The sequence below is a fragment of the Ochlerotatus camptorhynchus genome, unplaced genomic scaffold (assembly GCF_037179485.1).
Source record: "Ochlerotatus camptorhynchus isolate MF236.1 unplaced genomic scaffold, CSIRO-AGI_Acam_v1.1 ptg000503l, whole genome shotgun sequence".
NCBI classification, from domain to species: Eukaryota; Metazoa; Arthropoda; class Insecta; order Diptera; family Culicidae; genus Ochlerotatus; species Ochlerotatus camptorhynchus.
The window spans coordinates 5633540-5705628 of record NW_027040988.1 but is presented as its reverse complement, the minus strand read 5'-3'; the positions used below and the strand labels follow the sequence as shown (position 1 = coordinate 5705628).

The following is a 72089-nucleotide window of genomic DNA, read 5'->3' as shown; positions in this document are numbered from 1 at the left end:
ATTCTTACGTAAAATAATGATGAACAATCTGCATGTCTTCAGCGGTGACGGTGTTGTAGTGGTAAGCGTGATTACCGCTCACCCCAGTAGGCCCATTCTGAGGCAAAACATCTCTGATCACGCCTTCCTTCGGATGAGAAGTAAAGCCGTTGGTCCCCGGTTCATGAGTTGATGGGTCGATAGGTAGGGTGCAGGTGTGGGAGCTGCCTTCCTGGCCTGGCGTCGGTAGCATTGGTGCTCAGCACGGAAAACAACGACGGAAAACAAATCAAGAAAAAAATCTGCATATCTTAAACCTATACACAGATAAAAATATAGTGTAATTTATAATTTTGACTTGAAGCACGTTTTGCGTTGGAAATTCGAAAACTAAAATTGCCTACTACTAGTGTCATGACTGGTTCACCTGTCCTATTTAAAATACATAAAAAAAATTGACAATATATCAATAAAGAAAAATACAATAAGAAAATTCAATTAAAACAAAGTACAGTTCGGGAACTAACTAAAACCTACACAGTTATGAACTAGCCAATGGCTTGAACTCACTATAATAAAGTAAAAAAAAACTCAAACTTAATAAAAATGATTGTGTACATATCAGTTAGTCAGTACCCATATTGATTTTCATGTTCGTCTAGTTTGTTTTAATTTTAAAATTAGCAAGTTTTCGTTCCTTTTGGCTCACACGCCACGTTGTTGTTAGAAAATCAATAAAATGATCAACTAATGATAGTGGTTGGATCGCAGGGGTGGTACGAAAAAAAAACCAACAAAAAACCTCCGTTCACTGCCACTGCTTTCTTTTACTATATTGATGTATGTCGTCATACCACATGTTGGTTTCAATAATATATACCTACTAACAATGTACGCAAGCAAACGTCGAGGGAACAAGCGGAAGTCACAGCGAAACGAAGACGACCGGACAGAAGCAAGTCACAACTGCTAAAAAAAAAAGCAAGAAAATCGGTGGTTTGCGTTTTTACGCAAAATGTAGGTACCTACTACCTACTCACTGGTACACGATTCGTAATTAAACGATGAAATTTGCTTTCGTTACATAATTGTTAGTTATTGTAGCAGTTAGTAGTTTATTACTGGGCTGGAGGGCTTCGAGGTGAAACCTCAGTCTAGGAACTGAAATCTGAAATGGTTTCATTTCATTTGTGGGGTTTGTTTTGGCTTATACTTTCCTCGCTTGGTCACGCTCTTTATGCTGAGTGTGGGAAAATGAAAATAGTTCGGCCTGTTTATTTGATACGCTCTTCCTAGTAGGTACTTAGAGCTGTTTTCCGCAGTGAATGGGTCGGACGGTGCTATTTATCATTAAGGGTGCTAGTTGATTGTAATTGATAGCATTATCCAATAGGTTACAGTGCACAGTGGGGCAAAGCCGGTTGTAATTGAACTTTTTTTTATCATGAATTATTATTTTTATAATATTTTTAGATTCCCAGATAGATTTTAGCCTCAAACGGAAAATTTAAGGATAATCCGGCTAGCATTAAAGTTGGTGCATAGCGGTAAAGATGAAAGTTCTTTGAAAAACAGTAAATGTTTGACCAAGGCTTAAGACTTTAAATCAAATTGAAAACATATTTATTAGAAGAAAAAAATATTGAAATACTTACGTTGTCTGTACCTTTGAGTCAATTTGTTTTTGCAGTATCTTAACGAAATTTCAATGGATTTCTGAAGTTTCAACTGATTTGTGCCAACGGCGCCGGTGGTGTAGTGGTAAGCGTGATTACCTCTCACCCCAGCAGGCCTGGGTTCAATCCCAGTCGACGCCGCCGGGATGTTCTGAGGCATAACATCTCTGATCACGCCTTCCTTCGGATGGGAAGTAAAGCCGTTGGTCCCCGGTTCATGAGTTGATGGGTCGATAGGTAGGGTCCAGGTGTGGGAGCTGCCTTCCTGGCACGTCGGTAGCATTGGTGCTCAGCACGGAAAACAAGATCGACGGAAAAAACAAACCAAAGGAAAAAAAAAACTGATTTGTGATTGTGGTTAATTCGAGTATAATAAAATATAGGTAAATCTAGTAAGAAATTACCTGATTGTTTATGATGCCTAACTTTACCGTGATGTTGTTATTGACACTCTTGATGACGCCGCCCTCTATAGGTCTGACGATGAGTCCGATGAAAATCCCAGCATGGCGTTTATTTTCTCATTAGTCATCCCTCGAATTTCTTTGGATAAAGCTCATCGCTGCTGCTATCGCCTGATACTGTTCCATCGCTCACCTCGTACACCGATTCAACCATTGTAGTGACGTTGTAGGTGGCTTTTTGAAATTGTTTTCTGTTGTGAAGTAATGAAATTGGATTGTTAGCGGAATGCTTAAATAAAACAGCAGAAAAGGTTATCTTCCATTTAAGGTGATACTCTAAGGAAGCCTTAGTGTGGAACTTGAAAGGCACAAATGTCAGCTTTCACAAAACATACAAATTTGAAATTGCTACTCCTTGTTTGCTGTGCTACTACAAACAGAGAGTAGCAATTTCAAATTTGTATGTTTTGTGGAAGCTGACATTTGTGCATTTGAAGTTTCACGCTAAGGCTTCTTTAGAGTATCACCTTAATTCCACTTAATTAATTTTGGTATCCATGATAAATACGTATTTCAACTACAATGTGTAGTCTTCATCAGTGTCATTTCCACTAAAGAACTTATCAAAATCTAACCCCCTCAAGTCCCCTAGGTAAAACCTATGGTGTGATCAGACCCTTCTTACTTATTCAAGTTTATTTATTTTATTGTCATTATCAGTGACCAAGCCCCCCACCCCCGTGTCATCCAGTGACGCTACGCCACTGCCTGGGGGTACCCGGAATATATCCGGGTGTAGTCTATTTGGTGAGGCTACCAATCACCTTATCATCGTATTTTAATGTGATTTAATGGGTTTTAATTCAATTCATATTCAAGCAACTTCCCCGGGGTACCCGGAACATGTCCAAGTGTGTCCAATGTGGTCTGGAACACTAAACACGACTTGCATTGATCTTATTTTTGAATTCTGTAGTAATTTGATGTGTCGCATGATGGTTTTGATACGTTTTCCGTTAGATCCAGCGTGAAGGCCCATATTCACTGGATTTTATTCCGGCCATATCTCCGGAACCGGTTCACCGATTTCAAAACCGTTCAGTAGCGTTCAATGGGACCTCAAGACCTATCATTTGGCGCCAAGTTTGTCCAAATCGGTTGAGCGGTTGCTGAGAAACGTGAGCGCATTCATTTCGTTATATACACACACACATACACACATACACACATACACACACACACACACACACACACACACACACACACACACACACACACACACACACACACACACACACACACACACACACACACACACACACACACACACACACACACACACACACACACACACACACACACACACACACACACACACACACACACACACACACACACACACACACACACACACACACACACACACACACACACACACACACACACACACACACACACACACACACACACACAGACATGTTCCGATCTCGTCGAGCTGAGTCGAATGGTATATGATACTCGGCCCTCCGGGCCTCGGATCGATAGTCGGTTTTTCAAGTGATATCTATACCCTTCTTTGTAAGAAGGTTAAAAATCTTTTTTATTTTTGCAGCCATTAGACTCAATTATTTGGAAAAAAAACAATTCATTGTGAAAATCATAAATCTAAACTTCACAATTATTTAATTTTAGTTTGTAGTTAAATTCCAACAAACTTTTGGCCCGCTACATCATAACTGGCATCACTAGTGTGCTTCTTTCAAAATGTAAGGATACAGACAAGCCCTGAGACCTGGTTGCAGTGAAGCAATCCTCAAGGTTATGCCAATGCCCAGGGATTTCTGAAATTTCAAATGATTTGCAGAGTAAATTTAGTGGACTTTCATTTTACATTATTAAACTATTTTTGTAGGGGCGGATCTCTAGCGCGAAGGGGTCATTGTAAAAATATACCCATGAAGTGGCATATTTTGATGTTAGAGATGTTTATATCACGAGATCCCAACTTTATCCAGGATGGGTAAATTATCCCACATATGGTTTGAATGATACCCCGAACACTTCGTTAAGCCAAATAAGGCAGTTAAGACAAATGAGCCAAATGAGAGCCGTTGAAGCACGCACAGGAGGATGAAATATACCAGGACTAAGAAGGCTGCTCTCAGAAGATTTACTAAACTCCGCAGACTGCCACCGAAATGCTACTATGTCAGACTCAACCACGAGTATAATCGGTTAAGCCGTCTCTGTTTTCAACGCTATCAAAGGAGGATTCAACGGCGGTTAAAATCACACCCGAAATCCTTCTTGAACTTCGTAAATGAGCAACGCAGGGAAGTCGACCTACCCTCTTCCATGATTTTTCATGGTGAAACTGCTGGCAATCAACAAAACATTTGCAACATGTTCTCAGCCAAATTTGCTAGTGTGTTTGAAGACGAGCAACTCTCCGCAAATCTCATTACTTCCGCGGCCAGTAATGTTCCTTTGATCAACCAAACGCTCATCATGGTCGAAGCCACTACAGATACGATTTCTAGAGCAGCATCTTAACCAGGCATGGAAAATCATTTACATTCATTTCATGCAATCATTTACATTCATTTGCCTCTAACTTTTTTCATCAACAGCATTCCGCAAAATGATGTATAGAGCTTTAGTAGGTTTTGTTATTAGCTACAACTTTTGCCAGTAACTCAAATCTGTATCTCTTATGCATCACGAATTAGAGCGGGCAGAACTTGTTACTGTTTTTCAGTGAATGTAAAATACATTCACTGAAAAACAGTAGTGGCTTCTGTTCACTCTGGTTCGTCATACATAAGTGATACGAATTTGAGTTCTTAACAAAAGTTGTAGCTAATAACAAAACCTACAAAAGTTCCATACAGCATTTTGCGAAATTCTGTTGATGAAAAAAGTTAGGGGCAAATGAATGTAAATGAATGCACGAAATGAATGCAAATGATTTTCCATGCCTGATCTTAACTCAAGATTTCATCGGGCTGCACCCGATGGTGTTCCGTCGATTATTCTTAAAAAGAACATCACTTGTCTTTTAGATCCACTGCGCCGCATATTCCAGCTCTCTCTTTCCAGCTCTCTCTTTCCGTTATGTTGGAAGACTGCGGATATGTTTCCTGTTCATAAAAAGGGAAGCAAACGCGACGTAAACAATTACCGGGGAATCACGTAGCTGAGTGCTGTTTAAAAACTTTTTGAATTTGTTGTTATAGAGTCCCTAAATGCGCATTGCAAGCAATATCTAAGTATAGATCAACACGGATTCATAACTGAGTGTTCCACAACTACGAACCTGCTGTGCCTAACGTCTAACATCACAGACAGTTTGATTGCTGGGACCCAAACGGACGTTTTTTTTTTTTTTTTTTTTTTTTTTCATAAAAGTTCAGTTTTTATTGTCAGTGTTTTTACAATTAGTTTTCTATATCTAGATGAAAATTCAACTCAGCTACATCAATTCTACCGTTATTTCCATTAACAAAGCAGATGTAATTAATAAAAAGTTTAAGAATTTCCACACGTTTCGTATTTCCTATTCCCATTAAGGCAGGTCTCACCAGGTCTTCAAATGTGAGTCGTCTCCATCCATCCAAAATGCCTGTTATCCTCTGCTGCAGGACCGTCCAAGCCGGGCCAACACGAGTACAGGTGCAGAATTTATGGAGGAGAGTTTCCGCCGTTTGTTTGTCACAATGTGTGCAGTTCTCGTCCGCCACTCGCTGCATCACAAAAAATAGCTTGCGGTGCTCGATCTTCTCATTGACCAGGAGGTACAGTCTCGTCCGCTGCGCTGAAGTGAGCTGCTTCGCCGCAATGTTGCGCCACGTGCGCGGCTAGTTGGTTGTCGGGCTATTACGTTCCACCCTTGGCAGGTCAGTTTGGAGAACGAAATGTCGGTGGATTTGATCGGCGGAGGGGTTTTGTTGGATTTGGTGGGGAATTTGGGATAAACTAGATAGGATTATTTTGAGGTCAGGAAGATCTATAGAGATTGCTGGGCGGGGATTTACGTGGAGCAGAAGGGATCTATAATAAGGAAGGGAATCGATCTCACGAAGGTGCCGGTTAATGGCCAACGACTTACATTTTAGTGCTGGTAGATGCAACTTCAGTCCTCCGTCTTCTCTGCTCCGTGCTAGCTGCATCATTGGGACGTGGGCCACCATTCCTCTCCACAGGAAGGTACCCATCGTTGATGTAATTTTCGCCGTGTGCTTGGCAAGGGGCGGCAGTATCGACGACAGGTACCATATCCTGGAGGTGCCGAACGTGTTCAGCATGATGACTCTTTGGTGCAACGTTAGTGTCCAAGTTGTTAGTTAAGTTAGTTGAGTTTGCGAAGACAACACCCAGAATTTTAAGTACATTCGCTGTTTGCAGCTACGGGGTGATGATCGCGTTGCCTTCGCAAAACCCAACGTCAATGACAATAGTCTTCCGCAAGTTCAATTTGGCGCCGGCGGCTAGCTCGAAGCGAGTGAACAGACCATTCATCGCCTCGATTTGCCCGACCGATGTGACGATGACGCTGATATCATCCGCGTAGGCCACTAGCAAATCATTTCCGCACGCTTGCTCGAGTCTGACCACCAGTGGGTGGAGGTACAGCACGAAGAGGTGCATGGACAACGGGTCCCCTTGCCGTACGGAGCGTTGGATTTCGAAAGGGCGAGAGAGATGCCCATTGATGAGCAGCCGTGAGGTTGAGCGATTGGCAATCTCTGCGCCAGCAGAGCGATGAGATTCTCGTTGAATCCGAGGGAGCGCATGGTCGAGAAGAGAAATGAGTGCCGGACCCGATCGAACGCATGATCGAGATCGTAGCTTATGAGCTTCCCGGCACTGCGATGGTGACGGAGACTGGCGATCCGATCTTTCAGAGCAAGGGTGGCTTGGAAGATGTTTCGCTCGGAGTTAGAGCATTTCTGTCCATCGCTCAGCACGTGGTGGGCTCTCATCACCCGCTCTAGCCTGGTCTTGATAATGCGGGAGAACAGTTTGTAATCGCTGTTGAGCAGCGAGATCGGACGGTAGGATCGTGCCGTGTTGTCTCCTCCTCTCTTTTTAACCAGCACGATAATGCCTTCCACAAATGCGGCGGGAAGATTGCCGGTGAGAGCTTCGTTGAGCAGTCGAACATGCGGTAATAAAACTCTCGCGGGATGCCGTCGCAGCCGGGAGACTTTCTGGGAGCACTTGTTGTTATTGCCGACATAATTTCTGCCGTGGTGATTTCGCACGTGCAGGTTTCATTCAGTGGGTCGTTCGGCGGAACGGCTCTCTCACAAACGAAGCTGTTGTCGTCTCCACCGTTTGCTTCTTCCGAGTAGAGCTCGGAGAAATAGCCCAGCAAGTGCGCCTCGATCGCTTGCGGTTCCTCGATGTTTGCATTTTGCTCCGTGGCCAGTTGTGTGATGACGGTTCTCTTTCTCCGCCTCTCCCCCAACTGGAATATCGACAGTGGTTCCTCCGTCACGTGCGTTTCATTGATCCGCATGAACGTATGGGAGAAATTACGCTGCAGTGCCAACATTTCCCCTTTCAATCGATTGATCGTGGTTATCAGTTCTGGGTGCTGGTAATACCCGTCGTACGCTAACCGTAGCTCCGCATAGAGACGCTGGTGTGCGCTGTAGAATTCGTCGAAAACTTCTCGAGATTTCCACTTGAAGAACGATTTTATTTTAGGCTTAGCGTACGAGAGCCACCATTCCATCCATGACCCGTAGTTCCTGCGTTGGCGGGTCCAATATTGCCACTTATATTGGAACTCCCCAACGTTTTCGTCAGTTAGAAGGTGGGGCCGAAGTGACCAGAATCCACGGCCGTGTTCGTGTCCAAGTTGGGGGAGGCATATTCGGAGTGTCAGCGCTTTGTGGTCGGTGAACGAGCAGACATGCGTGTGTGCTGCTCGCAGGTTATCGTGCAAAACGCTGCTGACATAAATGCGGTCGAGGCGCGATTGAGCATTTCTGCTGACGTAGGTGAAGCCTGTATCACGTGGACAAAGCTTTTCCCACACAATATCGAGGTTTTGGCTACTGATGAAGGTTCGGAGCGCATTTAGTTTTGTAGGGTTCGTGATGGTGCCGATGTTGATGGAAGCAACGTTGTAGGATGTGAGAGCCATTATGGGAGCTTCTCTCCACCCCGCTCTTCGTCCTCGCTGGTCCGGCGCGGTTTCTTTGCTCGGCGGTCGCCCCTGTCCCGCCTGCTACTCGTGGATGTGGAAGATTCGTCGGTTTCGTTGCCATTCCCGCTCTTGTTCTGCGATCGCAGCGCGTGTGGGGGCTTCTTGAACAGGTCAACCGTAGCCGTGCTGGTGTTGGCTGGTTGGGCAGTTACCGATGGCACTCGTTGCGACGACGACATTTGCGCTAGTAGTGGTTGCGGACACAGGGACGCTACAGCTGTTGCGGCCTGGCTACTACTCTGCGCATTCGTGTCCGTCTGCTTCGGCAATTCGGGAAATGCACCCAACGTTGCCGTTGGTGGTGCGGTAGGTTTCGGCTTGACTGGTTTCGGACCAGCTGGTTTTGGTTGCGGTCGTGGGCCCGTTTGCTTCGTCACGTTACCGTAGCTCTTCTGGACCAGAAGCTTTTTGTTCTGGACACATGATATGCCAGTGTGCGCTTGCTCGTGACAGTGGCGACAGGATTGAAGCTGTCCCTTGTAAACGACAAGCGCTCGTTCGCCGTCGATGGTGACCCACGAGTCAATATTTTTCTTCACGAGCATTCGAGCAGACCATATGCCGAGCGAAATACCACCGAAATCGTAGCCTTCACCCCACATTAGCTCGCGAATCGATAACACCTCACCGAACGCGCTCAGGAACTCTACCACTTTCTCTTCGGACACGTCTTCGGGCAGGTCATGCACCTTCACTTCCACACTACCATCCTCCATGGTAATACGAAGCTTGTGCTTCTTTCCGTCCAGTTCAATTTCGTGCTTCTCGTCATGATTGTCAACGATTTTTTGTGCTAACGCCAGGTCATTGACCTTGACGAAAGCACATGCTCCACCGCGGTGGCACTGTAGTCTCTGCACGTCTTCTTTCTTCAGGCCGATCACTGAACGGCAGAAGCCGTGCACTTTCTCGAACGACGGCTTCACGGGGAAACTCGAATAGTCAATCTTGAAAGTGTTTTCACGCCTCATCGCGGACACTGCACACGCGACGCGGCACGATACGGATAGCAAAGCGAAAAAATATCTTCAACGGCTTGACTTTTGAAATAGCGCTAAAACGACAAGAAAAACACGTCCGCGCGTCTCAGAAGCTGAGCGATAACTACGTTATCTACACAGATCTTACTGCAGCCTTCGATAAGCTGAACCACGAAATTGCGATCGCTAAGCTTGATAGGCTAGGGATCGGTGAAAATCTTTTGAGATAATTTCGTTCATACCTTACGGAGCGCCAACTGACAGTAACTTTGGGTACTTGTGGGGGCAAGTACGGTATACCTCAGGGTAGCCATCTGGAACCTATTTCTACGACGTTCGACGACGTTCACCATGTTATCACAGGGCCACGATTATCGTTTGCAAATGATCTGAAAGTTTTTCTGCGCATCCGCTCACTCGCCGACTGCCGTTCTCTCCAAAATCAGATTGACATCTTTGCTGACTGGTGTAGTCTAAACCGACTGGTAGTCAATCCAGCTAAGTGTACAGTTATAACTTTCTCACGCAAGAAACAACCGATTATTTTCAACTACAAACTACTATCGAACGGGTGCATTGCGTGAAAGACTTAGGCGTCGACAAAGCGTCCAGAAGAGAGCAAAAAAAGGTTATCTTCCATTTAATTCCACTTAATTAATTTTGGTATCCATGACAGATACGTATTTCGACTACAATGTGCAGTCTTCATCAGTGTCATTCCCACTAAAGAACTTATCAAAATCTAACCCCCTTAAGTACTCATCCCCTAGGTATAAAAGTCAAGATCATAGGTATATAAATGAAACTACAATGTGTTGAATCGGAACCTACCTAACTAATTAAAACCAAAGATTTAAGTAAGCTAAAGGAGAAAAATCTGTGCAGTAGTCATTGTCATTGTAGTCGAAATACGTATCTGTCATGGATACCAAAATTAATTAAGTGGAATTAAATGGAAGATAACCTTTTTTTTGCTGTTTTATTAAAGCATTCCGCTAACAACCCAATTTCATTACTTCATTATGATGGCTACCAAGCCTTTGGGATTTTCCTTATTAGAGAGTTGAATAGATTTTTCTCCTTTAGCTTACTTAAATCTTTGGTTTTAATTAGTTAGGTAGGTTCCGATTCAACACATTGTAGTTTCATTTATATTTAGTAGATGAGTACTTAAGGGGGTTAGATTTTGATAAGTTCTTTAGTGGGAATGACACTGATGAAGACTGCACATTGTAGTCGAAATACGTATCTGTCATGGATACCAAAATTAATTAAGTGGAATTAAATGGAAGATAACCTTTTTTTTGCTGTTTTATTAAAGCATTCCGCTAACAACCCAATTTCATTACTTCATTATGATGGCTACCAAGCCTTTGGGATTTTCCTTATTAGAGAGTTGAATAGATTTTTCTCCTTTAGCTTACTTAAATCTTTGGTTTTAATTAGTTAGGTAGGTTCCGATTCAACACATTGTAGTTTCATTTATATACCTGTGATCTTGACTTTTATACCTAGGGGATGAGTACTTAAGGGGGTTAGATTTTGATAAGTTCTTTAGTGGGAATTAAACTGATGAAGACTGCACATTGTAGTCGAAATACGTATCTGTCATGGATACCAAAATTAATTAAGTGGAATTAAATGGAAGATAACCTTTTTTTTTTTGCTGTTTTATTAAAGCATTCCGCTAACAACCCAATTTCATTACTTCATCGTCCAGAAGAGGCTTTGTCTTCAAGATTACTAAAAACTTCACAGACCTTTACTGCTTGAAATCGCTCTATTGCTCTCTCGTACGATCTACGATGGAATACTGCTCTGCAGTCTGCAGCCCGAACTACAATAATGGGGCCGAACGAATTGAATCTGTGCAACGACGTTTTCTTCGCTTCGCGCTCCGTAAGCTGCCTTGGAGATACCCACTTCGTCTTCCAAGCTACGAGAATCGCTGCCAATTGTTCAATGTCAAGCCCTTACGTATCCGAAGAGATGTTTTCAGAGCCTTAACCGTTGCCGATACTCTGCAAGAAAGAATCCACTGCGAAGCAATTCTGCAACAAGTGAACATTAATGTTCAACCTCGATCACTACGCAACAGTCTTATGCTGACACTTCCACTTCTTCGAACTAATTATAGCTTAGGGAGCGCTATTTACGGCTTGCAGCGAGTGTTCAACCGAGTACCGTCGATGTTCGATTTCCACTTGACACGGAACATGCTTCGCCGAAGATTCTCTGCCTTTTTTGCTGGCCGAAGGCGCTTGACGCCCAACAGCTAAGTGTAAAATTTAAGACTTATACATTTTTAGTAACTTGACAATGCTTTCCTAGTTATTTTCGTTTGTAACTGTAGTATATGTAGTCTGTATAATCTGTACTTTTTTTTTTACAATACATCATTAGGACTATTTCTAGTCTTCTTCTTCTTATTCTTTTTTCCTTTATTTAACGTCGGTCTTTGTTCCGCAATCTAGTGCCAATCAACGACGGACATCGATTGCCATCCATTGACGGCAATCGAATGTGCAGGAAGGCAGCTTCCACACCTGCGTGGGATATCGCACCCATTCAACACACATGGGCCGGGACCAACGGCTTTACTTCCCTTCCGAAGGAAGACGTGACCAGAGATTTTTATGCCTCAGAAAAATTCCACCGACCTCGGCTGTGATTGAACCCATTGGGGTGAGAAAGTAGTCACGCTTACCACTACACCACCGGCGCCGGCTACTATTTCTAGTCTGTTGATGTAAACATAACAAATAAACAAATAAACATACCAGAAAAGGGAAAGGTAGAGGCAACGAGGCAGTTGGTAGACAAAGCATACAAAACGAACAGAGCATGAACTTTCGCGCCTGTAAGTAGACTAGACAATAAACAATATGGAATAAACCTCTTTTTTAATTTTGGATAGGCAAATATGCAATAGAGTCCTGTAATTTCGTTATGCCGATCGAACTTGATGAGATAGAAGTGAATCTGTTTGGAAGATTCTCAAGTGACCGTTTTTTTCTCGCTGTAGTTTTTTCTTTTGATGTTTTTACTGGAGAGGTTGGCTCCGAAACCAACTGGAAAATGTCCCAATCGAGTACGGGTTGTCTTGAAAGCAGAGCCTTGGCCTGTGATGATAACCAACCTGGTCAATCTTGGCCCGGGCGTTTTATTGGTAGCATTTTCTCCTCAGTTGCATTTACTTCACTATTTGTGACATACCTTTTCTAATTGAATAGCTCTAGTCAGCCAACTTGCTCTCCACCCAAAATTTATGAAAAATAGGAACCTAATCCTGCAAGATCTCATACGATCGGGCAACCTCAAAATTGATAAATGGTCTCCCTTGGTAGTGGCGCTCAAGCCATTTTACTTGCAACGGAAAGCTCGTCAGGCTGACGGGTTACACGAACAATTCAAATGAATGTCACACTAGTGCCACCTGGTGAGTGAATTCAAAACGAAACTCTTTTCCTTAAGATAGGTCTTGTCCATTTGAACAACTTTGCCGAATACGGGAACCTTCTATCTTGTCAGTATGTAAAGTTAGGGCAAGCAATTCAAAATGTCATACTAGCGCCGCCTTGTGAGCTAATTCTATACTAAACTCTTTACTTTAGGATAAGTCTTGCCCATCTGAACAACTTTGCTGAATACGGGAACCATCTATATGAGCAGGATCTGTAGATAGCGTTATATGATATAAGATGGCGCAACTTGATCATTTTCGTTTTAGCGCCATCTAGTAAGTATATTCTGTCATACACTATCCATAGTTTTGAAAACCTTGTATTCTTGAATATCTTTGCGGAAGGAAGCAACATCCTATTTGGTTGGGATCTCGTGATACATATATCAAAATATGCTAATTTATGGAAATGTTTTTACAATGACCACTCCCTATGAGAGATCCATCCCTTAAAATAAATGTTGATAACGTAAACTAAAAGTACCGTAATATCAACCATGGGTATCTTTGATAATGCGGGTAACTTTTATAGTATAATGTAAAGATTAAATTTACTCGCTACGCTTTTTCCAAATTAGAAACATTGGTTCCATATTGTAGTTTAAGGTATTTCCGTGGATATCGTATATAGCATGTGTTACATATTTTACAAAAATGTTAAAAAACCATTTTCGTGTTTATCGCCTTTTTAAAAAAGCAATCAAACCATCACTTATGAAATGTATTTCCGATATAGCCATAACAAATTCAATGTTGTATTCTTATTGCTTATGAAGTTTTCTGATTATATACTCATTCAAAGTTTCATATTTAAAGAACTAAATTGTTTGAGTTTCACTCACTTTTTTTCTAAATTCATCGAGCATTATCAAAGTAGCCCCAAATCAAAAAACTGAAGTTCGGTGACAAAACTACAAGAAAATAGTGCAAATGCTTTTATTTCCGTTAAACATATTACTAACGAGTTGGCTCTTGGATCCTCAGTACTTGTTTTAAACATATAAAATTTGAAAAACAATCATTGCTGTAAAAATTATTTAGAATATACTTTAAAAAACTATCAATGTTACCCCGTTTTACGGTACATTAAATTTATGTATTGTAACATTAGAAATTTCAAAAATCCTTTGAACCTTCGCTGGGATGACAGTTTGAACATGGGTCAAATTGACCCCAGGGTACAGACAATGTAGGTTTTTTGGCACAGACAAAGGGTTAAAATATCCGTGTTACATAGTAGTTATTCTGTTCTTAATTTGAAGAAATAGCTCGAAACGTTTCGGGATACAAGAGATAATGGCTATACCACGATAACTACGTATGTCAGATTTTTTGTCCGATTTAAAGATAGGCACTAAAAACGATCCATCTATCGTATAAAAATTACCACAACAGTCTGTTATTTGAAATTAGACTTTGACTTCACGTAGAAGTAATACTAAAACATGCAGTCAAAGTACATAACTCTGGATGGGAGCATACCATCAATTACTGTCAATGGTCGAAAGGTACAGTAGCAGCACCTACCCCACCCGTGTCCCCTCGAGATCGTCAAGTCGACGATGACAGGAGCACATATCGTGGTAGGGGTAAACAATAGTTGCAATTTCCAAACCTACGACTGGATGCCTTCCTTCGAATAACAACTGAAGTGCGGTAAAAAATCGGTAGAACTGTTTCAAACACACAGTTGGTACTTGAGCGGGTCGGTTTTCATCTCTTTTTGCCAGTGGTGGCGAGGGGGGACACCCCTCACCATCCCTCTCCAAAGGGGGAGTTTGGTAAAGAGAGATGAAAAAACCGATTTGTACCTTCCTTAAAAGTTGTCCTAGCTCGCTATTCTAATATCTATATGCAATCTTCACACTGCCGTACTCTAACGGAACTATCAACTCTATGCTTTCATCTACTTCATCTATCGTATAAAAATTACCACTACAGTCTGTTATTTGAAATTAGTATCTTCAACTATAAACTAAAAACGAGTTTTTTCAAATATTTTAGGGAAGTTTCCGGATTCCAGTGACATATTGAAAATCCAAAATAATTGAGCAATAAGTTCAATTGCTAAAGTCCGCCAGGGCCAGGACCTTTAGATGTATCTAATTTTTTTAAAACCTTTACAATATTTTGAACGTTGATTTGACTTACGCTGATGTCATTTGAAAATTTCGGATAAGATCCAAAATATTCACGGTCACGGTCCTCTTCTGAAAACGTAGTATTGATTTCTTGGAATAAATTTGCAAGTAAATTACATGAATCTTCCAAGTTCTCGCCTACCCTATCGTCCAAATATGTGAAGGAAAATTGTCAGAATTTAATTTGGTTTTCACGTAATTAAAGAAGTTCCTACGAAAAAAATTTATTTCAAGTTAAGTCCTTAAATTATACTCCTTCAGTGCCATATTCACAACCGAATTTAACTGACCGCAAATGTCTACATAGTATGCCAACGTTTCTTCACTATATTTTTGTGAAATGTGTGTGCTTTTGACATAGAACTACGTCTTTGTCTATACTGGGGTGCAAATCAAAAAATATGTGTGGTGAAATAGTGTTAGGTTTTGTCATTTATAGATAAAAAATATAATCCAAATACGCCAATCGATAGGATATTACATTACGAATCTGCTGAAATATTTTATTTTTTATTTTTTACGAAAAAATTTGAAAAATGTACAAATGATAATTTTATCTCTGTTTTTATGAAATAAACGATTTTCCCTAACCCAGTCGTCATAATCGAGTACCATTTGGTTGTATATCGTTCTGCTTGAACCTGAAAAGATATAAAACAGCGCTGCTGTCATGCCTCTGCTCATTACCGCTTCGGACGGCGTGGCACTTGGTCCTGCACCAAGCAGGAACAAGTCAGCGGATTAAGGTGGATCATGGCGTGACCACATATCACAATGAGGAAATGAGGAACTTGGAAAAGTTATACATGCATTATTGCTTCACAGGCGTCCCTCGTTTGTGCTTATCGACCAAATCTTGAATGAGCAGCGGATTGATAAAGTTCGCACAGCTGTTTGACTTCGTCGGTGGTTCGGCTACCGTTCCAAACGGAATGAAACTGGCCAGCTTACCAGCTTTCGGTGGCTCCCACCTGCGAGCTTTCTCCAGATGGCTTTGGAGTAATTGCTCCGGATGACCGTATAAAGGGTGATACGGTCAAAATTTGGTCAAGGGAAAACGCATGTAAATCGGTGAAATCGTTTATTTAAAAAATCAAATTAAATTTCTTTTTCAAGTTCAATTAGTATAAAATTCAGGAAAAATATTCAGTTAGGCTTCCGCTTTTCCAAATCCGAATTGCCGGGCCTTACGCTTGACCCCTGCCATCAGATTTTGTACAGCCACCTTGTCCACCTTCTTCGCCGCAGAAAACCAGTTTGCCTTGAACTGCTGCTCGCCCTTAGCAGTTTTTTTTTTTGTCTTCTTTAGGTTCCGCTTGACAATAGCCCAGTATTTCTCAATTGGGCGGAGCTCTGGCGTGTTGGGAGGGTTCTTGTCCTTGGGAACCACCTGCACGTTGTTGGCGGCGTACCACTCCATGGCCTTTTTACCGTAATGGCAAGATGCCAAATCCGGCCAAAACAGTACGGAACAACCGTGTTTCTTCAGGAAAGGCAGCAGACGTTTATTCAAACACTCTTTCACGTAAATTTCTTGGTTGACAGTCCCGGAAGCTATGAAAATGCTGCTTTTCAAGCCACAGGTACAGATGGCTTGCCAAACCAGATATTTCTTTGCGAACTTTGACAGTTTCATGTGCTTGAAAACATCTGCTACCTTTCCCCTTCCTTTTGCCGTATAAAACTCCTGTCCCGGAAGCTGCTTGTAGTCGGCTTTGACGTAGGTTTCGTCGTCCATTACCACGCAGTCAAACTTCGTCAGCATCGTCGTGTACAGCCTCCGGGATCGCGCTTTGGCCGTCGTATTTTGTTTATCATCGCGATTTGGAGTCACTACCTTCTTGTAAGTCGATAGTCCGGCTCGTTTTTTGGCTCGATGCACGGTTGTAGACGATACACCCAGCTTATTTGCGGCATCTCGGAGAGAGAGGTTAGGGTTTCGCTTGAAACTACCGGCAACTCTCTTTGTCGTCTCAGCGGCTTCCGGTTTTCGATTTGCCCCCGATCCAGACTTCCTGGCTGTCGACAAACGTTCCCCAAACACTTTAATTACATTTGTAACGGTTGATTTGGCAACTTTTAGCGATTTTGCCAACTTTGCGTGCGAGTAGCTCGGATTTTCGCGATGCACGAGCAAAATTTTGATACGCTGCTCTTCTTGCTTGGACGGCATTTTGACAACTGAAGAGTGAATTCCAAAATCAAAATAGGAGCAACATTCTACACACACACACCTTCAAAATGAGGGGTGTTCAGGTTTTTTAAATGCAAAATTGAAAGAAATACGTCAAGTTGATATTGACCAAATTTTGACCGTATCACCCTTTAGTTGGCGGAGCTTTTGAACAACTTTCGTAACCGACTTCGACAGAAGAAGCTGCCCACGCACCATCTAGAGATCTGGATCCAACAGCCACTTTTGCAGTCGAACACAGTTAAAAAAAAGTAGTGCGAATTTCCGTTACTACACACTTAGAAATTACTAACTTTACACGTGACGGAATCCATCTTTGACATAAAGAATGAGACGTAAACAAACATTTCATGTAACATTAAATGCTCAGAGACTGAAAAGTTCGTTTGATTGAGCTGAATTTAACGTCTTATGACTTAATTTGGTATCAAAATTGACGCTCGTATATGTCAGTCTCAGAACACCTAAATTTACACGATTTTTTTCTAAGTGTGTAAGATGCACATAACAGGAGCGTTATATATCATACAAGTTTACATAATAGATCGTGTAAATGTATGAGACATTTCATGAAATATTACAAATATTGTATGCAAACCTCCATATTTGCAAGCAACATTTCCTGCAAGTTGCTACTTTACGTGAAAAGGGAGTTTACATGCATGAACGTTTGCATTGACTTCTCGACGCAAGATCTCACTAATACAACCTAGCGCGCAGCCGTGTAAAATCGATTTGTACATTATTTTTAACCACGAAATCAGCTGTCAACGTGTTCGACTTGACAGCGGTTTTTTTTTTAAATTTTCAACCAGTAAAATGCATGTATTAGTGACCGCAGGCTTTGTTGGAGGCTTGATACGTTCCGTACAACAAATACAACTCTTCTAGCTTTCCTGAGAAAGAGAGCAACTTTTTGGATAATCCACTTTTTACTGACAGTTGTACCAACCGGTGGAAACTAACGATTTTAAATTGGCTCACTACTTGACTAGCCTATTGGTCCCAAGCAAATCGATCAACGTACCCCATTCTAGTCAAAATTTAAGTACTACACAATGTTTGTTTTGATTCGCTATGAAAGTTTGACAGATAAAATGAGGGGTTCGTGGATTTTCCTATGTTTTGAGGGGTGCATCGATTAGCTTCGGACCGAAGATAGTACCAGAGCTGAGCCAAAAAGTTGAGCACGTTTCTTCGGAACCTACTAGTCTTAAGGCCTAGACACAATGTGGGCGGAAGCGGAACGGAAACGGAAAGTTTGACAGTTGTCACAAATGACATCAAGATGTCTAACCGGAGTCGATTTGATGCTAACTAGTTTTCAATCCGACAAGTTGGCTTACTCAGATCGGACTTTTCCGCTGCCGCTGTCATTGCGCTTGGGCCTTTAGAGTTACATTTATGTTTGTACCTTGGTTGGTCCAGATCGCGTTTGCCCCAGCCCGTCTTGGATCTTTTTGTCGATTTGTTTTCTTGTAGGTATTTGCTGTTCTTGCCCTTCGTTACTCCGCTTTCTTCCGATACGCTGTCGGAATCCTCACCGGGGTCGGTTTGTTCACTCTCCGATTCATAGCTTGTATCATCGTCATCGGCTTCATCATCTTCGTCGTCGGAACTTTCGACGTGAGCAGCCTTCTTCAACCTTTTGAGGTTCTGCTCTTTACAACTTTCGTATTTCGTGGTGTACAGTTCGACGGTCCGGTCCCCAGGTCCCAAACATATAACTTAATGCTGTTAAAAGGAAAGCGTTCCACGCCTCAAATTTTCTCAAGTGTTTAACTAAGTTCATCTTAAAAGTAGGTAAACAATGCGACAATTTTTTTTAGTAAGTGCTGTTACATATTTTATAGCACTTTCGCTAACAATTTTCCCTTCAACTACATGTAGAACCAAACAACATCATAATAACTCTATTTACTACTGATTATGCGGTCTGTTTCCATTCCCATACCATCCATTGCTGACGATTGCCGACTAGTCTAATCCAATTGATGGGAGTTATTTTTTTCTTTTCATCGTTCGTTCCCATAAGTTCAGCTCCATAATGAGACAAGGTGGTGTAATATATTTTCACCATCATATGCATTTATCTCGTCCATAAAACTGTGGCAGCCACACATATACGTTACACAGCTCAATAATTTCCGTCTAAGTACCACACATAAACTACATAATCGTGCATAACTAAAAAAACGCTAAGTTCGTTACAGTTTGTCTTAACAATTATTTTTATTTCTTTTGCTCGTTCATTTGAACAGCAGAAAAAAGGTTGTCACGTAGAACTGGCGCTATAATGTTTTAAAATATTCTTGTTTTAGGGTGACATTTTGATAATCACTTTTTCTCGAGCTTTTTCTAAAGAGACTGAATTGGGTAAAGAGGCGAAATCGTTTCCATTTTACAGGTCTTCTGCTCGATTGGAATAGCTTTTTTTTTCCTTCTATGACTTTGGCAGCAAATCGATTGTTCCAATTTTGACATTCAAATCGACGGATCTGCTTTTGTAAACAATCACTTCAATCGACGATTTGTCTTAACTGCTAACTCACCCACGCAAACAAACACCATCATCAGGTAAGGGAAAATTTCCCCTACTAGCTGGTGTTATTAGTTTATGTGAGTGAGCTAGCAGTTGCCACAAGTCGTCGAAGTTAGAGAGACTGCATTTATGAAGAGACGATATTCAACGTCTCTTCATAAATGCAGTCTCTTTAACTTTTTTCCTTTCGTTGACTATTGATGTCAATAATGTTACGATGTTATCGTTGCATCGCAGACAAACAGACGTGGCTCTTTGGATAAGTTTTTCTTGAAAACATAGCATCTCAAAATATAAGAACTCAATAACGACATCTCTCGGGCTTCTCCCGTAAAACAAGCTAATTCGCAAACAAAATTGCATGCAAGTTACACAGAATATGTCGACAGTGAGGATGCATAAGAGCGTATACGCGATGATCGATTCTCTTCGTCGATTTTCTCTTTTGTTAATAACTCGCTAGATTTAAAGTTTCTCGGTGCGTTTGCTGTTGCTTTTGATAGCCAATACAACCTGTTACAACTCTGCATTGAACAAATTCTAGAAAATTGTTTCGCTTAGCTGTAGCAATGCAAAGAGAAAATCGATGAAGAGAATCGATCATCGCGTACACGCCCTTATGCATGCTCACTGTCGATATATAAACGTGCGGTGAGTAGTTCGCGGAAATAATATTCAAACAATCGTTAACTGTGTGAACGAAGATCCAGAATGAAGTCCGGAGAACTTCGAGATTAGGGCGTAATTGCTTTTGTAAGCAAACACTTCATTTGACGATTTCTCGCGAATTAAAGCTCAATCTCAAAAACCAACAACACAAATAGGAAGATGATCATTTGGTTATAGTTTGTTCACGATATTGTTCTTTTATTCGCGAGAAATCAGCGATTGACATGTTTGTTCATAAAAGCAATTACGCCCAAATCTCAAAGTTCTCCGGAAGTGTCTGTTTGTCTGTGGTTGTACACCTACACTATGTTGGTGACTCAATACTCAGTTGAAATATTTGGCATTGTTAGGTTCGCAAATTGCCAAGTAATTACAAAATACTTACTCTTGCAACTAACGGAAAGGCCATAATTGAAAAGACACATCCAGTTGAAGAAAGTACGAAACTGATCGCGAGTTGTCGCCTTCAGACTCAGACTGCTGTTTGCGGAATTAGTTTAAATTTCCAAGAAAGACTGGTACCGTTACCACCAACGGGAATGCTTTGTTCAGTATTGCCAGAGGACGATAAAGTGGAATGCACATTGTAGCGAAAAACAGTCCAGTCAGTGCTACCCTATAGGATAAGGTTACTATGGATATCACAAAGAAGACGGTAAACTAGTAGGTTTTCCGCTCTGGAATGAGACCACAGCGAATCATGGCTAAACCGCGGGGAAGATCAGACGATGCAGAAGAAGCGATCGGAAATCATCATAATACCACATAATTTTTACGGTGCTTGTGCTTCTCACGTTCGTTTCACGCCTCAACTCAAGTTCAACGCTTTATTGTGCAATAACTTTGTTTACATTTCATCGCCGATGATATTTTCAGTCGATTTTGAGCAGCGCTACAGATTTTCAAGGGCAACCTTGGACGATTAGCCTGATGACCGATGGGATTGAAACCTATTCGAAGATGAATCCATGTTTGTGTGTTCTTCGGCTCGCATGCACAAGGTGCGATTTAACGGCTATGCGACAAAATCTAAAGATTCATTCGAAAACAAGGCAAGGAACCCGAAGTTGAGGCAATACTGTTTAATTTTTATAAGGGCAGTCCTTAGCATGCACCTTTAGAATTGATGAAACGATTAATACAAAATTGAAAAATATTCGTTAAAAACACCCAAATGATCCCTTAAAACCCCGGTGATAATCCCTAAGAATATGAGAATGATCCATAAAAAATGTCACTATGATCCATATTTTATGTAAAACTTAGCAATACAATTGTAAAAATAGCGGCGGTGGTGTAGTGGTAAGCGTGATTGCCCCAAAAGGCCTGAGTTCAATTCCAGTCGGCGCCGTCGGGATTTTCTGAAGCATAGAATCTCTGATCACGTCTTCCTTCGGAAGGGAAGTAGAGTCGTTGGTCACCGGTGCATAAGGTAATGGGTCGATAGGTAGGGTTCAGGTGAGGGATATGCCTACCTGGCGTCGGTAGCATTGGTACTCAGCACGGAAAACAAGATCGACGGAAAACAAATGAAGGAAAAAAAACAATTGACCACTTTGTCAAGCAGTTTTGGCAGTTTTCTACCAGCGATTTTACAAAACTGGACCAACTATTTTTTTTTATGAAACGCACAAATTTTGGCTACTTTTCTCGTGGTTCTAGAAGAAAAAACCTCAAAATAATGTTTTATTTCAAAATTCGAGTGGTAGTAAACGTCATTTTAACCTTTGTTTTAACTGCTCGAATAAAGTGGTTAATTTCTAAAGAATGAGAAGTGCAATTGTACGAATTACCCATTAACATTTTGCAAATGATCCGTAAAACCTTCAACAATGAACCAGAAACTAACGAAATTCATCCATAGAAAATCATGTCTGCGCACTAAAAAAAATATAGGAATGATCCATAAATTAGACATATAGGGGAAATGGCTCTATTGTTGGCCTATGGATCTAAGATTGGGCCCATCGCTAAAAATCTGCTAATTATCAATTTTATCTAGATGAACGCGGTCGCTATTGAAAATTTAGTCGATTGCTGAATTTATGTATGGGCCCAAATTAGGGGCATTTAGGCTGACATTACATCCATTTCCCATATGTTTTATGTTTTGGACATTATTTTCTAAATTTTGATCCATAAAGCTTGGAAAATTGCTGCATTATTGCGTAGCTACTCAGGTTTACTGTCCTGCTCGTGTTATTTTTAGTCAGAGGAGCGGAGCGACGGGCAAGAGAGTAGAATAAGCTTTTAAAGAAGCTTCTAATGATTCTAAAAGAAATATCCAGAGAAAGCTTTTTAAGAAGATTTTTAAAGACGTTTCAGTATGAAAAATTATGTCTGTCAGAATCTTTCTTAAAATTCAATCCCAACTTGTTTTGACTATTAGACTCCTTTGAATTTCTGTCTTTCTTTTTTTCTTTTCTTCTCCTCAATTTGCTTTAATTATAACCAGCATACACGGAGAAAAAATACCACCCAAAATTTGAGTTCTTTTTACTTAATTTTGAGTTGAGTCTCTCATTATTGTTATCGTTGTTGTTATTGTTGAAAAAAAGGAACGAGAGATTCGACGCAATGATATAGTTCAGCCCAATAAATTACTTTTGAGTAAATTGCATATTCTCAAATTTAAGTAAATTAAACTTAATTTTGGGTAGAATATACTTAAGAGTAAGGGTTTTTTTTCTGGTGTTAAATGGAAACTACTACAGTAAAGTCCCTGCGCTTGAGACTTTTATCTTTCAATAATTTCACATAATTTTGGGTAGTGTTTCATCTCACACACAGAAAATATTTTTTTAATCTTTCTCAGTATTACTTTGAAATTATCGTAGAAATTTACATTTTTACGTTTATCTGCTGCTTGCTTTTTTATCCATTCAAATCGCCAGAATAGTCAAAAACTGTTTGAAAACACTTTTACAAAATTCCAAACTTCTCAGGTGAGAGTTAGGAGTAGTGTCAGAATTGAGCGGTTCCACGAACAAGTGGGAAATTTTTCCAGTTTTTATTTTTTGTATTTTTTGATTTACATGAAACCTTGCATACAAGTTTTTGGGGAAGAAAAACGCCGTTTTGCGTACTTGGTTCGCCATTTTGAATCTAGCCTTACTTATGAGAAGGGCCTATGAAAAATGCACATGATATCTTCAAAAAATTGTATCTCGGAAACGGTTTGTCCGATTGGTTTGGTGTCTTGGGCGAAGTTTTAGACAATTGTTGGTGTTATATGGAGAAAATATGCACGGTAAAAAAAAAAGTTTGGTATTTGTGTTTTGAACTAAAATATAAATTTTCCCTTTAAAGTGACATGTCAATTATTTTTTTATTATCTTTATGTTATAGCTGACTAAAAATGCTATCTAGTGCACAGTAGGTTGTTCTGGAGAAAAATAGGTTACAATGAAAAAAATTGTTTTTAAAAAAAAAAAGCTATTAAGAAAAGTCAAAAAAGTTTGTCACCTTAATTTTATGAAAGTACATCAAATTTGCAAACAAAAAGTACTTCGGTAACATTTTTCTAAGATGCACCGTTTAGAAGATATTACTGATTTAATATTGTTTTTTTTTATAACTTAATAAGTTTCGGATGTACTCCGTGTTTTTCCAGTTTCAAAAGTATTTTTTTCGAAAAGATTGGAAAATTTTGAGTTAAAATGACACTGACAGCTTAAAGATTCGAGTGAAATTCTCTGCCTTAAAAGTATTTTGAAAAACAAGTTACAAAATCCCACTATCATGAACAATGATTTCTTCAAATGATTTTTGGTGCGTTGTGCTGAAAACGTGCTAACAAGTATTAGATACAGGTAATCAGATACCAGTTAGCTGTACTACGTACAGTTGGTGATTGTAAACATGGTCTTTGTTGGAACTAGTCCACCACCACGCTGGCCATAACGAGGCTAGCTCCGTCGTTGACCGTTCCTTAATAATAAATAAAAAGAACGCAGTAGTCACCTTCCATCAAACTAGAGGGCTGCCGACTGATACCTCAATCAACAACCGCCGCACTCTTTATTCATTCCAGGTATATACAATTTACAATCTTCTTCAATAACAATATACCTACGCCAGCAAATCTACCTCGCTCCAACTCTCCAAACTCGTACCTGAAGGTTCGACGATACCTGAGCGTTCAACTCTACCTATCTTCCAACAGTCTTTACCCAGCATTCTATGATTTCTACCCGAGAGCTGTATAATAATGTCTGACTCGGTTCTGAATTCATCCAGTATCTACTAGGGAAAACCAAACAGTAAATGCAGAAAGGTTGCTAGTAGCATAGTGATTATAGTAATTTCAGCTCATAATCCTGTGTTTTTGAACGAGATCCAGTGTTGTTTGATAACATAATAATTGTAAAGGAAAGTGTAACACGTTTTGGTGCAAAGGTAAGTTTTAAATACACATTTTAATTATATGTTTTGTGATATTTTCGTACAAAACTAACAATTGGAAAATATTTTCTATGTTACAGATTACAAAATGAGTAAAATAAGATGTATTCGCCCATTCAAAGACATTCAGTGTTCGAAAGAGCTGCGATATCTCACGGATGGTATCATCCAAAAACTAAAATCAATTGGATTTTCCAAGGTATCCACACTGAACACCAAGGATTTTCGTGTTTGTTCGTCTTGCCGTCTACATATTGCTTCAAGAGCTCACCTCACCCAAAACGAGGAACAAAGCGTAGCCGGCGGCTCAAGGATGCCAACTGTTCAGACCATACCTGATGTACCTGATTCGCAAAGCTATGAAAGTTTGGTCACGATACCATCAACAATTAAATCAAATGAAGACTTCACGATGCCTGTAGACGTCGAAATATTCAACCGAGGAATAGCAGCTATTCGTGTTTCGCCTATAGATTTAGGTAAGGTTAAAAATGTTCACTATCCTGAAAAAAAGTGCGCTGAAATCGTCGAAGGTGTACGAAGAAATCTTTTAAAATTAGACGCTAAAACAGAAAAAGCAAACAAGTTTGATGAAGTCATAGAAAATATGAAAATTAAATTTTTAAATTCAGCCACAAGGCAAGAAAAACTATCAATTTTATCATTGTTGCCAAAATCATGGTCAGTACAAAAAATTGTAGATGAATTTAAAACCAGTAGAAATATGGCATCAGATGCAAGAAAGGAAAGAGATAATGTATTTGATTCATCTCAAGGATCAAGCTCTGGAAAAGTTTTGAGTAATGAAACAAAAGAACTGGTTTTGAATTTTTTTTTTTGAGGACGATGATATAAGCCGTGCAATGCCAGGCCAAAGAGATTTTGTTAGCGTAAAGACAGGAAATAAGAGATTAGCTGTTCAGAAAAGATTGTTAATGATGACATTGAGAGAAGCTTTTAATCGCTTTAATGAAATAAATGTACGTCAATGTAAAAATAGGGTTTTCATCATTTGCAAGCCTCCGGCCAAGGCAATGTAAACTATTGACTATCACAGGAACACATAATGTTTGCGTTTGCACTACGCATGAAAATGTCAATTTAATTCTACATAGCTTAAAAAAATACAATGTCTTGAATGATCTAAAAACATTAACGAATAGATTACTTTGCGAAAATAAGACAACTCATTGCCATCTACGAAGATGTAAAAACTGCCAAGATACCTCAGTTTTAGAAGACAGTTTATTGAAACAACTGGAAGAAAACTTTGTTGAAAAGCTTTCATTCGAACAATGGGTTACCACTGACAGATGTGATTTAGAAACTATTGTAAAGCAAACCGATGAGTTTGTTTCATTTTTCAGCTAAAAATTAGAAAGTTTGATTCCGCATGATTTTGTAAAAACCGAACAATCCAATTTTTTGAAAACTACAAAACAAAACTTGCAAGATGGTGAATTTTTAGCTATTTGTGACTTTTCTGAAAATTACAGCTTCGTTTTGCAGGATGAAGTTCAATCACACCATTGGAACGGGCAACAGGCCACAATCCATCCTTTCGTAATATATTATACTGAAAATATGCAAATTAAACATTTTAGCTTCATTATAATTTCTGAAGAACTAAGACATGATTCTGTCGCTGTCAATTTGTTTATTGATAAAATGATAAACTTTTTACAAATTGATCAAAATAAAAACATAAAAAAAAATTTATTTTATGTCAGATGGTGCTGCTTCACAGTATAAAAACCGAAAAAAACTTTTCTAGCCTTTGTAAATTTAAGTCAAAGTATGGTATTGACGCTGAATGGCATTTCTTCGCAACATCGCACGGAAAAGGTCCATGCGATGCTATTGGAGGTACGATAAAACGCATGGCTACCAGAGCAAGTTTAGCCAAAGAACGCGAACACCCGATAAAGACTGCAAGAGAGTTGTTTAATTGGGCAAACAAACGAAAAGAAGAAGAACTTACAAAGTTGTCATTTTGTTATTCTACTACAGAAGAATACGAAAATATGTCTTTGCAGCTAAATAATCAATATAATAATGCAAAAACAATTCAAGGAACTCTAAAATTCCACTCATTTCTTCCTCTATCAGAAAATACAATAAAGGCAAAGCTTTATTCAAACTGTCCTGACAATGATGCCAAAATATTCAATATTGTTAAGAAAGTTGTGTAAACAATAATTTTATAAAAATACAGGAATAAAAATAAACTGATGATATCCAACATATAATGTTATTTTTTATTGCGCACAATCACCATCCCTGAAAAATAAGCTTAATTCGCTCTTTTGAATCTTGCTAATTGAGGAGCTTACATTTGCAGTTCTCAAAAAGGTGTATCTCGAAATCGAGTTGTCTCATCGGTTTGATGTCTGTGGCGATGTTCGGCAATAGAGAGAAAATATGCACAGTATAAACACATCCAGTTTAAATGGATTAAACTGTTAGGCGATATGCAAGAGTTGAATGCACATTTTCAGCACAACGCACCAAAAATCACTTGAAGAAATCATTGTTCCTGATAGTGGGATTTTGTAGCTTGTTTTTCAAAATACTTTTAAGGCAGAGAATTTCACTCGAATCTTTAAGCTGTCAGTGTCATTTTTACTCAAAATTTTCCAATCTTTCCGAAAAAAATACTTGTGAAACTGGAAAAACACGGAGTACATCCGAAAAGGGCCAAAACTTATTAAGTTATCAAAAAAAAACAATATTAAATCAGTAATATCTTCTAAACGGTGCATCTTAGAAAAATGTTACCGAAGTACTTTTTGTTTGCAAATTTGATGTACTTTTATAAAATTAGGGTGACAAACTTTTTTGACTTTTCTTAATAGCATTTTTGAAAATTGTATTTTTTTAAAAAACATTTTTTTTCATCGTAACCTATTTTTCTCCAGAACAACCTACTGTGCACTAGATAGCATTTTCAGTCAGCTATAACATAAGGATAATAAAAAAATTATTGACATGTCACTTTAAAGAGAAAATTTATATTTAAGTTCAAAACACAAAAACCAAACTTTTTTTTTTTACCGTGCATATTTTCTCCATATAACACCAACAATTGTCTAAAACTTCGCCCAATACACCAAACCAATCGAACAAACCGTTTCCGAGATACAATTTTTTGAAGATATCATGTGCATTTTTCATAGGCCCTTCTCATAAGTAAGGCTAGATTCAAAATGGCGAACCAAGTATGCAAAACGGAGTTTTTCTTCTCAAAAAACTTGTATGCAAGATTTCATGCAAATCAAAAAAGATGAAAATTACTCGTTGCTTTAATGATATGGAACCGCTCAATTGTTTCAGTTTCATAATTAAGTTTGTAGTAGGGCTAAATCAGTTTGAATTCTCATCCAGAATTCCTTTAGAATGAGTTGCTTCAGAATACGCTGGACTTCTGCTAATAATCTTTAAAAAAAATGTCTCTTCTGAACTATCTTGGGATTCACCCATAGTTTTCCCTTTCCCTTTTCAGGAAAACAAAATGTTTCTCAAAATTACCTGAAACTTATTTTCACATTTCTTTAGGATTGTCTTCTGAATTCCTTTAGAATTATTCCTAGAGAATCTCTAGCAGAGAGAAAGAATTTTAGTGGACTGAAGTTCTCCCCAAAATTCATTTGGCGTTCTGATCAAAGTTATCTAAACATTTTTTATTTGAGAATTTTTGAAGACAGAAATTTCTAGAAGTTTAGTAATGTGATAAACTGGCCTAGCCTTAACATCTTGACAATTGTCTCTTGTGATTTTAAAAACATTCTTTGTCCGGGATCTCAAAATTCCTATACGGAATAGGATTTCAGAAGAGTTCTATTTTTTCTAGTTATAATAATTTCAGAGTTTATTCTATCAGTGTATAATATTCTGATTTTTATTTTTTTTTTCAATCGGGGTGTTTTCTACCTTTAAAAAATGCGATAACTTTTTCCCCAGTGACATTTATTGCTGAAATCAACCATGCTTTATCAAACTTTGCTGTTTATATAAAACCGGAAAAAATATTATGGGCACACTGGAAAAATCGATTCCATTTTAATAGCTTCATGTTGTCAGGTTTTAGCGATCGTTAGTCGTAATGGTTTGTTGTGATGAAAGCAGCTCGGTGGCTTAGCAGCGACCGATTTTGCTTACTGAGCATAATATTGTGGATTCAATCCCATTTTTTGGATCATTACTATATTTTTCAGTGCGCAAACTTGATTTTCTATTGATCAATTTAATTATTTTATCGTTCATTGCTTAACGTTCTATGGATCATTCGCAATATGTTTATGTTCGTACAATTTCAATGCTCATTCTTTAGAAATTTAGCGGTACATTTTTACAATTGTGTTGCTAAATTTTACATAAAATATGGATCACAGTGAAATTTTTTATGGATCATTCTCACTTTTTTAGGGATTTTCACTGGATCATTTTGGGTGTATTTTAAGGAGCGTTTATCAATTTTGTATGGATCATTTATTAATTTATTTATGCAAAAGTATGTTTAAGTATAAAGAAAACATTCTTTTGGATAAAGACAAACAGCGAAGATTTATAGGCTGTTTGAAAATGTAGGACCATTGTCCATTGGCGTAGCTATGAGGGGATATGGGAGGCTTAGACCTTCCCTAGAATATGTATAGCCCCCCTCCCCTAGAAAATATGACATTTAGTTTTAACACCAACTTATAAATATTTTTTAAATCAGTGAAAGTAACACTACTAATTTTGTTATTTTCTTAATTCAAAACCACTTACGATTTGTAAATGTATGTATTTGACGCATAAGCAATTTGGATTGCTTTACGAGAAGCTTACCTCCACTGAAAAAAGTACTTTTTGACATATCTAAACATATTAAACAATGATAACATAAATCTAAAAAAACTCAGTTTGATCAACAATCAATACGAAACTAACGATTTTAAATTGGCTCACCACTTTAGTAGCCTATTGGTCCCAAGCAAACGATTAACGTACCCTATTCTAGTTGAAATTCTATTACTACACTATGTTTGTTTTGATTCGCTATGAAAGTTTGACAGATAACATCAGGGGTGTGTGGATTCATGCAGAACATGCAGGGGTGAGTGAAATAGCTTGGGACTGCTTGGGACCGTTGTTCTGGTACTGAGTGAGCCAAAAATAATAATGATTTTCTTCGGGACCCAGTGGTCTTAGAGTTACCTCTATGGTTTGATTATGAAGCAAATTTACGTGTAAAAAGATGTCTCCATAACATCAGAGTAAAAAAAAAGCGGCACCGGTGGTGTAGTGGTAAACGTGATTACCTCTCACCCCAGCAGGCCTGGGTTCAATCCCAGTCGGCGCCGCCGGGATGTTCTGAGGCATAACATCTCTGATCACACCTTCCTTCGGAAGGGAAGTAAAGCCGTTGGTCTTCGGTTCATGAGTTGATGGGCCAATATGTAGGGTACAGGTGTGGGAGCTGCCTCCCTGGCGTCGGTAGCATTGGTGCTCAGTACGGAAAACAAGATCGACGATGATAATGAGTATGAGCATGATTGACCGCCCGCGGATGCTACTCCGTTATTGCCAGATCAGCTGGAATTACCCAAAGAACCAAGAGATGGTGTTTGGGACTAGCAATCATCCTCAATGTATAAAAACTGGTGATCTAAAATTAGGCAATCCAGCGCCGGCCGCGTCCGAATGTAGGGTAGGAATGTGTTGACGTGATACTCGCTTTGTTAGAAGCCAAGAAATTCTCTGCACTTCCACGAGAAATCACTGGGATGTTGATAAAAATAAAGTTGGGTATGCACCAAGGTACGTTTTGGCAAACTGTAGGTAGAATTACAGTGATGAGTGCAGTGTAAAAAAGATAAAAAAGTGGCTAAAGAATTTTGAATGTGGAGGGCAGGATATCAAATATACCGTGGACCCCCGGTAATCTGACCGTTCTTAATCTGAACACTTTTTAGTTTGAACCCCGCTAATCTGCACGGCGTGCAAATTAAAAATTGCTCAAACGTCATTCAGCACATGGGATGGAACCGAGGATGGAACGCAAAATTAAAACAAAACAGCAAACAATGACAGCGGAAGCGGAACGGCAACGGCAGCGGAAAAGCCCAATCTGAGTAAGCCAACTTGTCGGATTGAAAACTTGTTGGAACCAAATCGACTTCGGTTAGGCATCTTGATGTCATTTGTGACAACTGTCAAACTTTCCGTTTCCGTTCCGCTTCTGTTCACATTGCGTTTGGGCCTTCAGTTTTTTCCTAATTGACGGAGTACGGTTTTCAAACCACTGAATGGAAGAAAGCTCATTGATGCAGGCTTTTACGATACATTCATGGACTTCAGAATCGTGGGAAGTTTTGAGATTTCAATCCCGTCAAAAGCTTGTCGGAGATGGTTGGTTTTTCCTTACGCCATCTTTCGTCGATAATCCTGCGTAGACGCGAAGATTTGGTCGCAAGCGCTACGCTTCTGCTGGAACACCATCTGCTGTTGTGGAAATGGCGGGAGCTGCTGTTCCAGTCTGCTAAGTAAAATTCTCGCGTATAATGCGTATATGCCACCGACCAAAGTATGATGCATCGGTAATCACTGGGCGATTGAGCGTTGTGGATTTTGGGGAATGGGATTTGAAGAGTACTCATCCACTCTTTAGGAACATTATTGGTTCTGAATATGGTTTTGATTAAATCCACTAGGATCGACATCCTAGCACGGATCCGAGTGCTTCACCTACAATCCCGTCCAGGCTTGGAGCTGAGTTATTCCGCATACTCGTGAGGATTGTTATAATCTCCATTCTGGTAGGTTCGAGTCCTGGGGAGCGATTGTCTGTTTTCTCAATTAACTCATATCCTGTTCTGTTGATTGTTCTCGGATTTTCAGCTCCCTTTCTCTAACGTGAATGAATTTTCGTTGTTTGCTGTTCAGTTTCCGTCGATGTGCCTTCAGAAATCGGAAGGTTGTTGTCATCTTGTTTAGTCCATTATCGTGGGTTGTTTCATTAGATACACCATTAGCTGCTTGAACGTCAAGCAGTACAGTTCGGTCTTTGCTCGCTCTGTCGAGTTGTTCGATAAACCTATAGTTTGTTACAAACGTTCGCAGATATACTGCACGTCGCGTCGTCAGTAGTGTCGGTCGCATCGCGTGATGGGAGGACAGTGCTCCCGGAGCAGACTTCGTGACCAAGCGGAGAAGAAGAACAGTGGTGAGGGGAGCCCGGCACCTACCTCAAATAGGTACGCTACTGTTCCCACCGATGTTGGGAATACCAACCCAGTCCCGGTGAAGCGGACGAAAAAGAGGAAGAAGAATCAAAGACAGTCCGATGGTACGAGCGGACGCGACGATTTTACCGCGACGAACGCCAGCGACATCGGTGATTTCGGCGACGCCGTCGAAACCGAGAATTCTGCCGGTCCGAGTGCGGTGAAAATTAAGGTTCCTCCACTGGTTGTGAAGCAAGTACCACTCAACACGCTGATTGGCGATCTCTCATCGCTGGGCGTTGCAGCTGAGTTTAAGCTCGGCAGGATCGGCACCAAAAGCGGAGTACGAAGTGACCGTGAAATATCTGAAGGATTCCAAGGTGGAATTCTTCACGCACGACATCCCCGGTGAGAAGCCTTTCAAGGTAGTCATCAGGGGTCTACCAAACTTCGACCCCAAGATGGTCGAAGCTGAAATCAACCGGTACAAGCTAGCCCCAATCGCTGTCTTCCGAATGACAAGGAGAGACGAAAACGTGAAGGCGTACCCGGATTGTCTCTTCCAGGTGCACTTCCAGAAAGGGACGGTGACTCTCAATGCGCTGCAAGTCATCCGATCGATCTACTCCATCATCGTACGGTGGGAGCCATACCGTGGTGGCCATCGTGACGTAACGCAGTGCCAGCGGTGCCTCAATTTTGGACACGGTACCCGCAACTGCAACATCAAGCCACGCTGCAGCAACTGCGCTCAAGAACACGTCACTTCCAACTGCTCTGCGGATGGATAAAATGCGCCAACTGTGGTGGTGCTCATCACGGTTTCGACAGACAGTGCTCCAAACGCGAAGACTTCAAACGCATCCGAAAACAGGTGGCAACTAACAACCAACCAGGACGCAAGAAGGACAAAGTCCCGGCATTTCGGACGGAGGATTTCCCATCTCTTCATGCTCCTCAGCAAAGGCAAGCCAATTCGCGGGTGCATCCCACTCAAGCAACTTCCGGTGATTCTGCTGGCCAAAGCTCTCCATCCCCCCTGGATTCTGGAGACAACCAACAGCGCAAAACAACAACCCCGATCTGTTCTCAGCGGATGAACTGATGGAGATTTTCGTCAACATGTCCGGTGCTCTTCATAAGTGCCGCAATAAGCCCGAACAGATCCAAGTGGATCCATCGTCCAGTATGGCGTCTGAACCGCTAACTATCGTCACCTGGAATGCTTGCTCTGTAAGAGCAAAAAAGATTGAGCTTGCCGACTTCCTCCGCAAGCACAGCATCGACGTGGGCCTTCTAACCGAGACCCATCTAAAGTCCGGCGACAGCTTTTGGTTGCCTGACCACAACATTATCCGGCTTGATCGCAGCAGCTCCAGGGGGGGTGGTGTTGCGGTCGTCGTCAAGAAAGGGATAAAATACCGCACACTCTGTCCCATATCCGCACCTCTATCATCGAGGCCCTTGGTGTGGAGGTGGAGTCGTCGACTGGATACGTTCAGTTCATCGCCGTCTACTGCCCTCGACAGTGTGCCGCCAGCAGTGGACTAGCGGCTAAATTCAAGAAGGACCTGTCCACCATCACCCGTACCGGTTCCCACTTCGTAGTTGGAGGAGATCTGAATGCTCGCCATGAGGCCTGACGAAACTAGCGGCAGAACCAGAACGGTCGTCTGCTGTTCGACCACTTACAGCATGGGCTGTACTCCATTTGGTTTTCGGATGAACCAACATTTATCTCACCGGCGGGCAACCCATCGACGCTAGACCTGTTCCTGACAAATATCGGCTTGTCCAAACCGGTAGCCTTGAACGAACTCAGCTCCGACCACCAACCGGAGGTGGCTGAACTGGGCTGCAACGTGGCTCCTGATTCAAGCCTGCGCAAGGACTACCATCGCGTAAACTGGGCCCAGTTTGGACGCGTGGTAGACAGGTACATCATCGACAACCCGCCGCTTTATACCGTGGAGGACATCGACCGAGCGTTAGAAGGACTCCACCAAGCCATAACCTTGGCTGACGAGGCGTGCGTCCGACGAGTTCCTGTGAGGGGTAAGTTTATTGCCATTGATTCCCACACCCAACTTTTGATTCGCCTGAGAAATGTTCGTAGGCGCCAGTTTCAGAGGACTGGAGATCTCGGGAAAAAAACGTGAAATCTCGGGCAAATTACGTGAAATGGCCGATCTGAACAGGCAGATTGCTTCCAGAATGGACTCACTCCGAAATGAAAGTTTCGGGCGTGTTGTCCAGAATCTGGACGACCGCTCCAGACCATTCTGGAAGGTAGCCAAGGTCCTGAAAACTCATCCCAAACCCATTGCACCTCTCAGAGTCGAAAATGATGACGATCGGCTTTTAATCACCCCACAGGAGAAAGCAAATGCGATCGGCAAGCATGTCGCTTCATCGCATTTGCTTGGCTCGACTATCCAAAGTCCGCTCGATGATCAGGTTGCGCAATGCGTTCAAAACCTAGATGCCTCCCCTTATGTCGTGCCTCCGGCGGATATGATTACAGTACAACAGATTTGCTCAGCACTGAAATGCACCAAGAACATGAAGGCTCCCGGGTTTGACGGTATATTCAACTTGATCTTGAAGAGACTCAGCATGAAAGTGCAGTCTCTTCTAACCGCTATCTTCAACAGATGCTTGGAACTGCACTACTTTCCAAGCATCTGGAAAGTAGCAAAAATCATACCAATCCGCAAGCCCGGTAAGGATCCAACATTGCCTTCAAGCTACAGACCAATCAACCTCTTTTCAGCGCTGAGCAAATTGTTCGAGAAACTCATTCTCAATCGTTTGCACAAGTTTGTCGAGGAAAACAACATTCTCCTTCCGGAACAGTTTGGATTCAGAAATGGGCACTCCACCAATCATCAGCTAGTACGGGTGATGAATAACATCCGAAGTAACAAAGCTGTATCCAAGTCCACAGCCATGGCCTTGTTAGACGTTGAAAAGGCGTTTGACAATGTTTGGCATGACGGACTTGTGTACAAGCTTTGTAACTTCAACTTTCCTTTACATCTGGTTAAAATCACCCGTAACTACCTCCAGCAAAGGTCGTTTAAGGTATCGTTGAATGGTTGTCTTTCCGACACGTTTTCCATCCCAGCAGGAGTCCCGCAAGGCAGTCTGCTGGGCCCATTGCTTTACAGCATTTACACTTTCGACATTCCTCCCCTTGGAGAAGGTTGCGTGTTTTTCCTGTTCGCAGATGATACCGCAATAGCCGTCAAAGGAAGGATGCCTCGCGAAATAACGAACAAACTTCAACGATGCCTTAGCGCCTTTGCTGATTATGCCACCACGTGGAAAATCAAAATCAATGCCACCAAAACACAAGCGATCATGTTCCTCCATCGGCAATCGCCCAAACCGAAACCGGCTCCATCTTGTACTGTAATCATGGATGGCACAAGGGTTGAGTGGTCTGCCGAAGTAACCTATCTCGGGATGTTGATCGATGAAAAGCTCCTCTTCCGTTCGCATGTAGAGAAAACTGTAGTCAAGTGTTCTACCTTGGTTAGGTGTCTGTATCCGCTGATTTGCCGCAGATCCCGCCTCTCAAGGGTGAACAAACTGGCCGTCTACAAACAAATCATAGCTCCCGCGATCCTCTACGCAGCTCCGGTGTGGGAATCATGTGCACAGACTCACAGGAACAAAATCCAAATCGCTCAGAATAGAGTGCTGGGGACGGTTCTTGATCGTCCTTTCGACACTAGAATAACAAATTTACATGAAAGGCAGGCATTGCCAAAATAGATTCCAAAATTAACGAAATTAAGACTAAATTTGCACAAAAATGTAATTTATCAGAACATGCTTTGATAAGCAATTTGTATATAGTAGATTAGGTGTATATAGTAGTTGTAGGTTAGTTATAGTTGTAAATAGTAGTTATAAGTAGTCTCCTTTTTCAAATTTAAAACAAACCAATCCCACCAAGGTGGTCATACTTAAAACAGGCCTGATAGGACTAGGAACTGTATGTAATTAATAATAATTGAAATATCAAAAGAACTAAAGTTGAAAAGACGCATCTGTGTCACTTGATAAGTTATACATGTAAACCACACAAATTCAAGAAATATAGATCATTTAAAGTCAAAAAAAAGTCGTGGGTTGTTTCAACCAAAAATTACTGAACTTTTTCGTTGAAATGTTGCTCGAATGCCTACCGCTTCTCCTTTCGTGCTTTTTTGCATTCTCTCCTTAGAGTACTGTTGGATCTATCCATCAGGAGTTGTTGAGGGATCTCAACGTAGTTTTTCGATGCTTTGGCTCTTCTTGGGGTCATTAGTGACGGCGGTTTTTGCAACGTTGACATGGCGGCCTCTTTGTGATGGCGTCCGATAATGCTTTCCATTTCTCATTGGTGCTCATCCGATTTGATAGGATGTTGCTTAGGTTGACATTCAGACCTCGTTAATACTTTTCTCTGGTTCCCTTATCGTTTTTGAGCGCATCCACATCGAACTTTGGACGCTTCGCTTCAGCGCGAGTAGACGTTGAACTGACGGGAGTTGAAGATAAATTATTCGGATTTTTGGCTTTTGGAATTCCTATGATCACCTTGTGGTCACTCAGCTTGCCTGGATGAAAAAATGCCTTAACCTCTGGATGTTTGTAGCATTTCATAATGCTCATTAACACGTGATCGATTTGCAACTCGCTTTTTTTTCTGTTAAACCACATGAATCGTACTGAGGATGATTTGAAATACTTTAGACTGTTCAACCATAGAGGTAACTCTAAGACCAGAAGGTCCCGAAGAAACGAGCTCAACTTTTTGGCTCAGCTCTGGTACTATCTTCGGTCCCAAGCTAATCGATTCACCCCTCGAAACATAGGAAAATCATAGGAAAAACACCTCATTTTATCTGTCAAACTTTCATAGTGAATCAAAACAAACATAGTGTAGTACTGGAATTTATACTAGAATGGACTACGTTAGTCGATTTGCTTGATACCAATAGGCTAGTAAAGTAGTGAGCCAATTTAAAATCGTTAGTTTCGTATTGATTGTTGGTTCAACTGTGCAGGAGATTCTTCAATTCCAAACCGTTTGTGTTGCATTCTTGGTGTAGTAGGTTCGGACCAATGTAAATTCTATGGTCATAACGGCTCTGTATCGTATGCGTGATAATGTTTGCACCATTAAGCAATGCAAAAATAAAAAAAAAATCAAAATTTTCGAGTTTTTTTTATTTATCCAAAGGGGGGATGTTTCTCAGAGTCTTCAACTATGTTAATCATCGATCGAGTTTCGACTTGCTGCAATTACGGCCTCCACATGCTTCCGGAATGCACGGCAGGTTTTAATAATGTAGTCTGGAACCATTTGATCCACGGAAGAACATACTTACTTAAAATCCCGATGTAGACCTCCGTGTTGACTTTGTCGCCTTCTGGAATGAACACCGGGTCCATTTTTTGCCATAGGAAGCCACCGATCCAAACACCATAACGCTAGCAGAATGCTTGGTCAGATACACGTTCTTGTGCTCGTCGGCCACGTCTTTTACCGGAAGAGAACTAATATACCGGTCGCTTCTGGAATTTGATACGGGATCGACGGTAACCATGCTCTCGTGGGTGAACAGGATTACCGGATTTTTTCGCTTAAGGAAGTTTAAGATTTTCTTGCATCATTCGACTCGTAGCTCCCGGATGCGGTTGGTAATCATGTGAGTTTTTTCCGTGCCCTCGATTTCGCCCCGCAATATTCCTTTACGAGTCACTGATCCCGTGTTCCTTTGCCATTTTCCTTATTGAACGCACTAGATTCACCTGAATCTTCCTTTTGATAGTAGCGATAACCCTTGGAACCCGAGCTGACCTCGGACGACCTATGGTCACCTTCGCGGATAGTTATCCTTTCTTTCCTCGGTCTAAAACCTTTTTGACGGTCCACCGGGACACTCCCACGGCGATTGAAATGTCTTTTTGCGACATTTGCGCGTGGGACAAATCACGAATACGCTGCCACTTCGTCATGGTGCAACTGTCAAACTAAGTAAATTTTTTTTTATACACAGCCTACTACTGTATGAGCTATAGGTTACTTGCATGCAAAGAAAATCAAGGCATTGTATGCAGAGGTGAAACGGGAACCATATTTTTACGATGGTGCAAACATTATCACGCATACGGTACACCTAGATGAACATTAAAGTCTCCGATAATCGCCTAGAAATTTGATATGTAAGAGGGTAAGTCATGTTACGACGAGGTTCTATTTAGGCTATGTATGAAAAGTTACACGTGTTAATATTATTATTGGAAGAATATTATAATAGATATAGAAACATGAGTAACGAATTATCCAGCGCACGATACTAGATCATTAATTCACACCACATCGAAATCCACACACTGCACAGCATTGGAATGGTTGACCAAACACTCGACAGTGAACAACTACCACCCATGCACATTAGGTTAGCGCGCGTGCCAGATCTGATCGGCGAAACCAATGGGTATAAAACGACGAACATGACGCACGCCGCACCACGCAAGGTAGGAGAGACACTATTTTCCATTACCAGACATGTGCATATTTTGACAGTAAAAGCTAGCAACCAGTCAGTAACTCGCAGTCACAATAAAACTTATTTCACCTGATTTTGCATTATACATTTTCGCAACACGCATTTGCCATTTGGCGATCGGATAATGAAGGCATGCGAAGAAAATTGTAACGAATTGGATACCACATATGTACTGTAATTATGCGCTGGCTTGCGGTGGGTAGTCATCTGAATCGTCCGTAGAAAGTCATCAATGGGCAGGATTTGGACATATGGTTGTCAATCTATATCTAGAAAGAAATAACATTTGCAAGGTTGAAATTATGAGAAAATTATAATCAGTCAACCCGACCACATCAGCTGACTTCGAGCATTAGCCATCAATCGATTATCCACATTTGCTACGACTAATGCAAATGCAAATCCCAGAAGTCTGAACATTATTTCATGTCTTGGAATTTCTAAAGTTTTACCAAGTGTTTTCTAATTATTTTCTAATCTCAGATGGTAAATTCAGTTAGGGCCAGAATCTTTAAGATTTGGAGTTGAAATTTCAAAAACTAAATGAAAATATTTCAGGTTAGTTCAATGACCAGAGCACCATCTACAATAACACCATCTGCATCCCATCAGTGTCTTATTGAAATCGTGCAGCATCAACGTACCGCTAACCTTTCTTCCGTTGGCAAATGGGAAACAGCAAAACAAAAAAGTGACGAGGGAGAGAGAGAGAGAGAGAGAGGCTTTCGGGTATGTTTTCGAATGCAAGAAACGTGCATGAAAATGCGGTAGCATGTAGGGTAGGTAGCCCGACGAGAAACAAAAACGAATCGAATCGGATCGGAAGCGAAGCAAAACATTTTGGACAACTGTGACTGACTGGATTGTGTCCATCCGTGTTTGTTTGTTGAGCGTCGGTCGGTCGGCTGGTCGATCGTCGCGTAACAGTTATACTGAAATTAAGCCAATGCATGCATGCAAACACCGCCGAACGAACGTACGATCACACTTACGCAGACGGATAATGTACCGAACCTAGAGTGCTCCATGGTGCGTTCGAAAATTGCAAATAGGTGGTTTCCGTCTTTGTTACATAGTTTTTATTTTACTAACCTAAATCCACTTATCGGTAGCGCACTTAAAACAACTTACTTACATCTTCGTACTGTACATTGTTGACGATTCGGCCTTTCAGAGGACCGGACGCAATTTCGATCGTTACGCAGTAACTGTCGGTGTCGATTTCTTTAAGAGTGGCGATATTTCCTCGATAGCCACCGTTCAGCACCAGTACCTGTTTCGAGATCGCTGGTATTACCGTCTCCAGATGGGCCTGGGAGAAGGAAGCAGTTATTAGTCAAAAACTTAAATTTTTAAACGTTATTTCAAAACGATGGATAATTGAGGAACCTCTAATTACCTGATCTACTTTCAGCTTGTCTCCGGTCTCGAGAAGCTTGATCTTGGCCCTGTACTTGTCTATCACATCTAGAACTACACCCTTTTCTTTGTAGTACTTTTCTCCGAGGGACTTGGAAACCAATTTTACGACGATCCCCTCTGCCAACCAATAATCCTTACGATTGCTCTTTTCTTTCTTTATCTCTTCCTCTCGAATCATCTCCTCCAGGACCGAAGGTTTTTTCGATCCACTCGAGGAACCAGGTTTGTACTTTTTCTCCTTTTTAAATTCATCCGATAGCTCAAGTGGCCGTTTTTCCAATTTGATAGGTTTACTTTCCGCTTTCAAGATGGCTCCAAGCTTCATGTCCAGCTTGATGGTTTCCTCTTCATTTTCGCGCTTCAGTCCAGAGTAGGATGTGCTCGGTTCTTCCTCCTTATGACCTCGTCGAACCTGTTCTTCAATAAACTCCGCCAAACGCTCTTCGTCGTCCTTATCCATTTTCTGTTTCTTAGCCACCTTCTCCTGCATAGCCAGCGTTTCCGGATCCCGATCAATGTACGTGATGAACCAACCCTTCTCCGTTTCGTCCGCCACGCAGTGTCCATTGCGTCCAAGAAATTTCACAAACTCCGACAACGAATGCCACTTGGTAGAGTTCATATGCAAATGATGCCTATCGGAAATGTACTCCTGATAGACCTTGTTGGCCGCTACTCGTCTGGTGCCAAACTGCCTACGGAGGATTTGCAAATACCCGGTCATAAATTCCGATGAGAAGCTATCGATGAACCGGCCAGCATTACCGGCGAACAGTAAAATCTGCCGCTGGTGGGACTCGCTCATCGTGTGGCACTTAAATCCGTTCTCATCGCGACACTGTTTCTCACACATTTGGCAGTACCAGCGCAGCTTCTGGAGACCCTTGGCCTTCATCTTGTTGGCCAGGTACTTTGGAGTACCAGCTTCCGCTTTACCCTTACCCATTTTCGGTTGGATTTCAACGGTGGCAGTTCAGTTCGACGATTTGGTACAGATAGAACTATAAAATCACTCTTAAATTGCACAAAATTTGAGAAAAATCCAACAGCAATGCAAACTATTCGTATATTTTCTGCGAATTCGGACGTTTGTTTGTCAAAAAAGTAAACACGCAACAAACGAGGGATGATCACGAGTGCCCAGAGCTGTTGTTGCCAGATTCAGGGTGTATTAGATCGCTTTAAGTTCGTGATTCACGGTTGTTGAAAACAACCCGAAATCCTCCATCAAAATTTAAACATTTTTAGGCTGTGTCGCAATTGGCGAGTTAAATTGTTACATTTAACTACATAGTGGTTTAAAGTGACGGATGGAAAGTTACCAAATAAACCTGCTATCAGAGCGTGGTTATTTCTGACAGACTAGAAGATACATCCCGATAACCTTGGCTGAGTTCTGTTTGAAAACCGATTGTGCGATAACACCGGGATTTTCGAACATTGAACATAATATGTATATTATTTTTCGAAATATAACTTTTTCCTCTACCAGCTAGCATTGTTAATTTGGAGGGGTGAGCTTTTATTTGCTAGAAATCAACGGCTGGTCATTGTTTACAAAAGCAATTACGGCCCTTTGGAATGTTGACATTGATTTGGTGAACTATCCCACTTAAATTTGACACATCGAAAATAAATTATGAGCATGAGCATGAGCATGATTGACCGCCCACGGTTGCTACTCTGTTATTGCCAGACCATCTGTAATTACAAAGAGAACCAATAGACGATGCTTGGGACTAGCAATCATCCTCAATGTGTAAAAACTGGTGATCTCGAATTAGGCAATACCAGCGCCAGCCGCGCCTGAACGCAGGTCAAGAAAGGAATGGGTAGTAATGTGTTGACATGACACTCGCTTTGATGGAAGCCAAGGAGTCCTCTGCACTTCCACGAGGAATCACAGGGATGTTGGGTAAGAGGGTTGGGTTAGCAGCAGGGTTCGTTTTGGTAAACGATAAGCTGAATTGATGTCCTAACGATCGTATAACGCGAAGGAGCTTGGGATTGAAGCCACGGTCTTCTGCTCAGTAAGCAAAAACGTTTGCCACTAGGCAGACGAGCTCCTTTTTAATCATTGACGAATCTTGAATGTGGATAGGCTTGAGATTAGACTCATGATGTTCTGCTCAGTAAGCAGAAACGGTTGCTCAAAGGCCACCGAGCCTCTCATATCACATTATAGCGTTACTCAAGTTTTTATAACTATTCAAACCCGGCACCGACAACGAAAAGTTTTACAAAATACACGATAAACAAGCGATATTTTAATATTTTTCATATGAAAGGAACTGGGACCGCGTTTTTCTCCTCAGTAAGCAAGCCACTGCAACCGGCGATCTTTGAAATCCTAAAACTAAAAGCTACGAAAGAGTACTTAGGCCTTCATTAAGATCCACTTTCACGCGACGTTCAATGTTTCGATTTTCTCTTTACGCATGACAATCATAACAAGTTTTGACCGACGTGACGATTGTTAAGACCTGGTTTAACAAGCTATTCAAATTAAATTACGTTCTCGAATTTCACTTGGAATGTAATGAACAACAGAAATACGCGATAATGCATATTTTCAGCGGTTGATGTTTAATTTTAAATATACTAACGGTACTGCCTACGACTACGACGGCGATTACGACAACGACAACAGAGAATTTATAACTTACCATTTGTCTAGGATAAACACCTTTGCCCGGCACCTCCACAGGTTCTTCATGTCCGCTATCTGTCACTGTTTGCAAAATATCTAATAGCAATTACCTTTGTTGTGATACTTCCTGTATTGCCACGGTGATCTGGGAGGAGGTTCGCATCAAGTGCTTTCCCCAGGAACCGTTCACGGTCACCAGCTACCGCCCGCCCAGTCTTGGGCATATCCAGCGAGACATCCTTCAGCTAACTCACAATCTCCGACACTCAATGCAAATCGCAGGCACACTTTCCGAAAGTGGTATTGGTTTGCGTGGGCGCACTTTGGTTCGCGTGTAAAGGGCCTTAGAAAGTTTGTTGACAAATGCTTTTGTGTCGTTTTCAAATGATATGCCTGATTAAACATCTAATGATCTTCACTCTGCACAAAACACCCTAATGATGCCAGGCATTGCAAGACATTGTTGATCGAAAATTCAGCCGTACCAACACTGCCGTTATTCGCAAAACAGTCTCATTTAGATAGGAAATCCACAGGATGTGGGACTGTTATGGGAATAGCGGCAGAACAGTGTATAAGATATTTCCACGAAACTACCACACGTGGTTGATGGATTTCGAAGACGAATCGATTACAAAATAATTTTTCAAACATTGCCTAGTTACATGTTTACTGTTAAATCCTCCAGGTGCTGCTTAAGGTGAGTATTCAGTTGTTTGTTACTGGAAAAGCTCAAGTCGCATTGATCACACGGGAATTCCTTTTCATTAGGATCTTGATCCGGTATAGAGTGAGTTCGTGTGTGCTGCCTCAGGTGATTCGTCGTCCGGAAGGCCTTACCACAAATCTTACAATCAAATGGTTTCTCGCCCGTGTGTATTCGCAGATGATCTTTCAGATATTCGCTAAAAAATACAAACAGGTCAATATTTATCGGCATAACGGGAAGCTCCCTGAAAATATAACTTTAGATTTGTCTAAAAATAATGGAAATGGTGAGTTGTTAATTTTTCCTCTATTTAGCGGACACTACCCCGACTGTCACTACTTTTTCCATTTTTTTTTTAGAAAAACTAAAACTGGCCCGTTTTTTGGGCCGTAAGCTTGCCGTTAAAGAACGTTGTGGGCGACTTACCCAACTAGAAATGATTTTCCACAATACGAACACACAAACTTCTTGATGCCCAGGTGTTTTTGCTTGTGCTTGTAGAGGTATTTGTTCGATTTAAAAACCTGATCGCACTGGTCACAATTGAACTTAACCTCGGAATTGTGCAGCTTTCGATGGGCTGAGAGGACATCCCTAGTGCTGAATATTTTGCCGCAAATATCGCACGGATAGCGAATCATCATGTGTTCCCGCTCTTGATGCTGCCGTAGGTTCTCTTTACGGCAGTATGTCTTGTCGCAGTTATCGCACTTGAAGGGCCGCCCCGTGGGATCATTATGAATCATTATGTGCTCCTTAAGGCCACGCTTCAATACTATGCCACAAATTGGACATTGGCGAAGGTATACATAACGCTTTTTCTTGCCACCGGTTATCTCTTTGCGGACAACTTTCGCCCTATGCATTTCCAATGCGGCTGAAATAACGGTACTTTCATGTTCCCGCTGTGGAATCGATTCCACTTTAATTTTCACACAGGTGGAGACAACCTTTTCTTGATCTGTCGTGATGCCAGCAGCATCCTGTACTTGTTCTTGGAGATTGTCTATCAGCGCTCCATCACGAACGTAGATTTCTTCGATCTTCACATCCTCTATTATCATGCCAGGATCGACGCAAACTTCTTCCGCTTCCTCCAGCACATCGATAGGATATTCCTGAAGGCGTTCCAACAATTTGTACGATCCATCGCACTTCAATCGAAACTGGTGCCAATTTCTCAGCACAGTCAAGCAGGATGCACAAATTAGATTTGGCAGGCCATCGTCGGGTTCCACAATAATGTAGGCTGGACGCAACACAGCTTCCACTTCCGAATTCAATTCCGTTTCGTTGATGAAGATTTCCACCAACTCCTCCGATGCCAGACAGCACCGACAAACAGCATTGATATCTTTTACGGAAACTAAACAGTCTTTCAGGGCTGAATTTTCACAACTATCCATTATTTAAAGTGAATTTGAGAATGTTTACGTTCGATTTAATTAAAAAAAAAACAAACAGCTGTTAAGGCTGCTGAGAGCGGTAAAATTACAGGTGAGTGACTATCAAGCATCTCAGTACCCGAAACTGATCTAAAACATTTGACAGCAGTTTGTTTACCGACATCAAATAGCTCGCGAGTGAAGAAGTTGGATGTGTTTAACAAAAAACCATTATTAAATTACAAATATTGTTTGCAATTTTGCATTTTCGTAACCATGAATCGGCCAAATCGTGCCCATTTCGATCAAATTTGTCGGTTATGCTTGAATACTTCGAGTTTGGTCAATATCTTCGAAAAGAATTCCAGAACACAAAAGGAGTCGCTCAGCTTGCTGGTTCGAGAAACCGTTGAGATGCTCGGGCAGCTGGTGAGTACCCGACTAAAACAAAATGAATTTCCTGACAGTGAGATTTCGTGAGTTCACGGTGGCAAAAAAACAAAATCTGTATAATATACAGAAATTAGATTCTAATTTTTACTAGAAGCTTATTGTGCGAAGCAACTAACAGGGTGATCAATGAACCGAGAAACTTAAATGACCGAGAATCTGATTTGAACGTCAACATATATTTGTAATACTTATTTTAATTAAATTCTGTTATATTAAAAATGAATCGTACGATATCTCGAATATTTACCGGTGGTGTAGTGGTAAGCGTGATTACCTCTCACCCCAGAAGACCCTGGGTTCAATCCCAGTCGGCGTCGCCGGGATGTTCTGAGGCATAACATCTCTGATCAGTAAGTAAAGCCGTCGGTCCCCGGTCCATGAGTCATTAGGGTCGATAGGTAGGGTTCAGGTGTGGGAGCTGCCTCCCTTTAATATTGCTTCAAGCTTGGATATCCTCCATTTTGAATATTTGTGTTACTTCAAAATTGTGTTCATGTTTTCTTGGTAATTGTTCATGTCACAGAATCTATACGGCGTATAGCGGATTTTTACGAGTTACACTGTTAAACTTTTCAGAAATTGCTAGCCTCATAATCTTGTACAGTTATCTTAGACGAGGATCTTCAAATTAGTTTGCAATCCAAGTCTCAGAATCTTGAAACAAATTCCTAATCATGGACTTGAATTTTGGTGTACGGGACACGGGATCTTGAACAATTTTCTATACCTGCACTAACTAAATTATTTCTTTGAAACTCATCTCAGGACTCAGGATCAGGGTAACCAGATTTGATGACATGTATGCATTTTGAAGACATGTGTAATTCTGTGAAGAATTTTATTTTCCGGTGTCATCAAAACATTTCATGTTTAGTTAAGACATTTAGAAATAGTAGATTTTGGAGCACGCAAGTGAATGTATCGACTCTATATTGCTGATTGCATCTGAAACTGGACAGCCCCAAAAATGCAAAAAAGTGTGATAAAAGTGCACGTTTCCGTCAAATTGTTGTTGAATGATGTGATCATAGTTCAAAGGAAGAGAAATCTACTATGCAAAATCATTGACAGTCTCGGAGTCTTGAACAAAATCAGCAGTTTTAAATGTGTGTAAATTTCGAAATGGTTTTAAGATCTCAGCCTCTCCCTCCGCTTGGACAATCGTCCATACAAATTTTGGAAACTTTGTTTGAGTCGTAGACATTAGCCAACCCCTTCTAAAGTGTTTACGTAGTTTATGAACAGCCCCCAAGATCTAAAAAAAATAAATCAAATGTTATTCGAAGTCTTAGAATCTTAATATTTTTCTAAGTCAGATTTATCTTGGAGCTCTTCTTCGCATTTCAAGCTTATTGCTTATCGCATATTAGATTATTGCGTGCTCTCAACGTAGTGTTCTAGATGCACTTTCATCACCGACAAACCGACATGATAATTAATTCTGACTTATGCCCGAAAATCGTAAACGGTCGATTTAAGGTTCAATTTACTTTGATACATTTTCGAAAAATTCAAAAGCAGTTTTTTTCAACGCATTATTTCGGATTGCTAAAAGCTCGCGTCATTTTGTTTAGAATAGCAAAAGGAATCGAATAGTGCAAGCATTTTGCAATCTGAACTAATGCGTTGAAAAAAACTGCTCTTCAATTTTTCGAAAAAGCATCAAAGTAAATTGAACCTTAAATGTGCAGTGATCCGTCATCAGTGTCAAAAAACTATAGGATTTTTTGATCTAGATAAAAAAATAATTCATTACTTTTGCATGCGGGTTCATGGCTTAGCTAAATATTTCCCGCGAACACGGAGCCAGATGTCAATAGTGTACTTTGGTTAGAAATTTTAGTGTTTTTGACATGGTCATTCATGTCGGTTTGTCGGTGCTTCCATATTTATTAATTGAGAGCTTTCGATGCCTGTAGCTGTTTTGCATTCGTATAATTGAGTCCTTTCCTTTTTTAATCCTCTTACAAATCTGTGTTGGGACTCCAACTCACTATGGTAATAACCGCATAATTTTCTTTAAATACACACTAGAAATTATCTGCAGAAAATTCTAGAAGCAATTCACCTCGAATTTCTAATAATTCCAGCATAACTACCTTGGAATTCTCGTCAGAATTCTTTTGATTTTTTTGGAATTCACCTCAGAATTTTCTTAGTATTGTCTGTTGCAGTGGTGACTGGATTTTTGGGAATATTTTGAGTCACACTTTGATGGTACGCTGACGAAAAACAACGAACTTTTTGGTTATTTCACATTTGGTTAACACATTTGGAAACAAAAAAGGTGTACCATTTGAATTTAAACACGCCTCAAAATCATTTTCAATCTAATTCATACTTGGAAAACCATATAATTGTTCACAAATAAGTAATTTAGAATTGTTTGCAAAATTGCAAATATTTTGCAAAATTATTTTTACACGTGTTTCGAGTAGAATGCAATGAGAGTGAAAGATCTTGAAATCAAAACTACAACAAAAACCAAAACAGACACTTTGTTGTTGTTTTGATTTCGAACAAAAATCAGTCACTTTGACAACTCTATCTGTCATACGCATGGCCCGCACTTATTTCATCCCCGCACTTTCAAAGTGCGGAGTCCAGTAAGGTGCAAAATGCGCAATATTTATTCCTCCAAAACTTCAATAGAATGATTCCTTAATTTACTTTTGAATTCTTTTCTGAAATTCCTAGAAATATTCTTCTGAATGGAATTCCACTTTGAGTTTCACATAAGAATTACTTTGGAATCTTCACGGAATTCCTTTGAAATACACCTTAAAATTATTGTGATATCATTCTCATAATTCTCCAGAAATTTTAGTCAGAATTCTCTTGGAAACCCTTTAAACATCCTCATTAAAACTCACCTGTAATTCTCTTCACAATTCCTATTTAATATTCCTTGACATTCCCTAAGTTTTCTCCTTAAATAACCGTGGAATCATGCTTCGATCTCCCTTTGCATTTTCCCTCAAAATCCAATTGCAATGCTCTCAGAAAATCTTCTTAGAACAAAAATGAAGCTCTTCTCGTTTCAATTCTACTCAGAACTATTTAAGAATTCTTCTTAGAACTCCCTCGGAAATCTCTTGAGTTGTTACCAGGAATCAGAAGGTCCTCATAAGTTCTTCAGGACTTGTGTTGGTTGCAGAACTCCAGCCTCAATCGAGTACATTCTATGCGTATGCGCTCAGTATCAGAACCTGCGGGAATTCCACGGGCTTGCAAATAGCATACGCGACATGCTGGGTGATGATCCCTCCACACTGGCAGCAGTAATGCACTTTTTAAAGGATGCTGCATTTAAGGTTTAGTCTTCATTAATTCCTTTCGACTGTTGGGACATCACTGCCTGGTGGGGGTCCTCCCAGTTCCCCCGGTGTGAAGCTCTGTCTTATTCAGATTTTAATGGTGTGTCTTTAATATGTTGTGTAAATGTACGATCGAGCCAGGAACCAATTTTCGGTTAAAGTAAACACTGTAAAAACTACTCTGTTGGGGGTCCCCTTTCATGGACGAGATGAACTAGCCTACGGCTAAAAATCTCAAAAATAAAGTTTAAAAAAATCCAGCCTGACCTCTCTTAGGATATTCCTCTGAATTCCGTTGGACTCATCATTAGAATTGTTTTAATTTTCACCTCAAAATTCTTCAGAAATTCTCGAGATAATGCCAAGAAATGCCAGAATCATAATTTTTTTGGGGCGACCCGGCGTAGGGGTTAACATCCATACCTCTCACGCCAAAGTCACGAGTTCAAATCTCACCCCGGACAAGTCACGAAGGACCCAAGGGTGTTAAAGTGTTATCTGATCTTAGGCTGTGCTCAATTTATTGTAATGTTCGAAATCCCTCTGTTGTTGATCGTTCGATTGTCGAGAAGGTGTTTGTCAAAACTGATTTCTGGTCTGTCAGAAGTAAGTATATGGTGCAATCAATGAGGTACACAGAGAGGTGAAGCAGATCGTGAAATATTGTTGTATTAGTGAACCAAAAAATCAACGTAAACGCAAGTAGTGACGTCACTAATTGCTTGTATCGTACAGGGGTTTTACCAACAATCAATACGAAACTAACGATTTTAAATTGGCTCACCACTTTAGTAGCCTATTGGTCCCAAGCAAACGATTAACGTACCCTATCCTAGTTGAAATTCTATTACTACACTATGTTTGTTTTGATTCGCTATGAAAGTTTGACAGATAACATCAGGGGTGTGTGGATTCATGCAGAACATGCAGGGGTGAGTGAAATAGCTTGGGACTGCTTGGGACCGTTGTTCTGGTACTGAGTGAGCCAAAAATAATAATGATTTTCTTCGGGACCCAGTGGTCTTAATCAATACGAAACTAACGATTTAAAATTGGCTCACTACTTGACTAGCCTATTGGTCCCAAGCAAATGATTAACGTACTCCATTCTAGTCGAAATTTTAGTACTACACTATGTTTGTTTTGATTCGCTATGAAAGTTTGACAGATAAAATGAAGGGCTAGTGGATTTTCCTATGTTTTGAGGGGTGAATCGATTAGCTTGGGACCGAAGAGAGTACCAGAGCTGAGCCAAAAAGTTGAGTACGTTTCTTCGGGACCTACTTGTCTTAGAGTTACCTCTATGGTTCTACGGTAATGCTGAACACATAATGATAATATTAATGAGCTTTCACACAATTTGATCTGATTCAATGATATTTCTTAAATTTTGCAGATAGAGCCAGACGATGGGTTTCCAAAAAAGATTTGCCTTCCCTGTAAAGATTTTTTACGGCAATTGTACAAATTCAGAAACCAATGCCAGGAAGCTAGTGACCTTCTGGCGGAAGCATTTTCCGCACCAGAAATGGTACAAAATGTACCATCACCACCCGCAACAGCGGAAGTTCAACAACAAGAACCACCTCTGAATCAACCATCGCCAAAACCTCAAATTCAAATCGTTCCTCCATTAGGAATACTGAAACAAGAATATATCGCCCAACCGCCACCGGCACCACCTAGCACTAATCTCGATCCTGATGAGCCCGATGCTCCAACGCTGACAACGCTGGAGAAATTTGACCCTACACCAGAAGCAGATTCCAGCAGTAGTTGTCAACCGAGCACAAATGTTAAAGTGGAAATAATTCAGTCTCAAGAAAATACAGAATACCTTGATACTGCCGAAAGCTACACTGAAGAGTATGAATATTTGGAAGCTGAAGCAGAAACCATTGAAGAGGAAATCGAAATGCAAGTGGAAATGCAAGAAGAATCCACTGCGGATGCACAGCGGGATTCCGTAATGGAAGAGCATAGCTTTGAAGTTTTTGTAGAAGATGGCACTGAGACTGCAACTGAAGGCGAATCGGACGACATAACTGACACACATTCCGCATCAGCGTCATCGAAGCATACTTCCAACAAAGGGCAAATGTGCAAAATATGCGGAAAATATTCCACATGCCTGAAGTATCACCTGATGTGCCACACAGGCGAACGTCCATTTCCTTGTGATTTCTGCGATAAAACCTTTCGCACCAGCACGAAGCTAAACGTCCACGTAAACGGAGTCCATCTTAAAGTCAGGAAGTACACGTGTGAGATTTGCAATAAGAAATTTTTGGATTCTGGAAATTTGCGGAACCATAAAGTAACACATGGAGGCGAACGGAAGTACATATGTGACTTTGAAGGTTGCGGCAAAACTTTTGCACTGCAAGGAACACTTACAGTTCACAAGAAATCTCATATACAAGACAAGCGATTTACTTGTGATTTTTGCTTGAAAAATTTCCTGTACAAGTATGTTTATAGTGCAACAAAAAAATGTGGGATGTTGTTATGTATGTACTTTTAATTTCTTTCAGGTGGTTGCTGGTAAAACATCTTAGAACGCATACAGGTGAAAAACCTTATGAATGCGATATATGTCATAAGAAGTTTTCAACCAGTACCCACATGCACACCCACAAAAAGACGCATGATCCAGATAGAGAAAACCATGGTAAGAAACGAAAAACTCGGGCTAGCAAATCGGTTCTAGCCCAACAAGATGATTCCGACACATCAGAACTCGTTTCAGAAAATTAAAATTTGCTATTATTAAGATATACGAATTAGAATTGACAATATTTTCCTTGATCAGTTGAGAACTATCCTTATTCATGGTACATGAATTTGTACACTCGACGACCGGTGACCTAACTTTTTGATGGGCTGTAGTAATGGACGATACAAAAGATGGTCACTCTAGGCTTACTTTCGTAAAGGCCAATTGTAACCGTTCGTGAAATTTCGCTGAGGTTTTGATTTAACTCAGTGGTTTAAGCGCCACTCTCTATTAAGAGAGACCACTGGTCGTGTTAAAGCTTTGCCCTACAAATGAGACTTTTCTCTCAGAGGACCTCTTGAACGGTCGTTGGTTACTAACGGCAATGAAAAAAAACTATTAATTTTCTGGAAATACCAAGTCCAAGACGATAGCCGAACGGAACGTATATCCAGCCCGTACAAAAAAAAGCAAAGTGCTGGAAATCCAACGCGAACTCACATTACTTATACAATTCTAAATTTTGACAAAATTCTATAAAATTACCTTTTTTGTACAATTTCACAAATAAACGCACTGAACAGACTACGCGGAACTTAATACGGACTTATGTCCACTGTACAAAAAGAAAGAAAACGTTTAAAAAACCACTGGTTGATAAAAACTCACTCACTACTATTTAGTACCTTTAGAGAAACTTATCGCACAAAATCAATTTGATTTAATATAACTCGAGAACGTAAAGTAATTCGCGCACTTCTGTTATCCAGCCGATTTGAAAGCGAAATGGATGAGTCAGAATAATTTTGCAAGCAGGAATATTCCTAACGACCTTTTCCTATTCAAATAGGTCATCTTTTAAAAACTCCCTCTTTATTCGAGAGTTGCGCCAAACCTTTCGAATGGCGACGGACGCTATAACATGTTATAACTCTGTAGTCTGAACGTACTATAAAACGCTGTCCAGAATGGAGAGTTATAACATGTTATAACGGTTGTCAACTAATTGCAACACAGAAACCACCATCAAGATAGCCCTATAACATGTTATAACTCTGTAGTCTGAACGTACTATCAGACTACAGAGTTATAACATGTTATAGCGCTATCTTGATGGTGGTTTCTGTGTTGCAATTAGTTGACAACCGTTATAACATGTTATAACTCTCCAGTCTGGACAGCGTTTTAGCCGCAATTTTTACCAGTTTTTACATCATTTTCCTACTGTAGATCAAAACGATTACTTTCAAAACGAATCTTCGTCGTGGCATTTTGGGAGAGCCTTCTGAGAGCGCTCTCTCATGAGTGCCCTAGATGACGTCCGGTTGAGCGAATTTTGTTTATATTTATGTTTTGGTGCAGCCTTTGTTCGCATGTCCACGGCACGGTTTTTTTTTTCTATCCCATCATTTTTCTTCTTTCTATCCCATCATTTTACTGTTCAGAAAAGTGCATCCCTCTCTGTGTGCACAGGTTGGTAAAAAGGATTAGTGGAAAAACGATAATTTTGCCCTCTCAAAATTGGAGATTTGGAGGTTCCAAAGCACAAGCTACGGACCGTAGTACAAACGTGCTTATCAAGTCAACTGGCAGAGCTACTCCTTATCAGTCGGTCACAAGCTGAATATACATACATCAATTAGTGGAACACAATAATCATCATTTGGAGAAACAAGGCCAGTTGTTTTACTGCAATCCTGTAAGTGTGAAAAATTCGTGTGGGGGAAAGTAGCGCTCCTTGGTGACAACTGCAGCAGACGGTCAGAGAAATAAACAATCCCGCCGAGGCCAGTGAACGTACTTTTCGTCATAAAAAGTACATTAAACTCAGCTGTTTGTAACTGTACCGTTCTGTTTTGTCTGGGTGAGTGCAAACAACGCTAAAGTAGCGAGCAAAAAGTTTATAAATAAAATAAATATACACATACATACGCTCACCACGCTTCAGTTTCTTCGAGAATTGTCACCACCCCCGCTCGACGACCCATACCAACCGCTTTGGCCTTGCACCCCCTAGAAGCACAGCGAAAACAACATTTGACATTGTGCTCGGGCCCAGTACGCAAAATTCGCTTGTGGCAAGTGTTCGCAAGTCGTGGCATCATGGTGGGACAGAAAAGATTCCTGCTTACCGAAGTGGCCATCCTCAACCGGGATCACGTCAAAATTCGCGATCCCGACAAGGTGGAGCACATGCTGAATGAATTGGTTGTCGGCGGGATCGATAAACTCCAAGTTGTGACGGATTTTGATTATACAATCACCAAACAAAAACTCATGAATGGGGAGAAGATTCTGACCAGCTTCGGGATGTTCAACGAGTGCAAATCGTTGCCGGATTACGTACTGGAGGAAACGAAACGGCTTTTCAACAAGTATCGGCCGATTGAAATCGATCCCCACATGCCGCTCAAGGAGAAGGAGGTCTACATGATCGAATGGTGGTCCAAGACGGGGGATCTGCTGAAGTGAGTACCAACCTACTATCAATCGTTATTTATACAAACAGTTAACGGTTCAGTCGAGGTTCGCTGTAAAGTAAAGTGAGTTATTCAAGTCAAATATTATTCTTTCGTTCAATATTGTCTGCGATATTCCGAGCATGTAATTGAGGCCATTCTTCATTGTGAGGAGGGTATCGTTTTTGCCTTTCTCGTACATCTAATCTAGGATAGGCCGGGGCATGGTCGCCACTCTAAGCTTAGCATAATTTTTATATGTAATAGTCGCAATCAGTACATTACAATGTTGTCTCACCTAGTTCTTTGAAGTCTGCTCTTAAAGGAGTCCCCGTGTGGCGTCGTCGCAAACGAAAGAACGTTGGAGGTTCAGTGGAGGAGTTTGTTTTCGAAACTCCACCTTGACTCTTCGCTTGAACTCCTTGTTAGTGGCTTCTGGACCGGTGTGATATGGGCCCATGCATCAATTATGTCACGCTAAATCGAGCAAAAAATTACCCCCCCTCCTATCGTGACGTTTTTCCTATACCTAATGCATTGCTTGTCACAAAATCTTAAACCCCCCCTACCCCCTTAAAGCGTGACATAATATATGCATCAACCCTATTTGGGTCTCTAAGGGTACGGTTAATGTAAGAGGAGAACTCTATTATTGGATGTATAATATGTGGAACCTAAACTGTTCCCGAAGAAGAATGTTGTTGTTCCTTCTGAACTTGTTTTGTCAAGGCGAAGCGAACTGTACTGGGCGGGAGCGAACGGAGTTGGTTAGCGTCAATCGAAGTTCTAAACTCAGGAGCTCTGAAAAGAGCTGGGGGTTTTGACGCTGCTCTCCGGGACACCAATGGACATGCAGTAGAAATGACGAATGCTGCCGACTACACTAGACACTACTGTTTATTTCTCTTCGTTTCTCGATACAAGGTGAAAGCTGCTGCTGCTGTGAACGGATGCTCGGTGGGATTCAAACTTAACTTAAGCACGCTACTGCGGGGATTTTTATAGAACGGCATCGACCGTTTGCTCGTTGCTGATTGGTCGACGTTTTTCTCCTCTCTTTCGGCGGTAGGCGGAACATCCTCCCCCCGGTTGAGAGAGCTCAACACCTTTTGGAAGTCGGAGGGCTTTGACGGGGATCATTATCCTCGATGGGCAGAATGGACACCTTATTGATGGGACGTCGATACGTGGTTCCATTCACGAAGACATCAGCTGCTCGGACCAGGCCGTCGGTTCCAGGATAGACGGCTACGATGCGACCTAACTTCCAGTTGAGTGGAGGTTGGTTACGATCGTGAAGCAACACGATCATGTCTTCCTGAATGATCGGCTTCTCTTGTCGATTTTTCTTCCGAAGCTGCAGGGTATTCAAATAATCCCGGCTCCAGGCACGCCAGAATTGCTCGCGCATAAGTTGGAGATGTTGCCACCGTGTCAAGCGGGATGCTTTGACGTTCTCCAGGGATGGTTCAGCTGGGGCGATCAGCGGTCGTCCTCCGGGTCGCTGGAAATTGCGAACAATGGTCGGGAGTTCAAGACGGCCTCGATTTCTGACAGGATCGTACACAATTCCTCGAACGTTAAAGTCGTATTGCCGACTACCTGCTTCACGGCTGCCTCCCACAAACCACCGAACTCGGGTGCGTCGGGTGGAATGAAATTCCACTCAATCTCATGATTGCGGCAAAAAGATTCGATGGTCTCCACGGCTTGTTGGTCACAAAACTGCTGGTAAAGGTTGTTCAATTCGTGGTGAGCACCACGAATATTGGTTGCGTTGTCCGAATGGATTTCTTGGACCATTCCACGGCGAGCGATAAATCGTCGAAGGGACGCCATGAAAGCATCGGTACTCAAACCGGAGACGCCATCCAAATGGACGGCTTTGGTTGCCATGCAAACATAAACGGCCACGTACGACTTCAACAAAGTTGGACGACGTGTGCCTTGCTTGGTCCATTATTATTATTTAGCTTTATTTAGGAGGCTTTCAGCCTTAGGCTGGTTCGCCTCCAATAGCTTGGTCCAGAAAGGCCCGGCGTAATCCACGCCGGTCACAGCGAAGGGGGGCGACGGCACTACTCTCGATACTGGCAGGTTTCCCATCAATTGGTTGGGAGTGGTAGGATTAGTCCGGAAGTATCTCACGCACCGGCGTGTGATAAATCGGATGGTGGATCTTGCATTCAGTAACCAATAACGTTGTCTCATGGCGTTCATCAGGCCCGTTTGCCTGACGTGCATTTGTTGAGTTAGTAGTCGTACTACCGGATCCTTATCTGGTAGAATGATTGGATGGCGACTTTCGAATGGTAATTGGGAGCGGTCCAACCGACCACCTACTCGAAGCAGTCCGCCGTGGTAAATTGGACGAAGACCTCCGAGTCTCTTGCAGGGTTTATTTGCCAGAATTAGCTTAATCTCGTCGGTGAAATGTGCCTTTTGCAAAACTTGCATGATGACTTCAGATGAGCGGCGTAACTCACGGACGGTCAGATGGGGCTTTATGTCTCGATTGGTCGGGTCCTTTTTCCGACAATTGGCAGTGAATCGCAGGACATAGCAGGACACAACTCGTTGGATTTTGCGGAAGCTTTGGAAGAAAAGATAGGAAGTCCATACTCACATCTGGCCCTGGTACCAAGGCCTTAAGTTCCGGTAGCTTCTCGTCTGGAACGTCTTCAGGGGCATCTACGTAGTACTCAACTCTTTGCAGGAATTCGGGCCCATTCCACCCAAAGGCTGTTGTGCTTCAGGGATTCAACTAGTTGACCTCGGGATACGACGTCTGCTGGGTTCTGTTGGGACCGGACATACTCCCACCGGTACTTACTGGTGTGCTCTTGTATAATTGCGATTCGATTCCGTACAAATAACTGTAGCTGGTTGAGAGGTTTCTTAATCCAAGCGAGGACCGTACTTGTCACACCACAGGACTATTTCACGGAAAGTCATATCCAGGGCTGGTAACACCTTCTGTACCAGCTGGGTTAGTAGGAAAGCGGCGCACACTTCCTTTCGTGGGATGGACAGCTCTTTTAGGGGAGCCAGTTTCGATTTGCTGGTGATGAGACGAAGCTTCGCCGAGCCATCGCCAAAAATACTTCGCAAAAAGATGCAGGCTCCATAAGCCTTGTTGGAGGCATCAGAGAAGCCGTGCAGCTCGTAGGCGACCACGTTGTCCATCGTCACGCGCCTTGAGATCTCGATCTCGTGAAGTTGCGACAAGGAATCTTGGAGTTGTCGCCACTGCTGTCCGATGTCTTCGTCAACCGGGTCGTCCCACCCGGACTTAAGCTGCCACAATTTCTGCGCTAGAAGCCTCGCCAAAACAATGACCGGTGAAACCAGTCCCAGGGGGTCAAAAAACTTGGCGATCTCGGAGTACATCGTTCTTATCGTGGGCCGTTGCGGATGCAATGTTGGTTTGGACGATAGGCTATGAGTATCGAGTCTGCAGAGGGATCCCAGAGTAAGCCAATCACCTTGATGGCTTCATTCACTCCATGCTCTTCCAACGTGATCCTTTTTTCTTGATCCTCCACGGGAATATGCTCTAGGAATTCCGGTGAATTTGAGCACCACTTGTGTATGGGGAAACCTCCTTGTCCAAGGAGCTGCTTCAGCTGTTGTTGAGCCTCGATAGCGTCCTCCACCGAGTCTGCACCGGAGAGTACATCGTCCATGTACGTTTCTTCTTTCACAATACGAGCGACAGTAAAGTCCTCACCATCCTCTTCGACGAGCTTCAGCAAACACCTGGTTCCTTTATATGGTGCCGATGCCGTACCGTACGTAACGGTACAGAGTTCCAGGACTCGTAGGGGTAACGATGGGTGCTCTCTCCAAAAAATTCGAAGGAAACTACGATCCAACAGGGCTTTGAGTATTTGACGGTACATTTTAGAGATGTCTCCGGTGATGGCAACCTTGAATTTTCGGAACCGTAGCGCGATATGGTGCAGATCGTTCTGTATTACTGGACCAACTTGCAGTACATCGTTCAGAGAGAGTTCCGATGGCGACAACGTTGCACTTGCGTCGAACACGACTCGACATTTCGTGTCGTGATGCGGCAAATAGTAGGTTTGCTTGTTGGGTGGATCTTCAGACTCGTTGATCTCGGTGCAGTGACCGAGAGCTTCGTACTCCCGGATGAAGTTCACGTACTGAGCCTGCTGCTCGGGATTGCGGATTAATCGCTTCTCAAACATCAGGAATCTTTTCAAAGCTAGACTGCGACAGTTATCCAATTGGAGAAGATTGTCCTTGAACGGCAGTTTCACGATGAATCTTCCAGTTTCGTCACGTTGGTAGGTGGAAAGGAAGTGGGCTTCGCATGCTGCTTCCTCGGTCGACAGCTTGGGAACGTCCGGCACCTCCTGGACTTGCCAGAACCGGTGCATCCTTTGCTCAATGTCTTCAACGGCTGTGTTGGATTGGAGCGACACGTTTGACACGATCTAAGTGTCAGACTTGTGGAAGACCTTCGGCTAGGCTCAGCTGACCAGGTTTCAGGATATCGAAGAATAACTCCCGCAAGTCCACCTTATCCGGACTGTGAAACTTGGGATCTGCTAGGATTACTCCTTCAGGGATCGTCCATTTGGTGATGTCTATTCTCGATGCAGGGATCGTGCCGGTCACTCTCGGGGTAACCAGACACTCGAGGCTTGCGTGGAAATTGGATACACGGGACTGGAACCTGACCACCACCTTGTCGCGGGCGAGGGACCGTAGGGCGTTGATTCCCACGATCGGAACGTTGGCTGATTTCTTTGGGAGGCCAAGGCGGTTAACCATCTCTTCGGTTGACTTGGGAGCCGCTGTCCAAAAGTACCCGGCACGGATATGGCTGGTTATCTTTATCCAAGACATGTACCACTGCGGTGAGCAACAGTACCGTCTTGGGAAATGAGACAACATTCGACGAACAGGTTGTTGACATTGGTGGATCCACTGGGGCAGGAATCGTCAGCACCGACATCGGTTGATTCGGAGCAGCCGGAACCAGAGGCGGGCTTGCCACTGCTTCCGCGGAAACGTTGGACTTCTTCTCATAGCGGGGTGCCCCATCATCATGGAGCAACGTGTGGTGTCGGCGTTGACACTTGTGGCACGACTTGTCGGAAGGGCAATCCTTGGATCGATCCCCTTTGCGCAAGCAGTTGAAGCAGACTCCAGCAGTTCGTATCTTCTCATTCTTTTGGGCAGGAGTAAGGTTGGACAAGGCCGAGCACTGGTGGTTGCGGTGAGAACCACCACAAATTTCACACAAGTTCGTCAGTTGGGATGGGCTGTTCGATGCTGCATGGCTCTTTTGTGGATGGAGCTTGCTTCTGTTTCGAGCTGGATTTGCTAGTCTGGAATGCCGCCTCGCAATTCTCGAGGATTTCGCATCTGGACTTCAGGAAGGTGATGGTTGGTTCGTATTTACGAAGATGTCCTTTGTTTCTGAATCCCTTCCCAGGCTTTGCGGGTCGATTTGTCGAGCGCGGAGACGACCTGATACACAATCATATGCTCCGAAACGCCAGTGATCTGCTGCTGGAGGAACTTCAGGCTCTCGACGTGGTGAGTAACTTCGGTTAGCAGACCTCTCAGCTCCTTATGGGTCTCCGATGACATCTCTTGTAGTGAAAACGGTGAAAACAGACCACGGATGTGGGTTTCTACGAGAACCCGTTTGTTTTCGTAGCGATCCTCCCAAGCTTGTTGATAATTCCCTTCACTAAGGATCTTGGTATTCAATACACCAGCTGCATCTCCGATGAGCGCCTTATCGAGGTGATACAGTTTTATCATAGAGGTAACTCTAAGACCACTGGGTCCCGAAGAAAATCATTATTATTTTTGGCTCACTCAGTACCAGAACAACGGTCCCAAGCAGTCCCAAGCTATTTCACTCACCCCTGCATGTTCTGCATGAATCCACACACCCCTGATGTTATCTGTCAAACTTTCATAGCGAATCAAAACAAACATAGTGTAGTAATAGAATTTCAACTAGAATAGGGTACGTTAATCGTTTGCTTGGGACCAATAGGCTACTAAAGTGGTGAGCCAATTTAAAATCGTTAGTTTCGTATTGATTGTTGGTTTTATGGCGTCTGTATCCCCCGAGTGAGCCATCAAATCCTGAAAGACGGCTTTGAATTTAGGCCACCCAGAGTAATTGCCATCGAATGTTGGAATTGGTGCGCTGAGCGGCTACTGCTACCAATTTGCTCAGCGCTGAAAGGGCTGATCCTTACAGGGATTGCGGATTGTTATGATTTTTGCTACCTTCCAGACGCTTGGAAAGTAGTGCAGTTCCAAGCATCTGTTGAAGATAGCGGTTAGAAGAGACTGCACTATCATGCTGAGTCTCTTCAAGATCAAGTTGAATATACCGTCAAACCCGGGAGCCTTCATGTTCTTGGTGCATTTCAGCGCTGAGCAAATCTGTTGTTATGTAATTATAATCTGAGGTGAGGCATCTAGGTTTTGTACGCATTGCGCAACCTGATTTTTGAGCGGACTTTGGATAGTCGAGCCAAGCAAATGCGATGAAGCGACATGCTCACCGATCGGGCTTGGGATGAGTTTTTTAGACCTTGGTTACCTTCCAGAATGGTCTGGAGCGGTCGTTCAGATTCTGGACAACACGCCCGAAATTTTGATTTCGGAGTGAGTTAATTTCGGAAGCAATCTGCCTGTTCAAATCGGTCATTTCACGTTTTTTGCCAAGTTCTCCAGTCCTCTAAAACTGGCGTCTACGAACATTTCTCAAGCGAATCAGTAATTGGGTGTGGGAATCAATAGCGACAAATTTACCCCTCACAGGAATTTGTCGAACGTATGCCTCGTCAGCCACGGATATGGCCTGTTGGAGTCCTTCCAACGCCCGATCGATGTCATCTACGGTTTCGAGCGGTGGATTTTCTCCGATGTTTCTGTCCAGCATTCGTCCGAACTGCACCCAGTTGACATGGTGGTTGTCTTTACGTAGGCAGCTTCTAGCAGGAGCCACGTTGATACCGACTTCAGTCACCACCGGTTGGTGGTCGGAGCTGAGATCGTTGTGCGCCTCCGGCTTGGGTAGTCCGATGTTTGACAGAAAAAAGTCCAGAGTGAAGAGATTTTCCGCCGGATAGATGAAAGTTAGTTCTTCCGGAAATTGCACAGTGTACAGTTCATGTTGTGCGTGGTCGAACAATAGACATCCGTTCCTGTTTCGCTGGTAGTTCCGCCAAGCTTCATGGCGGGCATTCAGGTCGCCCCCAACGATAAATCGCGAGGTAGAACGAGTAATGGCGGTCAGGTCGTTCTTGAATTGACTTGCTAATCCGTTGATGGCGGCTCGGATGGCGGCACACTGTCGAGGGCAGTAAACAGCGATGAACCGGACATTTCCAGTTGGCGATTCCACCTCCACATTAAGAGCTTCGATGATAGAAGTGTGGATGTAAGGCAGGGTTTAGAACTTGATTCCTTTCTTGACGATGACCGCAACACCACCCCCTGGAGCTGGTGCGCCCAAGCCGGATTATGTTGTGGTCAGAAGCTGTCGCCGGACTTTAGATGGGTCTCGGTTAGAAGGCCCACGTCGATGCTGTGCTTGCGGAGAGAGTCGGCAGTCCACCAGAATCACCAGAAGCTTCTTGAAGGGGGGTTTGCTTCCGCGAATTCGCTTGCCTTTGATGAGGAGCACGAAGAGGTGGCCAATCCTCCGTCCTGAAAGCCTGAAAGCTGGCGCATTTTAACGCCACGGCTCCATCCGCAGGGCAGTTAGAAGTGGCGTGTTCTTGAGCGCAGTTGCTGCAGCGTGGCTTCATGTTAGTTGTGGCTATTTTGTCCAAATTTGAGGCATCGTTGGCACTGCGTTACGTCACGATGGACTCCACGGTATGGCTCCCACCGTACGATGATGGAGTAGATCGAGCGGATGGCTTGCAGCGCATTGAGCGTCACCGTCCACTTCTGGAAGTGAACCAGGAATAGACAATCCTGGTAGGCCTTCACGCTTTCGTCTCTCCTTGTCATCCAGAAAACAGCGATTGGGTCCAGCTTGTACCGGTCCTTGATTTCGTCTTCGATCGCCTTTCCGATGAGGTAAAGGTCCAGATCAGCCCTGGGACCTGGTAGCCTAATCAATTCATCACAAGGTTTTGCCAATGTCCAGGGGCAAACAAAATCACAGCGGAGAAAATGCACGTCAAACTTGTTCAATGGGAATGGGACAACTATGCTGAAAAGGGCTCGATCAAATCAAATATAGCCTTAAGATTCTCTTCATGGATATTCCTTTCTATTCTACTGCAGAGGTTTCCCACTACCACGGGAGGAAATAGCCGAAGTGGCCAAGCGCTTCAAGGATGGCCTCCGCGATGGCACCCATCAGATGTTTTACGACTTGGATCAGCACAAGGTGCCCTGCTTGGTATTCTCGGCTGGTCTCGGCGATTCGGTGGTATCGGTCCTGCAACAAGCGAACGTAATGCATCCAAACGTGAAGGTGATTTCGAACTTCCTGCAGTACAGCCCGGATGGCAATCTGAATGGGCTGCAGGATAAAATGATCCATACTTTCAATAAAAATGAAACGGCCTTGAAGGGGACGGAGTACTACGATCTGGTGCACGATCGGGACCACGTGATCGTCATGGGTGATTCGATAGGAGATGCCGGAATGGCAGATGGAATCCCAGCGTCGTCGCATGTGTTGAAAATAGGATTTCTGTTCGATCATGTAAGTTTGTCATGTCTTTCTCGATTCAAAATTTAACGTTTTAAATTTCCCAACAGGCTGAACAGAGTCTACCGCGATACATGGACACCTTCGATATAGTGCTAATCGACGACCAAACGATGGACGTCCCGAGAGCCATTTTAGAAATGATAAAAAATAAATCTCATCAGTGAAAAGTGTGTTTAGATTGTTTTTAAAATTTTACAAACAAAAAATGATAACGTTACGTAGAGTCGTAACAGATTTTGTGTTTGTAACAACCTCCTCTGTTTGTTCCCATCCACTTAGGGTCAAGTAATCAATGTTCGTTTTAGTTGGTAAGAAAACAATCCCTTAAATACCGAACCATTCTAGCCTATCGTATGTGAGTCGACATTAATATTGGATATTCAGTGTTATAAAGCGATTTGTCAAATGTTTCTGTCGTTAGACTTGTTAGGCTTATGGATGTTGCACAAAAAAAAAAATAAAATTCCCTGTCATTGAATCCTTTTTGTGGTTTTACTTGGAAAGTACTTGGCCGTAGAAAGGGAGCACACTTAGCAACTAGGCGAATCACCTAATTCGTAGAAGTTAAGAGAACATCAGTTGATTTTAGAGAACTTCGTTTAAGTTCAGGAAAGGATGAACGTTTGTTATATTGATTTATTGCTTAAAAGTTCAAATCCCCATTTTTTCGTTTTACCCATATCTTCATTTAGGGCAGCCCAGCGATGTAACCGTCCAATACCATTCCAGAGTTCAGACAAGTCGAGCCTAAAAATCGATGTAAAGACGCAAAATACTACGAAATCTGGTTCTGATCCCCAATGGCGATTGTTCGGATCAATGAACTTCCGACCATTCCCAGTATCGAAACAACTTTTATTGAAACACATCTATCACTTCCTTGCCGCGTTCACCTCATGTGCTGCGGAGATATGCCTCTCCAGTGACTTTTTATTGGCATACTCCGTGGGGCACTGCTTGCATTTGTACACCTTTTCCTGGGTATGCGTTCGCCTATGCTGCTTCAAATGACTCGACGTACGGAAACTCTTCGAACAGGCATCACAACCGAATGGCTTTTCTCCGGTATGAACTCTCGTGTGCTGTTTCAATTGTTCCTTGAACCGAAAACTCTTCCCACAATCGTCTTCGTCACAAATAAACTTCTTCATATCATGTACGGCCATGTGCTTCTTGAGGTACATCCTTTGTTGAAACATTTGATCGCAAACGGCACACCGGTGTTCTTCGTTAGTGTGCAGCTTCTTGTGAATCCGTAAAACGTCTCTACTGACAAATTCTTTACTGCACAGTTCACATCTGTAACGTACGTTCTGATGGACTTGACGAATGTGATCTGCCAAAGATCTCTTAAACGAGTAGGACTTATCGCATTCCGGACACTTGAAAGGTTGTCCCGAAGGATCGGAATGACGCATTAGGTGGTGCTTCATTTTTGCCTTAACTATCATTCCACAGATACTGCATTGCTCACTTCGCTGCCTCGACGATCGCTTCGGGGATGAATCTTCGCTTTCCGATGCGTCCTTCAATTGACGTTTTCTTTTCTTTTCTTTCATAGATTGTTCATCTAAAACACTTGCAAGAGATTCTTCCTTGAAATCCACCTTTAGGTCTATTATCTGTTGCTTGCTCTCTTCCTTAGGGTCTTCAGTCGCTATACATTTTAGTTCCTCCTCCTCCTCCGTATCCACTGCTTCGTCAACAGTCTCAATTATAGTAACATTCTCAACAGTTGCATCATCCGGCAGATTTTGAACGAACTCAATCTCATAGATTTCGTTGCCTTCCGATAGTATATTGTCCTGGCTTTCATCAGCACCATCATCTACGTCCTCTTGATCGCTCGTTTCGGAAGGATCATCCTTGCATGTAAACTGATCTCGAACCTTTAACAACAGTTTAGTCGTTGAAGCAAATGTCTCTTGAAACCGATGCCACCGGACCAGGTTGTCCACACATCTTTCACATATATTATTCGGAAGACCGTACTCTTCCTCCGGATCAAACTGCAAGTAGTTTGCGCAGTTTATACTATAATAAAATTTCAACAAAATCCAAATCTCATCAGATCTCACCTCAATATAGTGCCTCTGTAGCATGCTGCCGATATTTCGTTCATCGTTGTATACCCAATCGGATTCGGTTTCCTTCGACGAGGCTTCATCGGCTTGGCAGAAGATGGTCAGCAGATTATTCGTATCCAAACAAAACCGACACAACTGGTGATAGTTTTCGCACACAAATTCAAAACGCTTCTGCAGGGCGTCAAAGTTTTCCAAATTCATTTTTAACTCGATGAAATAATTCAAATAATAGGTCTAATACCTATTATTACTCCAGTAAAAAAAACAGTATGTTACTGGGAAACAACGAAACAACACTACAAAGTTATTTTGTTTATGTTTACAATGTTTATACATGGAATCATCGTTTTCGAAGATTTTTTTTCTATTTGGAAATTAGATTGGATTCAGATTCTACCTATCACGGAAAGATGGAACAACTCTTTTTAGATGAAATTTCGTTCTCATTCATGAATACTTTTAACTTACTCTGAAGTATAACCAAAACACTTACTTTTCGTTAATTTTACTCAAACTCTAGTCTTATTTATGAGGACATTTATCTCGAATTGAGTTTATTTTTTTTCTTCGCTTCGAAAGTACCCATAATCAAGTGTGGCGATTGCTCTTAATTTTGGATGAAAATTCGCAGCGTGCACCATATTTATTTCGTTTTCGATTTCTATTCTGGCGGAAGCAACATAATTTCGTGATCTATAATCGGTAGTGCATAAGGTAGTGAATTAACATTTCCATTGAACTGACGTACTGTTCGATGGGGTAAGTTTTCAACATTCATGTGAATTTAAAGTCAGAAATACAAGAGTTTTAATTATTATAGACCCGGTTCGAAAGAAGATTATGGTGTGCGGTTTCGGTGATCGAAGCACCGACAAACCGACATGAATGACCAAAGCAAAAATAATAAAATGTCTAACCAAAGCACACTAATGACATCTGGCTCCGGGTTCGCGGGAAATATTTAGCTAAGCCATGAACCCGCATGCAAAAGTTATGAATTGGTTCGTGTTTGATCTATTCTGAACAAATTATTTTTATCTAGATCAAAAAATCTCATGATTTTGACAGTTCGGATCACTGCACATTTAAATCGACCGTTTACGATTTTCGGACATAAGTCAAAATTAAGTGTCATGTCGGTTTGTCGGTGATCGAAGTGTCCAGCTGTGAAATACCTCAGTCTGGACAACAGACATCCACACATGGTCAATCTGGAGCACAAGATGGATATCTACAGTACCAGCTAGGACAACACCGTCAAGAGGAAGGAAAAGTTGTTAGATGAAGAAAATTTTCAAAGAAAATACCAATGTTAAATTTATGTATCGATCCTTACTTGTGTACATATTGATAGTAATTAATAAAAAAATATGGTTTATTTATAAGAATGCTTAATTTAAATATTGAAGAGAAACAATTACATCCAAATTTTTAAAATAAAATTTCTTGCGATAAAAACCCAATTTTAAGTATTTTTTACCTAATAGTCACTCTTTATGCAACAGATACCTTTGACTCAAAACGATGTCTTTGCAATTTACTTAAAATTGGATGCTTGGCAAAGAACTCAATTTTGTCTGGTTGCACTTAGGTGTCAAGATGAGTACAAAAGACTTAATTTTGAGTTTCGTCTTTCCGTAAGAGGAAGAGGAAAAGGAGGAAACTACACGGCGAATGAGAACGACCCAAATTTGAGTTTAGTTCACTCATAATCGCCAAAAGTGCAGGAACTCAGCGATGAGTAAAATTTGTCTCATAGTTTCCTGTGGAAAACCTAAGAGATCTGCCGGAAAATGAGGAAATTGACGAAAATTTTATTCAGCCTCGAAGTAGTACCAATAGACTGAGTGAATCCAATCTTTACTTTTCTCAAATTCGGGAATTTTTCTCTGGAAAATCCTGGAAAAACATGAGGCAAATTTAATCATCGCTGAGCTCCTGCACTTTTGGCGGTTATGAGTTAACTAAACTCAAATTTGGGTCGTTCTTATTCGCCGTGTAGAAATACTCAGAGCACTGAGCCAAGTTCCACATTCAATGTTATATATTTATGGTAGGCATATAATTTTGCACTTGGAATTTCTTATGAAATTTATCTTAGAATGAAAATGCTGGTTATGATTTATATGCAAAGCATATGATATGACTCTCAAGTAGTCATGTTATTATTGTGTGCAATAGATTTCATTTTAAGGGAGAGATACCCTAATAAAAAGATACCATACCCGAACTATATGGATGGTACACTGACAACGTCGACAACCGTATAAATTTTATTAGGGTGAGCAAAGAAAATAAAATACAATTCGGCAGCAAAGGATTTGTACCTAAATTATCTTGCAACCCTGATAAAAAAAAACCGTAAATGAATGATAGCCCAAATAATAGAACTATTCCACAAATGGTTTGGATGGTACCCCAAACACGTCGTTAAGTAAAATAACCATAACAATTTTATTAGGGAACCCTTGCTAGAAGCTTAAATTAAAGAAGGTAAATTTCACTGACGTTTAGTTTTGATTCGATTTACGTGCAAAATAATAATTGATTGCATCGTAATATTTTGCTCATTACTTGGTGCCATTAATTAACCAACCAAGATCAATTAATCAATAGAGCTGAAATATTGTTTTTGATTTCAAAAACTAGTTAAATTTAAGAAGCACACGAAACATAAAGGTGACTGAATTTCTGTTCAATTGCAATACTCTCAAATTTAAGAAATCCTCGGAAAAATTCTAATGGGAATGTTCGATTGGCTCAGATTTTGACAGTTCATTTGGCTCAACATATCAGTGCTAACATTTGAAAACGGCGCAAAAGCCATTTGTAAACAAATGGTTTGTGGGCCCTTTACTCGCTACCCGAAGAACGCCCACGCAAACCAACAGCATCGTCAGGAAGGGGAAAATTTCCCCTACCCGATGTTGCTGTTGTGTCGCGTGGGTGTACTTCAAGTAGTGAGTAAAGGGCCCACAAACCATTTGTTTACAAATGGCTTTTGTGCCGTTTTCAAATGTTAGCACTGATATTCTCTCCACCCATCTCTTCCTCTGAGTATTTCTAGGTATAGAGATTTTCACGTCCGGTTGTATTGGTGCGATATGTGAGAGCGTGTTAGTGAAAATCCGAAGAAAATACACAACATATTGCTGTCAAGCTCATTTTGACAGATCTAATTTCATACAGTTTTGAGGCTAGCCAGAGGAAAATAATAAACAACTTAACACGGCGATACACCCGCTAGTGTGTGTGTGTGTTAAACGTCACTAATCCACAGAGAACAGTCATTGAGGCGTTGAGGCTCGAACAAAATTTCTCTAAAAACTAGTGTAAAGATTCCTATTTGACTTAAGCGCCACTAACAGCGACTTTCCCTCTTAAAACCTCTCTTCGACTACCTGATGGCGCTGGCCTTGCACTAGACACTAAGTGCTAAGTTGGACCAATGGTGAAGCAATCGGTTAAGTTCCCTAATAAAAAATAACCATAAACGAACGATAACCCAAATCATTGAACTATTCCACAAATGGTTTGGATGATACCCAGAACACGTCGTTAAGCAAATTAACCATACAATTTTTATTAGGGTTGGGTGAATGAAACGCATGTAAGATACAAGCAATTAGTGACGTCACTAGCGTCACTAATACGTCAACACGAATATTTTTAAAATAAACGAAACATTATTTTTATTTAAACATTAATATCACATGACTTCAAACATGGAATACGTTTGAAATAAACCTTGTTTACTTTTGTGGCCAGAACAAACTGAGTTTACGTTTAAATTTACCTCAAATATTTTTGTTTCAACGATAAATTTTTCTGCGTGGATCGTATGCACAACCAAATTTAAAGAAAATACTTTATTCGTTAAATAAAAGCGTTTTTAAAATATTCTCCCATACCTCGCCGTGCAAAAATATGATGCCATCATCAGTTTTCTAGTTTTTCTATTTGCCACAAGTGGCGCTTTATGCTATCGTTAGATTGCCAATAGACTTCTCTGATGTTTGTGAAATGCACAAGTATTAGTGCAGTACTTTGGGTAAATTATAAGTATTGGTGCAAGAAAACCTTTGAATTTACCCAAAGTTCTGCACTAATACTTGTGCAATTCACAAACGTCAGAGAAGTCTATAGTATAAAAGTAACGCTAAATCGCGACTCTCCGTACCGATGCAAAGGTCGGTATAAAGGGAGAGAATGCAAACTTACTATATAGTATAAAAATGGTTAATGCGGCGTGCCCTTGGGCGTGCCATAGTATAAAATCGAAATAAACTTACAATGCACACCCAAAAAAAAAAAATTATAATAAAACAACGGAATTACTATGATTTTTACTGTTGAATTTTGAGTACATTAAAATTTATTGTTAAATTATTGTACGGGAGAAAAAATAGATTTCGACTTTTAGCGATACAATACTCAAACAACGAAAATTCGTGTGATGCGATCAAATTTGTTTGAGAAAAATCACTTTTTTTTTGTTAAGATGCTTAACAAACCCCTTTTTTTACTGTAAATTTCTCAAATACCATGATGCCAATGTTTTGACAGTAAATACCATGGTTACAATGACAATGAAAATCATTCTTTTTTTATTGGAGTTTTTGTACGGGATATAAACGGTTTATTCTGTATTTTAAGCTTCTTTATTTTATTTACGGTAAATATTATTGGCACAGACAAACAGACATAACTCATTGAATATTTATCACTGTAAAACGTCGTCGCTAAAACATTACCGCCATCTGTTGAGTACAGTGTGGTGGGTAGTACGCTGAACAGATGGCGGTAGTGCGTAAACGTCAAACGCAAAGAAATTGAGTATGCGCGCCACAGGTGGCGGTACTACCAACTACGATACTTTTAAATTGACCGTTAAATGCTTGTTCGATGAACAACTTGCGAGTGTTATGTCTGTTTGTCTGTGTTATTGGTTTCAAATAAAAATTTAAATTGTCTCAGGGAGGTTTTTATTAATTATTTTATTTTTTATGAATATTATTAAACAAATACTTACAATTTCGATGTTCATTAGGATGAACTCGTGCTCACGCAGTCTAGCTGCCCACTCGCTGCCCAGTAGATCACATGCGAACATGAAACAATGTATAAATTTTGAAAAACCATAAAATGCATAAAATTTGATCTATACTCGTTTTGTAATATTTTTGAGTGTAGTATCCTTGACCCTCTCTAGTCAACGCCAATTGAGTAGCCCCCTGGAAGTCTCGCTAGTCCCGAATATGATCTAAAATTGCATCCTAAGTTGTCATCGTCAATAAATGCACTTTGTGCAAGCAACGCGACTGCATTATTTTGTTTACGAATATTCCATTTTCGGTACAATTTTCGCGACTAGCCTGTTAATCGTCAAATTTTAACTCAACAAAATCGGGAATATCCCTGGTGTATAATGGAACCCATTGGGTTGCAACCGGACGTCATCGACGAGGACAAATTCCATCAGGAGCTGGAGCAGATTCGTTTCTACATTGCAAACTTTGATCGTCTGTGCCGGCTGTGTTTGACCAACGAGCGTCTGGTCAATGTTTACTCGAACGTCCAGGGCAGGAATGTGTTCTACGTAAGGAATTTCATCAAGGAAGCCTTCCGGGTACTGGAGCAATCGGTAATTGAGTGGTTCATTTTCATTTATTGATAGGATCATAATAATTATGTATAAACTGCACCTCTAGATCGATAAAAAGGATAAATTGCCTAACTTCATATGTGAAAAATGTGAACGAAATCTTAGCATCATTTACAATTTCAAGAAGAAATGTGATCAATCTAGAAGAATTTTGGAAAAAGTTCGAGACAAAACCATTGTTCCGGAAGATCTATTGAAAACAGAAGATTGTCCTCCGGAGGAAAAGGTTTCAATTCAATGCCGGTTCAAGACGAAAGATGGTAGCGAATCGACTCCTGCGGAAATTCTCAAAAAGGTATTATAAGTGTTTCGGTTTCAGCGAATCTAAATGAAAAATCGATTTTGTTGTAGCTCCCACTAGAGATTAATATAGAAAAAGTACGAGAACTTCCAAGGGCTGACACACCGCCAAGTCTTGTTACTACTATAGAATTAGGAGACGCTTCCCTGAAAATAGAACCCGAAGAAATCAAGCAGGAAGTGGCAAGCTTAGGGTTGCTGGACATCAATTTGGAACTGAACGACATTGAACATTTGGTTGAAGGAGGTCCCTCATTGGATCAAGAGGAAGCCGAGAGCAATGAAGATGGCGATGACGACGAAGGTGATTTTTTGGACGATAGAGACTCGGATAGCGACTGGAAGCCAGACGAATTAGCGAAGACGGAAATAACGGATGATACGGGAAAGGAAGAACCTTCCGAGCGCCCTAAGAAAAAGTCTGCAAACAAACAAGAACGTAAATTTAAGATGCAAAGCTCGAAGGGTCGTTCAAAGAAGCAACGTAAAGAGAAGACGATTTGCTCGATTTGCGGAGCCTTGGTCAACAACATCAAAAGCCATATGGTTATCCATGAGGAAGTCCGACCACACCAATGCGAACAGTGTCCAAAGAGTTTTACCTCTCGCAATAAGCTCCAATCACACATCAATAGTGTTCATCTGAAGAAACGAGACTTTAAGTGTGAAGTTTGCGGCAAAGCGTTTCTGGAGAAGAATAATCTTAAAGGTCATCAACGGATTCACAAAGGCGACCGGAAGTATAAGTGTGACCTCTGTCCGAAGTCGTTCCTGTTTGCTGGAACGTTACGGTGCCATAAACTGACCCATACACAGGATAAGAAGCATGAATGTCAGGTAATATTATGCAGTGGATACAAAACCAATCAGTCAATTTACCAAACCAGAAAATATCTTCTCAATCTAGGTCTGCGGAAAAATGTTCCTAATGAGAACCACGCTGAACAAGCACCTGTACGTGCACAGTAACGAGCGACCGCATAAGTGCGACATGTGTGATAAGGCGTTTCGAACGTCCACTCACAAGATTGTCCACATGCGAACGCATACCGGGGAACGGCCGCTGCAGTGTCGCATCTGTGGCCTTGGATTTGCCCATCACAAGGCACGCAGTGTGCATATGAAGACCAAGCACGCGGAAGAACTGGCTGCCCTGGACATGCTCGACGAGAGGGGGCATCTGAAATTCTAAGACAAAGGTAAGTAAGGGAAAGTGAATATTGCATGTGCGTGAATATAGACTATTGCCTATGTGAATGTGAAAGGATACTCGGACAATAGGTTATCTGTGCCAATTTTGGACAATCCTTTTGTTTACCATGTCTGAAATTGGTGCAGCTACTCTACTGTAGAACATACATTATCCGAACTTCCCTGGAATGTTTAAGTGTACGAGTTGGGGCCTCCGATAGTCTGGACAGTAAAGGCACGGTATTACGATTCCCGGTCCAGTCGTGACAATCTATCGGGTTGGAAATTTCCTTGACTTCTCAGGGCATAGCGTGTAATTGTGCTTGCTGCACAATATACAAATTCATGCATTGGCTGGCACAGCAAGCTCCCAATCAATAAGTCAGTGCCAACATTTCAAAGGGGCGTAATTGCTTTTGTAAACAATGGCTTTAGCCGTCAATTTCTCGCGAATGAAATTTCACCCCTCCAAAATATCAATGCTAGTTGGTAGAAGAAACATTCATCTACCTGCTGGTGTCATTATTTTTCATGTGTGTGTGTGTGTGT

General features: G+C 41.5%; 4 protein-coding genes across 5 annotated transcripts; 3 read left to right on the top strand and 1 right to left on the bottom strand.

Annotated features, from left to right (window-relative positions):
- Window positions 1–39510: 39510 nt before the first annotated feature.
- On the bottom strand, window positions 39511–40925 carry kin17 (kin17 DNA and RNA binding protein). The gene is made up of 2 exons (XM_065235876.1): window positions 39846–40925; window positions 39511–39758 (listed from the first exon to the last, which is right to left on the bottom strand). The coding sequence occupies exons 1-2, from the start codon at window positions 40812–40814 to the stop codon at window positions 39564–39566; spliced, it is 1164 nt and encodes a 387-aa protein (XP_065091948.1). The 5' UTR covers window positions 40815–40925; the 3' UTR covers window positions 39511–39563.
- Window positions 40926–44849: 3924 nt separating this feature from the next.
- Window positions 44850–51147, top strand: LOC135712742 (zinc finger protein 184-like). Its single transcript, XM_065235788.1, has 3 exons — window positions 44850–45041; window positions 49779–50851; window positions 50917–51147. The coding sequence occupies exons 1-3, from the start codon at window positions 44889–44891 to the stop codon at window positions 51137–51139; spliced, it is 1449 nt and encodes a 482-aa protein (XP_065091860.1). The 5' UTR covers window positions 44850–44888; the 3' UTR covers window positions 51140–51147.
- Window positions 51148–52583: 1436 nt separating this feature from the next.
- cN-IIIB (cytosolic 5'-nucleotidase IIIB) lies at window positions 52584–62771 on the top strand. Of its 2 annotated transcripts, XM_065235817.1 has the most exons (4): window positions 52584–52962; window positions 53047–53566; window positions 61862–62288; window positions 62345–62771. In XM_065235817.1, the coding sequence occupies exons 2-4, from the start codon at window positions 53202–53204 to the stop codon at window positions 62459–62461; spliced, it is 909 nt and encodes a 302-aa protein (XP_065091889.1). In that variant the 5' UTR covers window positions 52584–52962; window positions 53047–53201; the 3' UTR covers window positions 62462–62771. The 2 variants fall into 2 exon arrangements, with proteins under 2 accessions (XP_065091889.1, XP_065091888.1); XM_065235816.1 differs by having other exon boundaries at window positions 52584–53566.
- Window positions 62772–69740: 6969 nt separating this feature from the next.
- LOC135712814 (zinc finger protein 62 homolog) lies at window positions 69741–71552 on the top strand. The gene is made up of 4 exons (XM_065235877.1): window positions 69741–70028; window positions 70096–70344; window positions 70401–71186; window positions 71257–71552. The coding sequence occupies exons 1-4, from the start codon at window positions 69813–69815 to the stop codon at window positions 71539–71541; spliced, it is 1536 nt and encodes a 511-aa protein (XP_065091949.1). The 5' UTR covers window positions 69741–69812; the 3' UTR covers window positions 71542–71552.
- The last annotated feature ends 537 nt before the right edge of the window (window positions 71553–72089 follow it).

Bases quoted from the DNA above. Each gene is read 5' to 3' on its own strand.
- kin17 (XM_065235876.1), bottom strand. From the start codon at position 40,814: ATGGGTAAGGGTAAAGCGGAAGCTGGTACTCCAAAGTACCTGGCCAAC. The intron at 39,759-39,845 runs GTAATTAGAGGT...TCCTTCTCCCAG, and splicing joins ACAAGCTGAAAGTAGATCAG to GCCCATCTGGAGACGGTAAT.
- LOC135712742 (XM_065235788.1), top strand. From the start codon at position 44,889: ATGAATCGGCCAAATCGTGCCCATTTCGATCAAATTTGTCGGTTATGC. The intron at 45,042-49,778 runs GTGAGTACCCGA...TAAATTTTGCAG, and splicing joins TTGAGATGCTCGGGCAGCTG to ATAGAGCCAGACGATGGGTT. The intron at 50,852-50,916 runs GTATGTTTATAG...AATTTCTTTCAG, and splicing joins TTGAAAAATTTCCTGTACAA to GTGGTTGCTGGTAAAACATC.
- cN-IIIB (XM_065235817.1), top strand. From the start codon at position 53,202: ATGGTGGGACAGAAAAGATTCCTGCTTACCGAAGTGGCCATCCTCAAC. The intron at 53,567-61,861 runs GTGAGTACCAAC...ATTCTACTGCAG, and splicing joins AAGACGGGGGATCTGCTGAA to AGGTTTCCCACTACCACGGG. The intron at 62,289-62,344 runs GTAAGTTTGTCA...ATTTCCCAACAG, and splicing joins TAGGATTTCTGTTCGATCAT to GCTGAACAGAGTCTACCGCG.
- LOC135712814 (XM_065235877.1), top strand. From the start codon at position 69,813: ATGGAACCCATTGGGTTGCAACCGGACGTCATCGACGAGGACAAATTC. The intron at 70,345-70,400 runs GTATTATAAGTG...ATTTTGTTGTAG, and splicing joins CTGCGGAAATTCTCAAAAAG to CTCCCACTAGAGATTAATAT. The intron at 71,187-71,256 runs GTAATATTATGC...TTCTCAATCTAG, and splicing joins ATAAGAAGCATGAATGTCAG to GTCTGCGGAAAAATGTTCCT.